At 41.9% G+C, this 71,744-nt stretch overlaps 1 protein-coding gene across 11 annotated transcripts; it reads left to right on the top strand.

Annotated features, from left to right (window-relative positions):
• Positions 1 to 22,620: 22,620 nt before the first annotated feature.
• HECA (hdc homolog, cell cycle regulator) lies at positions 22,621 to 67,144 on the top strand. Of its 11 annotated transcripts, none has more exons than XR_013441079.1 (6): positions 22,625 to 23,177; positions 55,458 to 56,501; positions 60,660 to 60,814; positions 63,551 to 63,731; positions 63,821 to 63,929; positions 66,331 to 67,144. XR_013441079.1 is itself a non-coding variant. In XM_078054660.1 (5 exons), the coding sequence occupies exons 1-4, from the start codon at positions 22,907 to 22,909 to the stop codon at positions 63,713 to 63,715; spliced, it is 1,635 nt and encodes a 544-aa protein (XP_077910786.1). In that variant the 5' UTR covers positions 22,625 to 22,906; the 3' UTR covers positions 63,716 to 63,731; positions 66,331 to 67,144. The 11 variants fall into 11 exon arrangements, 6 of the variants coding, with proteins under 6 accessions (XP_077910789.1, XP_077910788.1, XP_077910787.1 ...); XR_013441078.1 differs by having other exon boundaries at positions 65,106 to 67,144; XR_013441080.1 differs by lacking the exons at positions 63,821 to 63,929; positions 66,331 to 67,144 and adding an exon at positions 63,215 to 63,410 and having other exon boundaries at positions 22,623 to 23,177; positions 63,551 to 63,680.
• The last annotated feature ends 4,600 nt before the right edge of the window (positions 67,145 to 71,744 follow it).

Genomic DNA, 71,744 nt, shown 5'->3' with positions numbered 1-71,744 from the left:
TGAATGAATGAATTTTATCATTCAGGTAGGGTGGCATCAAGGGCACACTGTGACTGTTTCACTGTTTTTCAAGGTCAGGTATTATATTATTCCCACAGATTCTATTAATGAGTCCAGAATATCTTATACCATCTTATTCCACCTAAAGATGATAAGGACGGTCTGTTTAATTCTGCCAGGTCTTGCTACCTGTTGATGAAGGCTGCTGGTGAAAGTGTAACCAAACTAATGTGAGTTCACTTCTTGGTTAGTCACAGGTAGAAACTACACCAGGTGGAGTCGTTGCACAAAGGGAACCTTATATGCAGCAAATATAGAGCTCATAGAGCATAACTTCCAAAGCCATGACTCCCCAAGCAAGGATGAATGGGTTACTTTCATTTTTTTCATTGAATATTTAGATAGGGGAGCCTATCATCCTTATGTAGAGATGTGCATGTGCCTTAAGGAAACGCGCCTAGACATACATTGTCATTGTATGCTATGTAAATGAGGCTTGTGCTTCTCCTCGGGTGGACATTTTAGTATTATAATGAGGTAAAGGTAACCATCAGTCACTCCCTGGGTCAGTCCATGGTCTGTCTGTGCAGGTGTGAGTCAGGGGTTGAGCTCCAACTGGTCTCGGTGGTCTAGACCCCAGAGCTCTTCATCCAGGTAGTCGTTATTGCTTGAGCGGTATTTTGGTTTCCATCACAGGATGCTATGGTCCTCAGGTCTTTGCCTTAGTTAAGAGATAAGCTGGAAAGAAGAGCTTAAGGAAAAATGTGGGACAAAGCAGGTGAGTCGTGAAGTTCAGGTCTTGGGGTGTGGCTGGTGACAAAAGTGTATGTGCTGCTGGAGCTACAGCTGCTGATCTTTAAATGTTGATTGGACAATCCCCAAGGAAGGATATTGCAGGAAGGGCATGTTTGATTTTCAAGCCAGTCTCCTTAAAATTTCATTCTCAATTAATTAACCAGCAGTTTCTTTATATATCTCACCAACTATCCATATTTGACTCCATTCTCTCTTGAAAAGAAAATATTCAGGGGCACCTGGGTGGCTCAGTCGGTTAAGCATCTGTCTTCAGCTTGGGTCATGATCTCAGGGTCCTGGGATCGAGCCCCGCATTGGTCTCCCTGCTCAGCGGGGAATCTGCTTCTCCCTCTCCCTCTGCCCCTCTCTCTGCTCATGCTCTTTCTCTCTCTGTTTCTCTCAAGTAAATAAAATCTCAAAAAAGAAGTATTTAAAAGACAATGAGAAATATTTTACAATTGTTAAAAAGAAACTAGTATGACTCTTTTTTTTTTTTTTTTTTTAAGATTTTATTGATTTATTCATGAGAGACAGAGAGAGAGAGAGGCAGAGGCAGAGGGAGAAGCAGGCTCCCCGCCGAGCAGGGAGCCCTATGTGGGACTCGATCCCAGGACCCCGGGATCATGACCTGAGCCGAAGGCAGACACTTAACCGACTGAGCCACCCAGGCGTCCCGAAACTAGTATGACTCTTAAAGTACTATTAGATTCTAAAGTTCAGTGAAAATGTTTTATTAAAATATCTTTTTTCCCTATGGTCATGGGACCATCATCATAAGACACTTAAGAGCTATCCACTGTGTTGGTGGATATCTGGGAAATTTTATAAGATTCAAAGTTATTTTTCATTGAATGGGGTCAGGGTAACATTTGGGCTGCTGAAAATAAGGAGTGGAAGTTGCTAAGAGTATGAAATTCCATTCACTGTGCTCCTGGAAAGATAATATGCAGTGGGAAGAAAGAGAGAACAGTGATCTTTGGGCTTAATATTTCTAAACCTTTGAGAGCTGATCCAGGATTAAATGGATACAGTGATAAGTACAAAACTTAATTCAAGCCATTTAACGATTTTCCATTAAGATTATTTCAATTCAATTACAATGAAATTTAATTAGTATTTATTGAGTGCCTTGAGGAAACAAAGTTTTGATCACGGGTTTCTTGGTATTCCTTCACTGTCCTCAGTTAAAAGCTCTGTTCCAGCTCTGGACATAATTCACTCTTACTCTTCGAAGTCCCTGACCTAATCTTGGCTCCTCTATTCTGATAATAAAATTATACTCTGTTCTCTTTTGAAACTCTGCTTCGGCTTCATCTCCTTTAAAAGCCTTTCCAGACTAATACCATCGGATGCCTGTTGCGGTGTTTATTCACACAATTCCTGTAACACAAGCAGAAATGTAGATTCTATCTCCCTTTTTTTTTTTTAAGATTTAAGATTTTCTTTTTTTAAGAATCTAAAATGTAGATTCTCAAGAAGAGACTGTCTTCTGCCAACTTCTATTCTCCAAACTCCTCCCAGACACCCCCAACGCACCCCAAATCAGTGGCTCTCAGTCCTGGCTGCACATTAGAATTAACTGGGGAATTTTAAAGTTCTTTTTAGGAAGTTTAAGAAAAACGTTTAATTTGGGAGCTCTTTGCCAGGCTAACTAGATCATCATCTCTGAGGGCGAGACTCTCAACGATTTTTTTATTTTTGTCTTTTTAAATTTCTAGGTCATCTTGTTATTTTTCTCCCTTCCCCCTTATTTCCAGGTCATTTTAATATTTGCCCAAGGAAGAGACTATTTTTTAAAAAACAACTCAACAGGGTACATTTGAAGCTTTAATTGGCTTTATTAAGCAATTCATGAATTGGGCACCACGCTATAGAGGAAGCAAAGAGGTGCTCCCAGTTGTCCAAAAATGGAAGGTTTTTATAGGAAGGAGGGTGGGGCAAAGAAATTATTAGCAAAAGAAAAGGATTGTCTCATAAGGTCTGCTTTCCCTTGGGGGGGGCGGGGGCGCATGGAGGGGGGAAGAGTAGGGGGTCTTGTCATGCAGATTACCTCATCTTGCTTTGGGGGTTGGAGAGGGCCCCCGAAGGCAGATTACTTCCTTGGCACTGATCAGAAAATTCCTGACTGACCAGTTAAGACTAAATTTCTGGGGCTGTTTGAAACTGCAGTTAGGTTAGGTATTAAGGCCCAGTTTGGGGCCAAGTCCTGTCATTTTGAGCCTGTAGTTTTCTCTTTTTTTTTTTTTTTTTTTTTAAAGATTTATTTATTTATTTGAGAGAGCGAGAATGAGAGAGAGAGAGAGAGAGAGTACATGAGAGGGAGTAGGGTCAGAGGGAGAAGCAGGCTCCTCGCTGAGCAGGGAGCCCGATGCGGGACTCGATCCCGGGACTCCGGGATCATGACCTGAGCCGAAGGCAGTCGCTTAACCAACTGAGCCACCCAGGCGCCCGAGCCTGTAGTTTTCTCTTTAACAAGACTCTGTCTTACACAAAGCAGGACTCTTATGAACCCTGATATGTCTATATTTCAGCCTCTGTTTTTCTCTGCCTTTGAAAGTGTAAATTTCATTGAATTAAGAGTTTTAAAGTTAAAACCTACCTTAGAGGTCATCTCTTTGAATTCATTTTTAGGAATCTCCTGCAAAGGATCCAGCTTACTTGCCCATACATGGAAGATAATTTGAAAAATTTCAAGACTTAGTAGGATGAAGATGTTTGGAGATAACTATGAAGAAAAGGAAATTTTTTGTGGAAGAGCAGACCAAACCGAGCCCACAGATCCCCGGAGTGGCTGTGTGGCAGTAAGCATGTCTGGGCTCTGAAGGCAGGAGACTCTTTCAAGTTGGGCCCTTGGGATGTTGGGCAAGTCTCATTTCTTGCTATTTAAGCCACTTTTTTATTTGTAAAAATGTGGAGGATAATGCCCCCGGGCTTGTTTTGAGGATTAAATTGGATAAATATTTATGAAAGTGGGTGATATATGGTTTGATTTCTTTTAATGGCTGTAAAAAATTGCCAGAACCTTCTTTCACTGACTTTAGAAGAGAAAGCGAAAAGAATTATTTTGCATTTGAATAGGTATTTCTTTCTTCTGTCAGTTCTTTAAATATCTCAGATTCCCAGCATAATCTCGCTTAATTTTGCCAGTTGGATTAAAAAAATGTATCTGGAGTGCTTCCTAGAGTTCATTGCTGTCCTCAATTCTGCTCTATTCTTTGAAGCATGTGAAAGAAATGTAAGTTCCATTGTTGTTCCCTAAGGGCATTTAGTATATTAGTAACGTATGAGAGAACGAATCTATGTTTAAAATATATCCATTTTAAAATTCGTTCAGAGAAAGAAAAAAAGAAGAATTAATTACTTGAAGTGAACAAATCTCTTTTATGAATGTATGGTTACCAAAACCCAAAGCAGGTAGAGGACAGGGTGATTTATCCATCACACATAAGGAAGGAGAGTTGGAAACACAGTAGCTGTGGGGCTCCCAGGCCCCAGGGAGACTATAATGCATTGGCTATGTGACTGCAGGTTTCTGATGGGCTTCTTTCAGTTTGAGCCTCAAGGAAAGCAAATATCAAAAAACACTTTTCTATTCTGTCCAGGAGAAGTCCCAGGGCAGCCTATCAGAGAAAGAAAAACAAGAGAAGATAAGATCTTAGCTAGAGTATCTAGGGCAAGCACTTGCTTTTAACCTCAGAACCAAGAGGAAGTGGTACCTTGTCAGAGTGTTGTTTGCAAAGGCTGAAGTTCTGCACAAGCCTGGAGCAATGCAGATGTCTCCCAAGGCCTCTGATTATAAGCGACAATTTCAACATCAAGTTTATTGGGCTAAAAATAAAACAGCAAGAAATGCCATTCCCTAATATTTTCAGGGAAAAGATTCTTGAGAAAATTATTTCCCTATGTCTCCTACTCTTAAAGCCTTTAACCTGCTTGGTCTTAGGCTGGGGAGATTACCGAAATCAGAACAACATGAGAAATTGAATGCTGACAGTTGAGTCTAGTTAGAAAAAGTATCACATTGTACTTAGCGGTGACATACCCTTAAATCTTAACTATATACACTAACTCGTTGATTATACCTTGCATGTAAATTAGAATAATGAGTCACGCTTTTTACCTCAATCCAAAAACTGTTGTTGGATATAAAACTATGTATTATTAAAAAGAAAACAACAGATCCAAGGTGGAGTCACTTGCCCCCAGGACAGAAAACCAAGACTTAATTTCAAATTTCAACCTCTCCAAGGAGTGGAAATTTTAATTCAATCAATCTGGATTTTTTTTTTTTTCTGGTCAGCACCAATGAGGTAATCTATTACAGGAGCCCTCTCCATGCAAGGGAAAATGAGGTTATCTGCATGACAAGACTCCCTACCCCTTCCTCTAAGGGAAGGTGACCTTGCCTGTAATCCTTTCTTTTCTTTTGCTAACAACTTCTTCTTGCCCCTCCTTCCTATAAAAACTTTCCATTTTGTACAACTCCTCTGGGCTCCCCTCTATTCTCCAGATGGGATGCTTCCCAGTTCAAGTATTGCTTAATAAAGCCGATTAGAACTTAAAATTCATCCAGTTGAATTTTATTTTTTAACAGTATCTTTTTTTTTTTAAAAGATGTTATTTATTTATTTGACAGAGAGAGGGAGAGAGACAGCGAGAAAGGGAACACAAGCAGGGGGAGTGGGAGAGGGAGAAGCAGGCTTCCCGCCAAGCAGGGAGCCTGATGCAGGGCTCGATCCCAGGACTCTTGGGATCATGACCTGAGCCGAAGGCAGACGCTTAACGACTGAGCCACCCAAGTGCCCCTTATTAACAGTATCTTATTTGACCTTTTTAAATTCCCTACTCTTTGGACCTAAAATATCTTAGATTGTCACTTTGTCTACCTGAGGGCTCCTCTAGGAATTATAACGTAGCAGCCTCCAGATAGCAAAACCATGACCCATGGATAGAAATTATAGAGGTGAAATATTCACCCAAGAACTCTCTGGGAACTAAAAATGTCCAGTAATGTAGTAGGCTGCTTTCCCGAGGGCTTAGCTCATTGTTATGGGAAGAACTGAAGCTAAGCCTAAATGATCATCTGCTCGCAAAGTTGTGGAAGGAATTCTGGGGCTCTAGAGGAGGTGGATTGCAAGGTCTCTTACCAATATAAGATTATATGACTTTGAAGTAAATCTGACAGAAAACTTTGGTTTCTGCCACCTTTTTTTTTTTTTTTTCTCCAAATTTTTGTTTAAATTCTAGTTAGATAACATACAGTGCAATATTGTTTTTGGGAGTGGTTTCCACCGCCTTTCTGATTTTAGATGATAATGAAAGTGATCTCAGTATTTATGAATAAAGACACGAATTTAAAAGTGAGATAATGAAGAGTATAGCCTATTTGTAAGCTGAGCCCTCTCAAGCTCTATTGGGGGTTTGTTAAAGAACAAAAATTCAAACTGAGTGAATTTGAAGATCTAATTGGCTTTATTAAGTGATGGACGGTTCGGGCAGCATCCTATATAGCAAGCAGAGGGGAGCTCCGAGGAGTTGTACAAAATGGAAGATTTTTTACAGGAAGGAGGGTGGAGCAAGAAGTCACTGGGTGGTGCCTGGGTGGCTCAGTCGTTAAGCGTCTGCCTTCGGCTCAGGTCATGGTCCCAGGGTCCTGGAATCGAGCCCCACATTGGGCTCCCTGCTCCGCAGGAAGCCTGCTTCTCCCTCTCCCACTCCCCCTGCTTGTGTTCCCTCTCTCACTGTGTCTCTCTCTGTCAAATAAATAAACAAAATCTTTAAAAAAAAAAAAAAAAGAAGTCACTGGCAAAAGTGAAACGAGAAAACAAACAACTATTCCAGGCAAGGCTACCTTAAGGGAGAGGACAAGGGGTCTTATTAGGTGGCTTACCTCATCTTCTTTTGGGGGATGGAGAGGGCCCATGTGACAGATTATCTCATTGCTGCTAATCAGAAAATTTCTGACCGACCAGTTACGACTACATGGGGGGAGGGAGGGTAAAGCTGCAATTAGGTGAGGTATTAAGCCCTGGTTTGGTGACTGGGCCTAAGTGACGCCATTTTGGGCCTGTGGTTTTCTTTTTAACAGATTCCTTAGACAACTGTGTTAGTACTTTTAAAAACTGAAACGTCACCCAGCTTTATTGTCTCAGATTCCTTTCCCATGTATTCCCTGGTCCCTCTTCTGTCTTACTTTGCCAGCGTGTTCTTCTGTTTCATATCTTACCTATTCATTACGTCCATTATACCCAATTACAGGGTACTTTCATGGCAGATTGATTTTCATCACAGACTCTAGTGAAATCACATAGATGGGTCCACCAATAACCTTTGCAGCCTGAAGTCCTGTGCTCTGTATCTATCTACCTCAGACCTTAGGAGAGACACAAAGGGTCTATCATTGGTGCTTTGCATGAGAAGTATATTGCATAAAATATAATTTATCTCCTTAACTCTTTATGAGCTCTTTCAAAGCTGATCTCCAAGTTTATTCCTTACCAAAAAAAGGGGAGGCTGCAGATAAAATAGAGCCCTCCTCAGCAGTGCCTGGGCATGGCACATGTTGGGATAAGCTGGTGTGGGGGATATTCATAAACAGCCATTGTCCTTGCACCTGGCTGGGGATTCCAGTCGGACACTAGGACCCATGCAGCTGCACAAGGTCTTGTCAGATTTCTCCAAGCCACAGAAATGAGAAAAATAATTATTTAAGAATACATAATATACTAGCCTCCATGAAATACTTCAGGTACTCAGGAAGGGTAAATGAAGTACACAGTAAAATAAAATTATTTTGAATCATCTCCAAACTACTTAGTCCACTTTTCCATTATCTTAAGGATAAAGAACATTGACTGTAGAGAAAAATAAAACAGAAGAGGTATTTGAGTAGGAGAAAAATATGGGGCTAAATATTATGTAAAAATACCATGTGATTTAACTTCTTAGAAGGTTCAACTAAGATACCCAATCCAAGTAAATTAAGTTAGAGTGGCTCAGCAGGGTAAGTGAAGTACAGAAAAGCGTGAGGGGCATTGAGGGGTGAGAGAGATTGGGTTCTGCCAGCAGGCAGGGAAGGTCATGCTGGGAAAATGGCTGTGGAAATAGGAGGGTGGTCTACTTTTGAGAGACTATAGGCAGAATCCATAGGCTCTGGAAACTCAACGGATAAAGTAAGCAAAATGAGGTGGAGATAAAGATGCCTTCAGCCTTTTAGTTACTTGTACTGCTTCCTCACAGAGTTGCGAAAACACAGCAGATGAATGTACCTGTCCTCTCACAGGAGCCTCCGTTCTTGCTCCTCTCTGGCGGGGAAGTAGGATCGAAAGGTACTGTTGATTCCACCGAAGAAAATCCACCCCCATAAGCCAGCGTTGAGAGGCTGGTCTTTTCCCTGCGGTTTTATGTATGTATGTATGTATGTATGTATGTATGTATGTATGTATGTGGAGACTGAGCGGGTGGAGGTGGTTACAAGGCAAGACAGTTCATTATATGAGGTGGGTCTCCTCCTGCCAAATATCTTCAAATATCACTCCGCGCTCCCTGCCTTGCCCTCGTTCATGAGTCTCCTCCTTCCTGTCTTTTCTCCTCCCTCCCTTTCATGAAACCTCTAGCCATCTCCCTTTCTTGGTTCCCTCCGCACTTACTCTCCACTCTCTGATGCACAGAAACGTACCTCACCTCAACCCCTCCTCACCCATCGCTTCCCACCATCTGCAGGTGTCTGTAATTCTGAAGATGACTTCATTCGTGCTCAGCAAACAAGATCCTTAAACTGAAAGGCCCATCCCCTTTACAGGATGGCAGATGGATTTTAAACACCCGGTTTTTATTTCTGTCACACACAAAAATGTTGTCAAGCTTAGTATCTAAAGCACTGCTGGGTGAAGATTTTAAATATCCTTTTGTAATCTCAGCAACCAATCACATGTGCTCGGAGATAGAGAAGTGGATGCAAATGTTTCTGAATGCTGACTGGTGGTTGTCAAGTAGGATCGCCCCTGATTTCGCATCTGTGCCATTCCTTCTCATTTTGTGCATTTTTATTTGTGGAGGTTTAACAGTATCCTTCGTTATTTGGTGTTAGCCCCAATCTTAGTGTTATGGAGGAAACTCTTTCTGCCACTCACCTTCTTGGTCCACAGAGGCCATTCTGTACCTATTGATGAGGAAGCTAGTCATAATATAGAGAAGCCAGAAAACGCTACTTCCCTTTCATACTTGGCTGAACACTGAAGAAAAACACTATCTTCATAAAACCAACCATAGAAGCATTTTACATTCTTCCTGCCTTTCCTTCCCTTCAAGACACATCTTGTCACCTCCTTTTATTGAATGAAATTAGAAATCCAAGACTTTTTCTTTGATGTCAAAAATTTTACTTTTTTTATGTTGAGAACTTCTTTTTCTGTTTGCTCTTTCTCTTTCTGTTATTCGGTGGAAATATAACTCTTGACGGTATCATTTTTTAAAAATGCAGTTTAACATGGAACCAGAACTAATCCAGAAGAATTCATTTTGTTCTGTGGTCTTGGATTTCTGGGGGGGGGGGGGGGCTACTTTAAACTTGGTGTAACTCAAAACCCTCATTGATTCTTTGAGCACCCATCCTTCAGGTAGGTAAACTCCATTTTCTTAATTTATTATTAATTGTATTTAATAATAAGGGTGAGCCAAGATATGTAAACTACAAAGAAATTGAGAATCTTTCAATTAAAGGTGTGTTTTGCTTTTTTTTTTTAAGATTTTATTTTAGTAATCTCTACACCCAATGTGGGGTTCGAACTCACAACCCCGATATCAAGAGTCACATGCTCCACCAACTGAGCAAGCCAGTTTTTAATGTGAATTTTGCTGTGATGAGAAAGCCCTTTTAAGATAATATTTCAGCCATAATAAATATTGGACTTCTATGGAAGTTAGGTGTTTGCAAAAAAACTGTGTATTTCTTTTGGAAATTGAATAGAAGCTGCCAGAATCTCTCCTTGATGATGATGTCTGCTCCAACCTTGAATAATGAAATTGCACCTGTGCCTCCTCTGGACTCCCATAGCATTTTATGCATATTTCTATTACTACACCTATCATGCTATAATGAAATTTTCTGCTTAAGTGAACTCCTACAAAATTGCTTTTACTGAATTGCTTTTAAAGACTTTGATGATAAGCCATCAGTCCATACTTTGATGTGCTATAAGAAATAGCTCCACTCCATTTGGTATAAGGATGTTATTGAGGATGTTCTTCAGTATATTACATAGCACTGTATTTGCAGGACCCTTGAGGGTTTGTTTGGGCCTTATATCAATCAGGACTAGTTATGTTTTTCCTGAGCAACTTGTCTGCTGCTTTCTGGTGGGACCTGTAGCTTGTGTAACTGATCATGTTTCTCCTTTTAAGGAGAATGCTAAAAAGCTTAGAGCCAATTTCCTGGTGGATCCTTAGCAAATACATTGTATTTATTTTGTGCATTAGCCTACCTTCATTATATTTATTTCGTATTTATTTTGTGCATTAGCCTACCTCTGTTGTATGATCCCATCAAAAAAAAGTTGAGTTCCTTTTTGCCTCATCTTTCTCACTTGCTTCTAATATACTTTATTTTCTTGTGTTGTATATCTCTTTGTTCTCTGTGAGTCCTTTTGAAGAAAAGCATGAAAATAAAGACATATCTGCATATTTCTCTCACCAGGCTGTGAGATCCTTGATTGGTCTGGGATTGTTTTTCCATCACTTTACATTTGGATCTGGCACAGGACTCCATTGTATACTCAGTGAATATGTTTGAAAATAAACCAAATGAAGTTGCCATTATAAAATAGAAAAGAATCATCTGGTCATTTGAGCAATTACAGTTTTCTTTTTCATGGTAAAATAAAGGGAAAGAACCATGAATGAAAATGTCACCTACAGACGAAAAGGTGGAAGATGTTCCTTATGTGAGTCAAGGATGAAAAGATGGACTAAATAAAAAGTTCCTTCTTTTCAACATGTTGATGTTGTGGTCATGAAACTTTTGTGGCCTATAAACTAAGGGAAATGAAAGGTGTTTGCTGTCCATCTAGTGCAGAGCATCGTACAAAATTGGTACTAGATAAATACATGTTGTATTAAGTCTACTTCTCTGGATACTAGGTGGGGAAACAGAGTCATCTAGAATGCTTGGCAGGAAATGTCTGGCCCTTCTTTTGTCTCAGACAGGAACCTAAAAATGTCTTAGGAAACCAATGAAGTCAGAATTGTCGACGTAATCAGAGTTGGTATAAAAGACATCTAGATCACTGGATAACGTCTTTAATGGTAAAATGCCCAGTGTTACCTAGAACTTTCAAGTCTTGATGAATAGTAAATTAATTTTGTCTTTTAAAAGCAAACAAACCAACATAATAAATATTGGGTTCTTTTTTACCCTTATGGGATTCCTTAGAATAGAAGAGGCTCACAACTTTTTTTTTTTTTTAAAGATTTTATTTATTTATTTGAGACAGAATGAGAGAGAGAGAGAGAGCACATGAGAGGGGGGAGGGTCAGAGGGAGAAGCAGGCTCCCTGCCGAGCAGGGAGCCCGATGTGGGACTCGATCCAGGGACTCCAGGATCATGACCTGAGCCGAAGGCAGTCGCTTAACCAACTGAGCCACCCAGGCGCCCCAACTTTTTTTTTTTTAAACAAGTAGATAGCAAAGGAAGCTTTCTCTCTTTCTGTCTCTCTTTTTAAAGATTTTATTTATTTATTTGACAGAGAGAGACACAGCAAGAGAGGAACATAAGCAGGGGGAATGAGAGAGGAGAGCAGGGAGCCTGATATGGGGCTCGATCCCAGGACCCTGGGATCATGACCTGAGCTGAAGTCAGACGCTTAATGACCGAGTCACCCAGGCACCCCAGATGCTCACAACTTATTTGTGAGTTGAAATTCATGGTATCCATCCAAACACAATAAGGTGATGGTGAGATTGCCTTTCTTTAAAATCAAAGATTTTTGTCTTTAAGTCCTATGGATGTTTCCTTCAAAATGTCTGCCATGTACATCCTTTCCTCTTAGTTCCCGTTAAACCGTCTAATCCCAAACTTCCAAGATCTTATCCCAGCAATGATACCATAGATTTTTCAGCTGGCTTCCCTGTCACTACTTTTTTCTATCAAATCAATCCTGCATGTTACTGTTAGACTATTCTTCCAAAAATACTGTTTTCACCATATCATTTTTTTAAAAAAGATTTTATTTATTTATTTGAGGGAGAGCTGGGGGGGGTGCAGAGGGAGAAGACGACTCCCCATTGAGCAGAAAATCTGGGGTGGGGCTCAATCCCAGGACCCTGAGATCAGGATCTGAGCCAAAAGCAGACGCTTAACCAACTGAGCCACCCAGACGCCCCTCATTTTTAAATTAGTAATTTGCAATAACTTCTGTCCACACAAATCAACATCAAATTTTTGGTTAAAGCATGGTGTCTCATCCTGGCTTCCAGCTGTGTACACCAGAGTGCGCTCTGTGGCAATCTTAGCATCCTGCCTGGGTCCCGGTCTCGACTGCCCCTTTAAGGTACCCATATTTGCATGCAACAGGAAATAGGGTGTGGTCTGTTCTTGGATGAGACAAAAGTTGTGTGCTGAAAGCAACTTATCCTTGACCTAGAACCAGCACTGCTTTTAGAAAAAGATCTTGTTTACAGTTAAAACGTGGAACGTTAAATAGCATTTATAGTTAGAAGGAGGAAAGTAAACAGCAACTGTGAATACAAACTTTAAATGCTCCTACTAATATAATAATAGCTACAATTTATTGAGGAGCTTACTATGTGCTAGGCACTACCCACTGTCTATCTTAACTCTGAAATAGATACCATTATTATCCCTATTTCACAAATATGTTGCGCAAGGTCATACGACTGGTAAACCAAGACTAAAACCCAGGAAACTTGGCTGCCTGGATAGTGTCCTAACCACAAAACTAAAATAACTTTCAATAGAACCTAAATCCAGTGTCCACCCTAAAAACCTAAGAAATGGCTGCTCTAGGAATTAACAGAGAATGTCTTGGGGTTATATGCAAGAAATTCCCTCTATCTGGAGGGAAAAGATTTTTTTCTGAATAAAAGAAAGCATGGGCCCAAACCTGGCACGGGTGGTCCTCTTGCTCTGTCTGGTTCCCCTTTGCCTAGTTCCCTCACCTATTGTTCAGATGTTTCATTTCACCAAGAAAACCCACCGTTTAGTGAGGGCAACGTTTTATTCCACATCAGACTATTAACCTCAGTCACCACAATTTTGAGAGTATTGTGGGATTACTTCAGAGGGGAGTCCACGCTATGATCCTCTGCCACAGTCTCCTGGCTAAACCCAGTTTGATTATTTTAATGGTGCAAAAAATGGCACAAGCCGGAAAGACCGCAGAATCAATGTGTTGGCATTTAAAAGAGAAGCTTCCAATAGAAATGTGACCGTAATATACAAGTAGAGAGCCTTGAGGAGGCCGACCACTGAACACAGGAAATGCCCAAGCCTAGAATTCAGACAGAAAAAAACCATCGTACACAGGATGTGGCCTCAGTTTTCTACTGCAGTGTGAACAAGTCCCACTGGCGCACAGAGCTGACTGCACACCTCTTCCCAGCCTTGAGGGCAGTGGCTCATCTTAGTAGCCTAAAATTGGCCATGGTAGGAGTATTCAGACCACAGGCTCCCCGCTTCCGCCCCCCTCAGTGGTTTAACAATAGCACACCGTTGAAACTACCCCAATAGTTGCTTAAAACAGCAGCTATGTATTATTTCTCACAATTCTGTGGATTGACTGGGCTCATCTGGGCAATCTGCTCCACATGGTGAAGCTATGGTGACTCATACGGCTGCATTCAGCTGGAATAGGATTTCTCAACCTTCTCACTACATTTGGGGCTAGAGAATTATTTGTTGGGGAGGCTGTCCTGTGCACTGTAGGATTTTAGCAGCATCCTTGGCCTCTACCTATTAGATGCTAATAGTGACAACCAAAAATGTCCCTAGGGGCAGAATAGCCCAGGCTGAGAACTACTGAGCTAGGAGCTTGGCTGAGGCTGAAACATCAAAGATGGCTCCTGGGAATGGTAAAATTGAATGGGGTCGCTTATGTCAAGGGGTTTTAAAATGGAGTTAGGAGGCTTTTAAGGGGGTGGGCCTTACGCATGTCCTCACTGGTGGAAGCATGAACTTTTGAACTGGACCAAACCACAAATATTCCAAGGACTCAGTCAGAACACCTGCAACTTGCTACAGTGGGAGATTTTGCTTAGTGACAGCCTTAGCAACCAATTATATGCAGTCAAGATTAGCTTTCTGCTGCCAACACCAATCAAAAATTCTTTGTAAATGATGTATACAAGCATTCCCTTTTTGCTTTAAAAGCTCCTGACTTTTGCTCCCAAGTGGGACACTATTTGGTTTGCTACCCAAATCTGTGTACCTTGAATTGCAATTCTTTGATCCCAAATAAATGCTCTGGCTTAATTATTGCCTCCATAGGTTGACACTTCTCATCTTCCAAATGTCTGGGATCCTTTGTTAAAAAGATATTTATTCACAATACTTGTTAAAGATGGTAACGCAGACTTTATCCAGGGGGACCACTACAATGGAGTTTGTAGTAAGGGAGGGAGATTAGGCTCAACTTTGAATACAACAAGGAAAAGTAGGAATTTAAAGCCAAGGGGCAGGGTTGGGGGTCAGTGGTTGGAAAAATCACTAAAAGGAAACATCAGGGTTAAGGAGACCCTGGCTAAACTGACTTGACAGGATTCTTGCTGAAGGCAGGCCAGGGTGATAAGGTATTGAGGGTGATCACGTATCAAGAGGGGGGTATTTTCAATAGACTGACTCAGCAGGATTTTTGCTAACAGTGGGGTGAGCAGACCAAGGACAGAGCCCAGGGTTAGGACTTCTTCAAAAAGAGGACCCAGAGGGGCCTGACACAAGTTTGGGTCAAGGAGAGAGTCTTTGTCACCTCTCCTGTTTGGCCTGTCATCATTCCACAGCATGATGGCTAGCTTTAAGAGAATAGAGCAAAAGCTAAAGGGATGGGAACCAAAGCAACATGACTTTTGCTGTATTTCTAGTTGATCAAAGCAAGTCCCAAGGCCAGATCATATTCAAGGGGAGGGAAAATAGACTCCACATGTTGGAGAGAGGAGTAACCAACTTGTGGCCATCTTTAATCTGTGCAGTACCATATTTGTATTCAAGGATTCAGTATGAATATTCTGCAGAAGGAAGGGAAATTTTGAGAGAGAATTCTATTGAACATCAATCAAAATTAACTCCAGAAACAGACATAACAGCCCTTATTACTAGACCAACTGATTATTCACATGATGGTAAAGAAAAGAACTGCATCATATACAGAGAGTACAAAGCAATATATTTCTAGATTCTACAGTATTTGTTACATCAAAGATTCTGAACAAAGTTTGGAAGTTGCTTCTCTGGTTAGAATATTGGTAATGATGTCTTTCCATTAAAAAGAAAAAGTAGTCCTTACTAGGTTGTTGACATAAATTTTTGTTCTTCGATGGAACAATGATAACATTATTGATGTTTCTGAAAATGGAAGCAGTATTGTGCATGTTCAACTGTTTTACATTAGTACTCAATGCATTTATATCATTATAAGCATTGGAGATTGCAGAGTTTTAAAGATATTTCTCAAGACATTTTCCCTAAAGAACTGGTTGTTTATAAGAAGGATCCAGTGCCTATCTTTCCACTTGAATTTTCTCCAGTGCATCAACTCACCTGAATGCTAAAGATAGAAATAGGTATTTTTTGCTCTAAGACACTATTTCCCCAAAAAAGTATTTAGCAGAACTCTAGTTTCACAGGATGTTAACGGGTATTGCATGTAAAAGGATCTCTAGGTTGTATAAGCTTGGGAAATTCTAAGTTGAGAGTAGGCAGGTTTCTTTATTGCTGGATTTTTTAGGGTCTTTACTATAGTCATGTATATTATGACTAATAAAGTATCCAGTGTTTCCTAGACTTATTTAGCCACAGGAACAGAGGCATGATTTACATAACTAGTGTTCTTCAGGGCATTCTTGGTAGAACTTGTTCTAAGTGGAAACAAAGGAGGAGGAGGAATCTTGAAAGAATTCTATTCAAGCTCAATCAAAATTAACTCAACAAATAGGCAGAGTGTAGCCTAAGCACAAAAAATAGGTGTCTGTGAAGCCAGCCCTTGGTCCAATAATATACTATACTCTTGGGTTCGTTCCATGCATCAATAGTGTTTTGAATACAGAGGACTGAAACAGTTTAAATAAAGATTATTTTGCAGAAGTTATTTTAGATTCATGAAGTTGACTCATCCAAGATCACCAAAGATTAATTAGTTGAAACAGTAATTTAGAAAGGAAGAACCCCAATAAGTTCATACCTTTTCTCTCTTCTTGTCTTATTAGCAAATAAAAATTGTATATATTTACAATGTACAAAGACCAAAGTATATGTATATACTGTGAAATGATTACTATAATCCACCCTTGTCTTATAAACTAAATTTGAAGCCCTTAGGAATTCGAATTTGGATTGCAAGCAATATATTAACCTAGTTGTGGTAGGCAGCTTCTAAGATGGTTTTCACTGATCGCCATCCCCTGGTATTTCTGCCCTTGTAATATCCCCTCCCTTTGAGCGTGGGCTGAACCTGGTGACTGGCTTCTTGCTTCTTGCTTCTGAGATTAGGTTACAAAAGACTGGCTTCTGTCTTGCTTACCCTTCTCTGGCTCACTTGGATGAAGCCAGCTGCCCTATGGAGAAGCTCATATGATAAGGAACTGGGGGAGGCCTCAGGCCAGCTACCCTGAGGAATTGAATCCTGCCAACAACCTCAGGACTGAGTCTGGAAATGGATTCTCCCAGAGCTGAGTTTTGACATGACTGCAGTCTTATGAGAGATCCTGAGCCTGAGGACCCAGCTAAGCCATGCCTAGATTCCTGACACAGAAATTGTGAGATAATACACGTGTGTTGTTCTGAGCTGCTAGATTGTAGGGTAATTTGTTAGGCAGCAATAGATAATTAGTGCAGAATTAAAAGAGACATTTAGAGAGGGCTGGTGTTGAATTATCCAAGTCAAATCCTGTAGGTAGCCAAAAGAAGGACTAACGCACTGTGGTTAAATTGTGCTTTGGAAGGGCAGCATAGAAAAATACTGATTTAATTGGGAAAAAACATGGAGGATCCTGAAGATGAAATCTAGGTGATACAAATCTGAATTTTCAGATATCTCCTATCTTCCAGAAGAGATATCAGAAATACGAGGTGTAGAAATTGATAGTTGCCTGGCGACTGTGATTGCTGAAGAAGCTATTGCTATGACGGGGCTCCTCACTGTAAAAGCTTGCCTCAAACAGAGCCACCCGTTTTGGTTTAAATATTTTACCTACTGGGGAAGGATGTTATGTCTACCAAGATCATAGTAATGTGGGTTTAGAAGGCCTCCCCCCGCCTTTTTTTTGAGGTCTGGTTTGGATTATTTCTTTTAGGTGTTCTTCTATGTGTTCTTTAATTCCACAGCTATGAATTAAACACTATGTGCTCCGTGCTGTTTAGGCACTAAGCGTTCTTTTGTTGTTGTTGTTGTTGTTGTTGTTTTTTAAGATTTTATTTTTCAGTAATCACCGCACCCAGCATGGGGCCGAACTCACAACCGCGAGATCAAGAGTCTCACGCTCCACCAGCTGAGCCAGCCAGGGGCCCCTGCACTGAGGATTCCATGGAGAAATCCTCACTCTCTTGAAACTTCCATTCTAGTGAGGAAAGACAGAAAGTAACAAAGTAAATAAACATAAAAATAAAATATACCATATAGTAATAAAAATTAAAAATATGTACTAGAGTAATTAAGTACTATCAGGAAAAAGAAAGCAAGGGAGGGAGAGAGGGAGGGTGAGTTTTAGCTTCTGTACCAGTTATCAAGGTCTGGACTATAACCAGCTGTGAGTCCATTGCTGCACTGTGCCCATCGTGATCTGCTTTCCAACTGTACTCAACAAACACCAGAGTCTCTATGGCTTCCTCTCTACCCTCTGTAGGCGCTATACTCATTCTTGTTTTCATGTCGTTTTATTATTAATTTATTTTAAGTTCATTTATTTAGTTTTTAGTAAGCTCTATACCCAACATGGGGCTCGAACCACAATCCCCGAGATCAAGAGTCACATACTCTTCCAACTGAACCAGCCAGGTGCCGCTGCTTTCATGCCCTTTTAAAAGGCTGATCTTCATGGCTTCCCCATGAAGGCTTCTTTGACAATTTAGCCTCCATTAAGTTCTCTATCTTCTGGGGATCTGAGGGGACAACTCCCCCTCCTAAATAAAAGGTACCAAAACAAAACAAAATACAACTTACCCATCTTTTTTGTTTTCTTTGTTTTCGGGTTAATAGTTGATTTTTATTTGTTTCCTTTGTGTGTGTTTTAAGATTTTATTTATTTATTTTTGAGAGAGAGAGAGTGTACAAGCAGTGAGGAAGGGCAGAGGGAGAAGCAGACTCCTTGCTGAGCAGGGAGCCCAATGTGGGGCTCAATCCCAGGACCCTGGGATTATGACCCCAGGTGAAGGCAGAGGCTCAACCGAATTGTTTTGTTGTACATCCCTCCTCTTCCCCAATAAAATTTCAGGTGTTTGAGTTTGGTGAGTTTTTACACCAAAACTCAATGTATGAGTATTAATAGAACATGCAAGCAAAACACTCTTGATGGTAGCTTCATTGGAAGAAATATAAAAGATAAAAGGTATAATGTCTGTCTTTGCAGAATTTAATATATACTTGGAAAGAGAAAATGCTCTCCCTGAGGTGAGAAAACCATGGAAAGACAGCTCATATAAATCAAATACTTCATGGTATGGTATGGCAAGTGGCTTCCAGATATTTTTGGCTTGCAACCACAATGAGAAATGGACTATACAACATGACTCTGTATGTATATACATATTTGTGTGTGCGCATGTAAGCTAAATTTTACAAAAATAATATGTTTTACAAAACAATAATTTCTATACAGAATACATTCTGGTATTTTCTTTTCTGTTCCAGTTTTCAAAAAATGCTGGTGGAAACCCTCTGAACTGATCTCACAATCTGCTAAGAGAATATGACCCCCATTTTGGAAAACATTGGTATAGCCAGGTGGTGAGCACACAGAGGTGTAAAGTAAAAGAGTATTGAATTGTATGAGTCCAGAGATGTCTGTCCTGGAAAAGATAATTGATATATCTCTTGAAAGAAGTGTCCTATTTAGATTATTGGGGTCCATGACAGTGTTGGTGCTGAGTTAGGACAATTGTATGAGCAAAGAAGGCACAGAAGTTAGAGTAAGCAGCAAGTTCAGGGATCATTGAAGAACAGAATTCTTTTATATGACTGCTTTTGTAGATTACAGAAATAATATAAAAGTCAAACTGAAGGCCTGAAAACAGATTATGAGGATACATATTTGAGAAAAATATTAATATTGATAATTGGGAATAGTTTAATAGGAGAGCAGATCTATGGCATTTAATAATTCATACAATTTTTTGCATTAGTATTCCCTTTTGTCAAAATTCTTTGTAATCAGAATTATAACCATTCCTCAAAGTAAACCTCTGGGCATAGGAGAGGCTATTTCTAGAAGAAGAAACTGGTACATAGAGATAATAGGCATTGTTCAAGGTATATTTACTTGAAGTGACTTTAGCAGATCAGGCTAATTCTAACCCAAAGGACTTAGCTGACCCCAAGAGTTTAGAAGACAGGTGCCCATGTCAAGCAAAAATGCAAACAGAAAAAGAACACTGAAACAATGACCACTTATTCTGATCCAGCCCTGAAGATTGGCTTGTCCCTTTTCTCAAGGGTATAAATTGTTTACCTTTGATGACCTGGATTGTTGCTGTGTTTTACTCAGTTTTGTGAAGACCTGGGTATGGAGTGGGTGATGAACTTTGGGGGGAGGAAACCCTGGGTATAGGCATACTTTTTTTGAAATTTATTTTAATGTGCATGGGTTGATCAGAGAAATTAAAGAAAGGGAAGTCAAGTGTGGATGTATAGAGCAGAGGGGCTCCCATGGTTTCCTAGAGCTCTTCATATTTCCTTCTGGAAGCATCTGAGGGGAGGGCTTTGTGTCACCATCCATCTTTTGCTCTTTGGACAGGCTTTCTCCCTTTCTCTCTCCTTCAGAAATGGTGTGAAAGGGAAAGATAAAAGGGCTAGGATTCCAAGGAAATTCCACATGTTGTATGGAAGTAGGAAATGGAGTCCTTTACCTTATCTAAACATTTTGTTCCTAATATCTTCATTTTAGTACTTTTTTTTTAGCAACAAAATTGGAACCGTTGCCTCTGCATCAAATTTGACTAAGGCTAAAAATAGATGAGCAAGGTCAAGCATGGAAGAAGTGGCCCAGCTTCTCCTTCCTCCTTTTGATTTTGTTTTAGTTTGAATGAGAAGGAGGTGGCTTACACAATGAACAAGAACAACAACTGGCTGGATGACTGTGTGCTTTGAGCCAATTATGATATTTTTGTGGGAAAGCTTCCAATTCTGAAGTCTCAGTTATGTAGAGGTAGGAGGCAGCTGGTGTGAATATCTGTCTGCAGGGTACATGCACACTTACTCTGATCCAATATGACATGACAGCAATGTGCTTATTCAAGAAAATAGTTATCTCAATTTTCTTGTATTCTAACATAAAACTTCTTCGTTCTCACCACTCAAAAAAAAAAAAAAAAAAAAAAAAAGGCCAAAGCCAAGGTCACCAAAATACTGTGAGATCTCTCAGCCACCTCTAGTGAAGGATCCCAGTAATGAAATTAAGCTAAGTCTGAACTGGCCACATTAACTAATTATCTTTGTCCCCAGCTCCTCCATCCTCTCCCTGAAGTCTCCATTTAATTAACCACCGGCAGCATTTCCTCCAGTTTTTAGAATTTTTTGACTTCACAGGTCCAGGTGGTGACCAAATCCTACTGCATATACCTTCAAAGCATTTGTCCATTCATTTATTCATGTACTTGTCATGCATTAATAAATACCTACTGAGTACCATGCACTGTGCTAGGCACCAAGGATACAGTGATGACTAAGAAAGACACAGTTTCTGCTGTTACAGGTTTGCTAGTCCAGTGGGGGCCCAGAAAGACTAGGAAACAGGCCTTTGCATACCTTTGTGTGCAAGCTGTTTTGTTGGGGAAGGTACAGGGAGCCCCAGCGGCAAATCTAGCCTTGGGCTATCACAGGAGGCTTCCTAGAGAATTGATGATTTAGTTGAGACTTCAAGATTCAGAAAGATGTAGCCAGAAGAAGAGTGCATTTGACATTCCCCATTCAACAGATTTTTACTGACTGCTTTCTGTGGGTCAGGCTTTCTGCTAGACTCTGCAGAGTTAGGTAGAAAGATAGACTCAAACCCTGCTCTTCTAGTGCTCAGAGGAAGTCAGGGTGGGGTAGAAATCGATATGAAAATATAGGCACAAAGTATGTGTCTATCTAATGTAACCATCAATATATACTTGGGAAATTAAACGGTTCATCATTTTCCTGCTGAAAAGTCCAACCAGCAGTTGCTCCTGAGTATCCAGGCTCCTCCCAGTAGCTCCAAGCTCTGCTATGGACTCTGCTCCCAGTCAGAATCCCTCCATTAGGTGAGGAGCATGGGGAGGGTTCTCCCCACTATGCTTCCTTGCCTGTCTCTTTAAGTTTTACAACACAGCCACGGAGCCTTTACTGAAGAGCTGGGTTAATTAAAGAAGATTACACTATAGGAGAGGAAACTGTTAATTGTCAGCTAAAATAGTTTTCCTCCATAGTTCATGGGAAAAAGAACCTAATTTATACACTCAACAAATACAAGCTAGCTGTTGTTCCCTGAGGTGCCCAACACTGATAGAATCTACTACCTATGGAGCTTTCATGTGAGCGAGAAGGAGATAGATAGGAAATAAGTAAACATGTACATTGACAACTTAATGAGAGATACTTCTGATAGCTCCTCCGGGAAGGTGTTTCTGTTACATCCTGTAGGAAGTGTGTTTGATCTGGGACCTGAGGTTGGGAAGGAGCTGGTCTGTGAAAAGACAGAATAAAGTTGCAAAAATGGGAGCCCATGTAAAACTCTCCCCAGGGGTCTGTCTCCTGCCCTCATGTCATTGCTTCTCTTCACAGGTGTCACATTCTAATCCGACTCTGCTCACGACGCAGCCATCGCTCTTTCAAGGCAGCTCAGCCCTATCCATGGGGGTTGCGTTTTCCCCCCACTTGCTTCGTGATCACAGGCAACGTTGAGTTTTATCCCCGGATGGTGGGTCCTGTTTGTACGAACTACTTTCACCACCACACTGTGCCGGCTTCTCATTCATTTCCATTGTCTGGGAACTCAATCTTATTTCTGTAATTACTGAACCTAAAACTGATCTTGAAGGGTGAGGTGTTTTGGTGGATTATTAATCCGAAATCCTTTGTTTTAACTTCTTGTTCTAGTCACCCGCCTATTTTTCCGGACCATATTGTTCTAAGCCTCAATCACATGAAGGTCAGGAGGCCACCGAATAACTACTTGAGATGCCACCGTATTGGCTTAGGGGGCCACTTCACGAAGCTCGCTTCGCAGATGCCCAGTAGCTCCGCGGTGAGGGCGCCAGGATGACGTCACTCGAAAGTGGCCGGCTCAGCGGGGGCGTGACGTCACGCGGGCGGGCCAGTCCGCCGTGAGGTCACTTGGTGGGCGTGGCCAGGCCGAATCCCCAGAGTCGTCACGGGCGGGGGCGGGGCCAGAGCGTGTCAGCGAAGCCGAATCAAAACAAGCCGGAGACCCGCCTTTTCCCTCCGGCTCGGGAGCGTCTCGCTCGCGTCCCGAGCCCGCGGCGCTCGCGCGGCTGCGAGCCTCGGGTGGCCGCGCGCCGGCTCCAGGAAGCCGGAGAGGGCGCGGCGGCCGGGATGGCGCGGCGGGGGCCGCGCGGCTAGACGGGCGCCGGAGGAGCCGCCGGCCCGCGCCCTCCATTCTCTCCCTCCCGGAGCCGGCTCCGCGCGGGCCGGGAGCTGCCGTGCGGCGGGGAGCCGCCTTCGCTGACGCCAGGCACCTGGACGCTCGCGAGATGCCCAACCCCAAAAACAGCAAAGGCGGTCGCAAAAACAAGCGCGCCAACAGCAGCGGGGACGAGCAGGAAAATGGAGCCGGGGCCCTGGCAGCGGCGGGCGCGGCGGGCGCGGCGGCCGGGGGGGGCCTGGCGGCGGCGGCCGGCTGCGGGGCGCCGGCGGCGGGAGCTCCGGGCACCGGGGGTGCGGCGGGCACCGGAGGCGCGGGGACTGGCGCCGCCAACGCCGCGGCCGCCGCGGGGGCTGCAGCCGCAGGCGACGCCAAGAACGGTAAGACGGGGCTGGCGGGGCGAGCGCCAACTTCCTCCCCGACGGGGACGGCGCGGTGGCGGGGCCCGGGGCGGCGCGGGCGGTGCGTGGACAATGCGAGAGTCAGGAAGTGCTCACCCCGCCTCTCCGCCCCGCGGAGGCTGCCCCTTCCAGGTCCCCACGCCTGGCGGCGACGACGGATCCGCGGCCCCTTCCCGGGGTCTGCGCCGCTCCGCGGCCGCGCGCCCGGGGTCGGCTGCGCCTCAGACTCCGAGGGGCGCCGGGGTGCTCGGCGGCGGCCGTGCTCCCCTCGGGCCCTGCCCGTGCTGGCGGGGCCGAGTGTGTGCCCCGGGCCGTGGGGGAAGGGGGTAAGGGGGGGGTTGGAAAGAGCTGCCCAAGTTGAAAAGAATGATCCGATTGGAAACTTAGACACCAGTTCATTCTTCCCTGTGTCCCCCTCACCCCCTCGTCTTTCCTCCCGAGTGAGGAAGAGCCTTAAATCCCAGCAAATCCAGGCTTGCCGCAGCAATTGCCACAGGTGAAGAGGCCCCGAGACATTTTTACTATAGGGCGTGTGTGTGCGTGCTTGTGCGCGCGCGCGCTCTTTAATTCTCCTGCTCGCTTGAGGAAGGAAGAGAATCTGAACTTGACTTCCGTTCTCAGACCGGAGTTAAAAAAAAAAATCATGCTCTATACGATTCTGTTTCACAGTTTTAAAAGGAAGCCTACTAATCTTAGGTAGTGCCTGAATGCACCTTTGTCGGGGTACTTAGGGAATAGCGAAGATGTGACAGGATTGCCGTTGTCACTACAGAGACATGGACATGGTTTTCGTTACAGAGTGCTAGGCAAACACTTTTCTTACTTGGACAGTTCTTTGAATTCCTCTGGTCAGGCAGTTTCTCAGGGAAGGGAATAGAGGTATAATTTAATGAAGGGAGATTAGGATCTTTATATCTGGCTTTTAACTTGTAGCTTTTCAGCTTTTGAAGCCATTCTTTATGCAGATCACTTTTTAAACGGGCACCTGCACTTAAAGAACCCCACAGTGCTCTGAACATAGAAGATTGAAGTGTGCCTGTTAAGAACAGAACCATAGGCCCCGTTGGCTGTGTCTCTGCAGTATTGAAATAGGAAGGTTTTTCTTTTTTCCAGAAACAGACATCCTGGTTTTGAATGTGTGATAATACAGTTTTTGGCCAGGCTATCTTCTCCATGTTCTTTTGTTTTCCAAGCGCTAAACTTCATTTTGGTATTGATGTGGCAGAGGGGAAGGAAGACAGACTTGGTGGCTCAGCCCTTTAGAGCTCTGCCTTCTTAGGAAGGTTGGTCTTTCTCAGATCTGATTTCCTTGCCTTTAAAATTGGGGGGGGGGGGGAATATATATATATTACATTGGCTCACTCATAAGGTTATTGTGAGGTTTGGAGTGTCACTTTCTTGCCCAGTTCCCAGTTCTTGTTTTAAAGTCTTGTTACATGCTTGGTAAAGTTCCTCAAGAAAAGTGATCAATGAATGATAGCTGTCATTCGCTCCTTCATAAAATATTAAGCACTTACAGTGTTACCACTACTGTGCTAAGTATTAAAGGGTACAGTGGTAATCAAGAGAGGACATCCTGGTCCTCATGGAGCTTGCATTCCAGTTCTGGTGGTGGTCTGGCTTACCCTTTTTATGTGTGTGTGTGTGTCTGTATGGAAGCTTCAAGTTGTCTGTTTCCTTTTTCTCCAGAAATTAGACTACTTTCACTGATCTCTGAAACTAATAATGCACTCTCTGCTAATTAATTGAATATAAATAAAAAAATGTTTTAAAAAAGATTAGACCACTTTAAGGTGGCGTGAAGAAATTTTTTTTCTTAGGCTGGTGATACCTCCTCCTTTGTAAACTTCAAGCTGGTTATGGTGTCCCTGTTATCATTTCCTCTGAAATGGCAAGCTCAGGTATATTTAACAGTTCTGTATATGTATGTGTGAAGCTGTGTATTTCTGATTTGGAGCTTGTTTTATGAAATAAATGGGGAAAAGGGTGAAGAAATGGGCCAAACATTGCCATAGTCAGGGTTAGAGAAGGTACAAACTTTGATCAGTGAGCTGTATTTTATGATGCTGCATTTGGTTCTGACATGGTATGAAGTCTCAGTGAATGATCCACCTTAATTTGAAGAACTTCTCACTGCAATTGATAACCGAACATGGATGCTAAGGCCTACAGTGTGCAAAATTGATAAGTAAGGAAATTACAAATGCCTTTTTTTTTTTTTTTTTTTTTTTGCCATTTAAAGCTGTGCTTTATAATGTTGGGGTGGGAGAGGTGACATGGGTGAATTTTAAAGGAAGGGGCAACAGATATGCAAACTCTCAAGAATCAACTGATAAGGCCCAATTATTTTTGAATTTTAGAATGACATCAGATGGACTAGTATAGTATTTCTTTCTTCCTTTTTTTTTTAAGATTTATTTATGTATTAGAGAGAGAGAGTAAGAGAGAATGAGCAGGGAGAACAGCAGAGGGAGAGGGAGAAGCAGACCCCCTCCCCCCCCGCTGAGCAGGGAGTCCTATCTTTTTTTTTTTTTTAATATTTTATTTATTTATTTGACAGAGCACAAGCAAGGAGAGCAGCAGGCAGAGGGAGAAGCAGGTTCCCCACAGAGCAGGGAGCCCGATGCGGGGCTTGATCCCAGGACTCTGGGATCATGACCTGAGCCGAAGGCAGACGCTTAACCGACTGGGCCACCCAGGCACCCCAGTTTTTAAAAGATTATTTACTTGAGAGAGAGCATGAGCAGGGTGGGGGGGGGGTCAGAGGGAGAGGGAGAAGCAGACTCCCCACTGAGCAGGGAGCCTGACAACACGGGATTTGATCCCAGGACCCCAAGATCATGACCTGGGCAGATGCTTAACTGCCTAACCGACTGAGCCACCCCTAGTATAGTATTTCTAAGTATATTTCAATTTTTTTTATTTAACTGTGACATTAGATTTTGCAGTTACCAATATTACAAATAAAATAATTCTAAGGATGTAAGAAATCTGAATTCTCTTAAAATTTTAAAGGGTTTGTTCTCACTGCGAAACTCAGTTGTGATCTACATCTGCAAGCATGCCAATTATATGAAGTTAATAGTAGTTGTAGTTTGTGCTTGTTTGGAGTTTATAGAATTGTTTTATGTCTTGTAGTTCTTGGGCATTATGGCCATCAGGGAAGGGTAATACGTGTTCTTAGTTGTTCACTGTTTGTCACTAGGTATAAATAGCTGCTTATTCTATAAAAGAAGACTGCTAGTTAGGGAAAGCTGGGGAAGCTATGGTATGATTGTAGGTGAAGAAATTGAACTGGTTGCAGTTGAGTAAGATGAATATTAATTGTAAGGACTTTGTACTCCTGATAAGTTTATTAGTACATTTTTAAATACTGGTTTATGAAGGTTTTTGTAGGAAGTGGAGTAAAAGATTGTAAAAGTGCCATCCTATTCCTACATAGTAAACATCTGTGTACGTATTGTAGCATTTTGATTGTAGGTGGACAAGATTTGCCAATCATTATTTTTAGGATCTAGTAATCATGCAGTAGATTATAACTATGCAGTTTCATTCTGGAATTCTGTTTCCATTAGGCCACTGCTTTTTCGCCAAAGGCCTAAAAATATATGAACCCTTGATCATAGTATCTAGTTTTCAGTGGGCCTGGATCCCAAGTCCTTTTATTGATTCCTGTTTTATGAGTGACCGTGGTTCACCACTCCACTCATTCCTGACTGCCACCAGCACCCCTGGGTAGCTGAATCTGCCTTTTAATCCATTCAGCAACACTTTATAGTAAATGGAGCTAGTTTACATAGTGATTGGTTGTGCATTTGGTAGGCGTAGATTCCCATCCTGGCTCCTCAGATTACTTGCCATATGATCTTGGGCAAGTCATTTGACTTCTCTGAGACTCAGTTTCTGCATATTTAAAATGGGATTATAGCACCTACCCGTACATATACAGGAAGATCGATCATATATTACAGATATACTACTTATGTATTATCTATACATATACAATGTTTGACTTATAATATGAGCTTACTAAGTGTTATTTGGCAGATTCTGGAAATAGTCTTTGAAACAGCGATTTTACATGTAGGAATTCTACTGGAAATGCCCTAGCTGGGCAGTGAGGGAAGCAGGATTGAACAGAGGGGGGAGGAGTTGAACTGCTGTGCAGTTAACAGCTGGGCCCTCTGGAGCTGGGATGGTCCTACAGAGTTATCTCACCTTGAGGCATGGAAGCAGGACCTTTAAACTCGTTGTCCCCTGTTGACTGGTCATTTGGACATGGGCTGCCCCCAGAAAGAGGGTATGACCTGGGGAGTGGCATCTCTTAGCTGGTGAGCCTCTGGAGAGGGACTCAGCTGAGAGCTCTCTGCTCCGAGGGAAGGAGAGCCCTTTTAATTCCCTAGCATTACCTGTTTCTTCACTTAGACCACTAGTGCCATTCACCTAAGACACAGCTGTGGGATAAATAGTTCTCACTACCCTTTATGGATCAGGCTGGGTGGGAGTTCACAACCAGTGTGACATTGTTTTGATAGGAAATGTGTTCCGAATTCCATACATCTTTACAGGTAGGTTTTTGGAACTCCACCTGTTCCTTATAAACAAGATTTGTGCTTTTCTGCATACTTAGGCCAGTGAACACATTTTGTATAACCCCAGGTTTGTAGTATATTTTAAATTTTCTCTTTTTAGGTGTTTACTTGAGTTCTTATTACATTTAAATTATCTATATTCATCAGAAGAAAAATGAAGAGTGTTTGCTGTTTATTTTCAAATCAAGGAATATTTATTGCAGGTCTGAGGTATGTTGAGTGTGATTGTCATCTTGGAAGACATTTTCTTGCCTTATTTAGAAGTTAATTTTGTCAGGTCTTTAAAAATATCTGCTACTTTTGGACCTTGTCTTTTCAAATCCACTTTTGTAATGGGGATTGGTAGAAAATACTGCCTCATCCATCAAAGATTCATCTTGTGCACTTTTAAGAACTATTTTGTGTTCTGCTGATGGAGTTTTGTGCACAGTCCTTACTCTTTCTTTCTTGTTAGAGGACCTGAGTTTAAATTCTAGAAACTAAACCTTCAATGTCAGCTTTCCTGTAAGTCCAAGAATATATATCATTCTGTAGAGAATTGAAAACAGGAGATAAAACTGGGAAGTCTCTTCCAGCTTAATCCTCCTACGAATTTACTCCAGGCTTAGCTATGAACAATTTAAAAAACTTGAAGGCATCAAAAGGAAAACTTTAGGGAAAAAAAAATCTGATTGTTGCTCACGATGTCTTTGGCATTTTTAAGGGATTGATTTAATTAAAAATGTTTTGTTATTTCATTATTTTAGCAGTAATAAAATGGCCATTGTGGATTTAAAAAAATAAAAAAGATAGGTAAAGTTCTCTTTGACTTTCTAGTCAAACCCATAATCCTACCACTTAGATCGCCATTGTTAACATTTTGATGCATATTCTTATACACTTTTAATTTTTTCTCTTACAGATTTTCAAAAGTATACAGTTTTCAAAAAGGATAATATATTTTATAATCTGTGTTGTACATATGCAGTATTTTGTAGACGTTTTAGCAGAGTGGTAAATACACAGGTGCATCACCATTTCAATGACTGCATAACATGCCATCATATGTTTGCATCTTGGATAATTTGATCATTCTACTATTGTCTGACCTTTAGGTTCTTATTTATACATCCGTAGGCATTACCCAATTATTTGCTTAGGGTAAATTCTTTTTTTTTTTTTTTTTTTTCTTTTTTTACCTGTGGACTTGCTGTTTCAAATGAGAGGCATTTTTTTTTTTTTTTAATAATTACTTAATACATGCTGACAGATTGTCTCATAGAAAAATTGTAGCAGTTTGACCCTGCTGTGGTCAGAGTGTCCTTTCCCCATAGCCTCACTAGTCTCTAGTTCTTGTTGTTTTTAGGCATGCTGGAGAATTGCTGGTATCCCCGACTGTCTTCAGCAGTAAGAGGGCCCCAGTAGGATCAAGAGCCCGGAGCGGATGCTACCGCAGTTAAGGGGACTTTCCAAAGCTGCATTTATTTCTTTTGGGGACTTCTGTGCTCTTTAGTGATTTGGTGGCTAACAAGGATTCAACAAGATATCTAATGGTGAGTGGTATTTTAGCAGTTGGTAATAGTGAAGGTGAAAACACAGGCTTTTGAAATTCTGGCTGCAACATTATTCTAATCTTAAGAAATAAGGCCTAAAAATTTTAAAGTTTTAGTCAATAAGCATGCGGTCTGAATAGGTGTGGGTACAAACCTAGGTGCCCCAGTTTACTAGCAAAGTGACTTTGGGGCAAGTTATGTAACCTTTCTCAGACTCCATTTTCTCTAAACACAACCCTTTAGAGTGTTTTTGAAGATGAAGAAGAACTGTATTAAAGATCTTGGCTCTGGGCCTGGCACATATGGGCACTATCAGTAATAGGTTTATAAGTTTTGTGATTTGTTCAACTTCATTCAGTTACAAGACTTTTAAACTATTCTGCATTGAGAACAGACACCAAGAGACAGTAAGATGGTGGTGAAGGGTCTGTGAATATTAATATAAGAAAAGACTGATTTCACACAGGTTATTATTCAAGCACTGATTTGATTACAGGTGATCTGTTCTTCCCTCGTCATCTCTTTTTGATTATAGTTTACATGGAAAAATCAGATGATTTATCAGAAAAGAAAAAAAAGTAAAAAGCAAAATGTGAAAACTGTTATATCCTCCTTCCTTCATTTATTTATTCATCTCAGGTATTGAGTGCCTGCTATTTGTCAGTCACCGTGTTAGGCTCTGGGATTACAAGGACAAAAGAATTGGGCCCAAGGGGCTTATGGTCTACGGGGAGCCTTTATAGAAACCAGTACAAGTAGGTTATTACATGTACACTACACAAGGGTAGCTTAGAAATAAAGAGCTGGAGCTTCTGAGGTGATAAAAATTTGGATTAAAGGTGGGGATTGTGGGGCCCCTGGGTGGCTTAGCCAGTTAAGTCTCCCGACTGTTGGTTTTGGCTCAGGTCATGATCTTAAGGGTCGTGAGATTGAGCCCCGCGTCGGACTCTGTGCTCGGCAAGGAGTCTGCTGGAGATTCTCTCTCCCTCTCTCTCTGCCTCCCCTCTCCCCACCAAATAAATAAATCTTAAAAAAACCAAAAGGATGGGATTGTATTATGATATGGAGAAGTGAAATAAACATGTGGAGTTGAAGAGTAGCTGACAGGAGGTGGGGAGCTCAGGGTATTCTTTGGGGATCAGCCAGGGCTTAATATTACTGACATATTAATATTAATATCCCCTCTCTCCAGGCCACAACTAGAAAGTTCATTAGTTCAAGTGTTTTATTTGTTTGCTTATTCATTGTTTTGTTCATCTGTGTACAGATCCATTTACTAAACATTTATTATGTACCTATGGTTTATTCTATAATTGGAAGTTTAACGTTGAATTGTACTTGAACGCATCAGAATCTACATTCCTACAGGCTCATGGTGAAGTTGGGACGGAGACATGTGAACACCAGGAGCCATGATAATGTGCTACGGATGTCCAGTGGAGGAAATGATTTGTTTCCTGGAGGAGGGGATATTTGAGCTGAGTCTTGCAGGAAGCAGTTAGCTCTGAAAGCAAAGGGAGGATGTTTCAAACAGAGGGAGGTGAGAATGAGACTTAAGTTCTGGTTGCTGCCAGGAGTTTATGACTGGTCTCAGGTGCAGCGGTAGGACAGGAGGCTGGAAAGGGAGTGGGGCCAGATGGTCAAATCTGGATGTTTTGTAGCCAGTAGAGGACCGTCCTTGAGGTTTGTAAGCAGGCACATACATGGTTAGCTGCACCTGCAAAAGGGTGTAGGTTCGTTTAGTTGGTTTGTCATTATACGTTGCTGACAAGCTGATAGAGTCGTAATTTCAATAGAATGGTATTTTAGCAATTTTTCTTTGGATACAACTAGTCAAGGATTATTGGCCCAACCTGCCATGGACCCTTGATTGTGGTTTTTCAGTAAAGCAGTGGGCATAGTACCCATGGCTGTTAGGGGAGAGTCTGTCTTCATTGTGGGCACCAGCATCCCTGTGCTTTCTGAGCCATGGAAGTTTAGCTAATTGAGGTTAACTTAAGAGAACCAACTGCCAAGGAGTGGTTGGGGCCATCTGAGCAGAAGGGGTTTTCTCTGGAGGGAGAGCTGTTCCTATGGTTTATTTTTCATATCTCCGTAGAAAGTATATATATATCTCTGTGCCAGGTTGGATTAATTTTCTTGGTTTGTCATTCTATTTTTATCATCATTGGATCAGTTTTAAAACAAACTGTGGTTGTGGTTGGCTCTCATTGTTTTGTACAAAGTAACTTTGTGTGTGTGTGTGTGTGTGTGTGTGTGTGTGTGTCTTCATTCTGTATATTTTAGAAAGCTTCCAGTTCTCAGTGGTTGGTGAAATAGCAACTTGCTTTATTTAATCAACAGGATGTTTCAGTTCGATTGTACTAGAGTGTTTTTTTTTTTTTTAAAGATTTTATTTATTTATTTGACAGCACAAGCAGGCAGAGCGTTGGGCAGAGAGAGAGGGAGAAGCAGGCTCCCCGCTGAGCAGGGAGCCTGATGTGGGGCTCAATCCCAGGACCCCGGGATCATGACCTGAGCCAAAGGCAGATGCTTAACCGAGCCACCCAGGCGCCCTGTACTAGAGTATTTTTATAAAACGGCGGAGAGTAGTGTTTCTAATGCTTACTTATTTATGTCCTGATTTATTAGAAGTAGAAAAGGGAAACAGATTCTTTCTGCTAAATTATACTTATGAGGATAATACTTGAAAACAATTAAGAGTTAGAAACAAAGATTCAGAGGAAGTTTAAAGAAAAGAGGAAGACTTAAAGAGGAAGTGTTAAATGTTAATCATAATTGCTTTGACTGCAGTTAATAAAGTTAGCATGATTTTCATATACACTCATATATATAATGTAATCTGTAGATTTAAGTTGTCAGGAGGAAAAGATTTTCCTCCATCCTCTTAGGTGTAATAATTGGGGTCTGCAAATTAAGCCAACAAAAGATAAATTAATAAGGGAAAAGACATTTAATCACAGGAAAAGAATTTGACTCAAAGTGGGGGGTTAGAATTTATGGCTTATATACCACCTTAATAGGAGAAAGGGAGGGGAGAAAGGCACTGGAAAACAGATGACTTCTTAATAAGAGAAGGGGAGAGGAAAATGGGCACCTATAGGAAAAGAAATAACTTTCTGGAAAGATAAATGGGCCCTTAGAGAATAGATGAGAGAAATGATAGTTTTGTGGCAATGTCTGCTTAGGTGTGGTATGGAGACTTCTCTCTGGTGGTAAGAGTCAGTCTTCCCTGATTGCTTCTATGAGGAGACTTAAGTCAGTTCTTTTGAGAGGCTCTGCTTTTAGGCAGACAAGAGATTTCAGGAACTCAGATGCCTTCAGCTGAAAATAATTTTTAGGCTACAGTGGCACATTCTTGATCTCTCCAAAATATTTTGCAGTTCAGATCACATTACCCCCGTGATAGTCAGATTGCAAAAGACAGTGTCATAATTCAGGATTTTTAATTTTTATTTTGTTGGAAATTTATTAGAAATAGATGGTCTTAAAGCATATGCCTTTAAAAAACTGAGAAAAAGGATAAGTTTAGGCAAAAGTTAACAGGGTATCAAATTGCTCATATAAGTAAGGAAGGTATTTGCCAGATTTAAAATGTAGCTTTTTCCCTAGGGATAAGCATAAGTTTGATGATACTTCAGATCCATGTCCTTTCAAGTTATAAAAGCATCTCAGGAGAGTCTTTTGACACTGATGTTGAAACTGAATCACAAAGTCTTTAAGATTTCTAAATGAGCACTCCTGAATGTGGTTATTTCAGTATAGTATTTTAGTAGAACTCTATTATTATACAACTTCTTATTAAAGTGACACATTACTTGTTATCTATCAGTGCCTGATGAAGCTCAGTGTCTGGGCAGAAGTGGAAACTGGGGAATGTACAGAATCAAGTTCTGGCTATTTTTGATTGGCAGCATGTGCAGTTTGTAATCTGAGAGGCTGAGCTGAGGATGGTTGGTGATGGTTGTTACTGAACACACACAGTGCTGCCAGAAGCCAGGAGAGAGCCTGGCATCGAGAAATAGGAAGTGTCCTCTGGTAGAGGTGAAAATGTACATCTAACATAGGGGGCAGCTCCAAAAACGACTCCAAGTGGTTTCAAGCCCTTCAGATCTGTTCTCGGGGGGCAGTGCTTACATGGTGCAGTGCTGTTAGCCCTGTAATGATATGGTGCCGCCGTATTAGGCATTTAGTTTTAGATGTGCAGATGATGTCTTGCTTCCAGAGCAAATTGGGTAAGATTCCCGGGTGCGAGGTGTGTTAGAGCTACAGAACCCATAGAATCCACAGAAAGGAGAAGCAGCTGCTTCCAGCAATTGGAACAATGATGATACCACAACTGCCCATTATTGAGTGCTTTCTAGGAGCCAGATACGACACCCAGCAGTCGGCAGTCTGCACTTGAGGATGAGGACACTAAGCTCCAGATAAGGCCTCTTTCCCTTTTTGCAGAAAAGGCATATTTGGGTTACAGAGATGTGCCTGACCCTGATACCACAGTTTGATCCTGTGTCATATTGGGCCCATCTTGACACCCGTGCATGTGTATAAATAAGGAACATGTTTTTAAGTAGAGGACTTAAATGCAGTATAAAAACCTCAAGGAAGCAATAGGGCTGTTTAAATTACTTTTTTTTTTTTTAAAGATTTTATTTATTTTTTAACAGAGAGAGAGACAGTGAGAGAGGGAACACAAGCAGGGAGAGTGGGAGAGGGAGAAGCAGGCTTCCCGCCGAGCAGGGAGCCCAATGTGGGCCTCGATCCCAGGGATCATGACCTGAGCCGAAGGTGGACGCTTAACGACTGAGCCACCCAGGCGCCCTTAAATTACTTTTAAAAGGCCTTACGCTTATTATTTGGGTACTTGAACTGAAATTAAATTTGTGAAACAAAACACTTGACCAAGGAAGCACTTCACTCATACGTTTTCCATTCATGTTGATTTGATTCCTTCTCATTACGATGGAAGGATTTCCTGGTCTTGGAATTGTGGAGGTTGTGAACATTTGAACTGACACTTCCTGTTTTTAATGGACTGTAGGCTAAAGCCCTAGATGTGGGATCACTGGTCACGAGGCATGTGTGTGTGTTTTTTTTAAAGATTTTATTTATTTATTTGAGAGAGAGAGTGAGTGAGAGAGAGAGCACAAATAGGCAGAGCAGCAGGCAGAGGGAGAGGGAGAAGCAGACTCCCTGCTGAGCAGGGAGCCCGATGTGGGACTTGATCCCGGGACCCTAGGATCGTGACCTGAGCTGAGCCACTCAGGTGCCCAAGGCATGTGGTTTTTAAGGCTTCCAGACGAAGTGCCAAAGTGCCCTCTAGAAAGGGTTTACCTGTTTGCATGACCACTGGCTCTGCATGGGGTGCGCCTTTCTTCACAGTCCTCAGCCTGGGTTTTGATGATCATTTTCATCTCCACCCATCAGATAGATGAACAATTACATCTCATTGTTATTTTTATTTGCATTTGGTGGATTGTCAGTGAGTGAGTGCCTTTATATGTATACTGCTCATTCGTGGTGTTTTCCTCTTTGTGATTTTTGTTCATTTCACTAGTGGGATGTTTGTGTTCTTACTGATTTGCACAAAGTTTTTGTATATTCAGGATACTTTTTTGATGTACATTTTCCCTGGTCTGTTGTTTATCTTTTGTCTTATTTCAGATGAGCTTGCTGGTTAGAAATGTTACGGTTTTGTATGATCACAGAACATCCACATAGAGAACTCAGGAGAAAGGTAGGGAGCTTGAGGAAAGGAGCCTGTTTATGGTACTCGCAGGCAAAGCAGTGTGGGCATGGCATAAGGTTAATGACTGTGTTCACTTGGATATCAGTGCACAGCAGTGCTCTCAACGGTAGTGAGGTTCTGTTCCCTTTTTGTATTTAATTTTCGAGGCTCTGTTTTCACAGACTTGGTTGCCTTCCCTGACCCTCCACTTCCCTGACCGCTGTTGTCCAGTTGACAGCTGGGCTGCAGTGCTCAACACCTGTCATGTCTTGCACATTTCTAAAATACCTTGCACTTTTTATTCTAGCTACGTAGGACTTTGCAACTTGTAGATAAAGGTCCATTAGTTACTTATCACCTCTTCTCAAGAACGAAGCTGCAGGGCGCTTGGGTGGCTCAGTTGGTTGGGCAACTGCCTTCGGCTCAGGTCATGATCCTGGAGACCCAGGATCGAGTCCCGCATCGGGCTCCCTGCTCAGCGGGGAGTCTGCTTCTCCCTCTGACCCTCCCCCCTCTCATGCTCTCTCTCTCAAATAAATAAATAAAATCTTAAAAAAAAAAAAGAACAAAGCTGCAGACTCAGTCCTCTTAAGGCTAAATTGCCCATAACTTCCTTGTGATAACACCCTTAAATGCCAAGTCACAAGAACTCCTTTTTCTCATTGTGGCACTTGGATTGAAATTACATTTGTATGTTAATAAAATGAAGATATAGCATTCAGTCAAACCAAAATTTATTTGCACCCCCATGCATCATGCTGATCTAGTCGGCCCTTGTGCTTCTCAAATGGCTGTGATTTGGAAGAGATTCCCAAACTCACTGCTTGTTCCAGAGAGTGTGAGATTTGACAGACATAGGTCATAACTTGAGATCTGGCATTTTGCAAGACCAATGAACTTTTCTCAGCCCAAATGTTTTGTTTTGTTTTTAAAGATTTTATTTATTTATTTATTTATTTATTTATTTATTTATTTGAGAGAGAGAGAGAGCGAGAGATCTCAGGACCCCGAGATCATGACCTGAGCTGAAATCAAGAGTCAGAACCACCCAGGTGCCCCAGTTAGCCCAAATGTTCTTATCTGTAGAAAATAAAGATGATATATTGTTTGTGACCAACTCTTTGCAAGCAAATGTTTGAAAAAGCAAATCGTTGGGTCATGATTTGGGGGTTTTAGTGTTTTCTGGGTGAATTTTTGGTTCTTAATTACCTTTGTGGTAGTGTGGCTGCTTCCCACCGAGTTGAATGCATACTCTGATGTGTTGAAGAACCCAGGCCAGGCCTTGGCTTTCTTTCCCCCCTTGAGTTCACAGCAAATGTCTTCCAGAATCCTTATTGGGGGAGTTTCTTTCCACATCCAGGTATAGGAGCTCTGCTGTGCAGGTTTTCCAGGACAATCTGCAGTTGCTTGCCAGCTGTTCTTAGGGCAAGGCCAGCCCCTCGAGGGAGGAGCTCTTAGGAGTTTCTGCCTCAGCTTTCTGACCCCACCAGGAGAAGGACTGTGGTGAAGCCTTGGGCAGGGTTCTGTTCAGCAGAGTGAGGATAGCTGACTTGGGGATTGTTCTGTTGGGATCTGTGAATCATCTTGTCCCCAGGTTTCATCATAACAGCAAATTCCACTATGATTTTAACCATTTTATTAACAGAGCCTTGCTTTTGGCTGTTGTGCTGCATGATGTATGTGTATGCGCCTGGATCTGAATCATGCCTCAGTTTGTGTCTTGATTCACTCAGGCCTTTCTGCTTTTTGCTCTTTACCTGCCTCTAGGGTCCTATGGAGTGGGAGTTAAGTGTTGCTGTAAAAGCATTTGAAATGCTTACATGTGGCTTTCGTTTGTTTCCTTACCTCCCTTTTAGATTTTGCATTTTTATTTTATTTTATTTAAAAGATTTTGTCAGAGAGAGCACAAGCAGGGGGAGCGGCAGGCAGAGGGAGAAGCAGGCTCCCCGCTGAGCAAGGGGCCCGACATGGGACTCAATCCCAGGACCTTGAGATCATGGCCTGAGCTGAAGGCAGATGCTTAAGTGACTGAGCCACCCAGGCGCCCCTAGATTTTGCCTTTTAAATTACATTGAAGAATTTTGGATATATCAAACTGTATTATGGATTTTATCAAAATAACTTATATAGGCATATGATGCTTGGTATGTGTAAGTATTAATGTGTGCATGCAAATGTATCAATATGTTGAATGATTGTTTTTCTTGAGATTTGGTTGATTTAAAAACACTTTGTAAACATCATCCTTGAGATACTCAGATTTCAAACTTTTGACTTTGGACTAAATCAGTTTTCCTCATAACTTTTTAATCTTCCATGAGGTATGTGATCTAAAGATGACTTGGAAGAATTTTTAAAGAATTAATTGGAAATGTTTTTCTCTTGACAGATTGGAAATACTATTTAGAATTCATTTAGTATATAATCGTATACATTTATATATATTTATATATTTCCCCAGAATTATATCTACTGTGACAAATTCTCCTATAGCAAAAAGAAATTTCCAGAGAGTTTTGGTAATTTTATAAATGGTATATATTTTTTTCCCTCTAGTTTAGAAATGAATAGTTTTGAGTCTTTGAGAGTGACCATACTATAAAGTTACATCTTTGTTCCACAGAAGTAATTGGAAAAGGAGTGAATGTCTAGTTAGAATGACGTCACTGGCTTAATATCTCAGTGGGGGTCTATAACTTTGAGTTTCCTTAGCAGTAGAAAATCTTATGAAATACTGTCTTGAAAACAAGTCATATTACAGCAGGTTGTGTTGAGTGTGAATATGTGGTAAACTGCTGGACCAGGACAGAGACATGGCTGATTCTTGAGTCTAGTTTTTATTTTTACTGAGGTATGTATAAGACTTAGACATGTTCTCTCCTTTGACAAGTCTTTCCTTGTTGCAACAGATTTTGTAACTTGCTTGTTGGTTGCTGATGCAGCATTTCAGAAATAGACCAGTGTGGCCCCCAGGCAAAAGCTTTGTCTTTTCTCCTTGGATCCCAGCAGAGTGACTGCCAGGCTGGGAGGGATCACTATAAAACATTTTCCCAGGTTTATTTTGAAGGGAAGGCAAGGGAGCAGAAAGTTTATTTTTCAGGGAGCTCAACAGGGCAGAAAAGGCACATGGAAAACAAAGGATTATAAGGATTTAGTTTAGTTTGGGGTATGGATAGGGTAGGGAAATGAATTTTGTTACGGTGTGCTGTGATTTTATGATTTAAATATACTAGTCTTAAATAATCTCAGCTGGTATGTTGACCCGGTCTGTTGACCCAAACAGGGTTCAGGCAAGACAGGCTGAGCTGCTTTTTCTCAACGTCCGCGTGCTTTTTCTGCTACCTAGTTCAGATGGAATGGTGTGTTTCTTTACATTCTTTCCAAGGAAAATTGCTTTATTCTCATTAATGACAATGTAAGCCTTTACTCATAACTTTTTTTTTTTAGTTTAGCAACTCCAAGGAAAATTGCTTTATTCTCATTAATGACAATGTAAGCCTTTGCTCATAACTTTTTTTTATTAGTTTAGCAACTCTATTAGCTAGAGTAGATTTATCACATTGTCTATCTTTTTTTTTTTAAGATTCATTTATCTTAGAGCACGTGTGAGTGAGGGGGAGGGGGAAAGGGAGAGGGAGAGAGACTCCATAAGTAGATTCCCCGCCAAGCGCAGAGCCTGACCCAAGGGCAGAGCCTGACCCAAGGGCTTGATCCCAGCCAGGACCCTGAGATTATGACCTGAGCTGAAATCAGGACTCGCATGCTCAACCGACTGAGCCACCCTGGCACCCCTCTCTATCTTTTTTTTTTTTTTTAAGATTTTATTTATTTATTTGACAGAGACACAGCAAGAGAGGGAACACAAGCAGGGGGAGTGGGAGAGGGAGAAGCAGGCTTCCCACAGAGCAGGGAGCCCGATGCGGGGCTCGATCCCAGGATCCTGGGATCATGACCTGAGCTGAAGGCAGACGCTTCATGACTGAGCCACCCAGGCGCCCCTCCAACTTTGTTTTTAAGGAGTGCAAAGATGGGGTCAGGAAACCTTTATATCATAATTGGGTTTAAGCACTTCTTTAATTTGGGTTTCCTTGTACCTAGTTTTAAGGTAAGTCTGAGTGTTAATATGAGTATTGAACATTTTGAATAAGCTTTTGGGTCATCAGATCACAGTAAGTATTGCTATAATTTTGAATAAGACACTGTTCCAAATTATAGAACTGCTTATTATGATCTGGTTACACAAAGCTTATTGGTCACTGTCTCTTATAAGGTGGCTTTATGCACTTATTGAACTGTGTGTGGTATGGATAAGAGTGGAAGAGGGAAGGCCACTTACTAGCTGGATGACTCTGGGCAGATCACTAAAGGATCCCATGTGCTTAGGAAATGTTTGTAGAATATGAAGAGATTGCCTTATTTCTATTCTGTGAAACTTTGGTATTTTTAAGAAACATTTTGGAAAACTATGGAAACATTATCTTCATTCTGATATTCAGCCTAAACCAGGCATATTTGGGTCTCTGTCCTTTGGGATCTTGACGTGGCCTCTGTTAGAAAAGGAAAAATGAATTTTCTACTTTATAGTCATTATTGATACAGATTTTTTACCGATAACAGAACGTGAAAGCCAGAATAGAAATAAAAAATAGGTACAGTTAGAAGCCTATAGCTTTCAGTTTAGTGTGAGCTTGAGGCTAGGTAGGCTGTGGGTTCTAATTGAAAGTAAGGAAAGAGCATAGGTCTAAGAGAATAAACAATATATTGAGAGAATGTTAAAAACCCAAGTTGTTAAATATAGTTGAAGAGCTCTTTTTTTTTTAAATGTAAAACTTCCATGTTTATTTGTATAGAGTGGCTTGTCTGAGTAAAAGCATGTGTTTAAACCCTATTCAAAGCATAAAAAACATGTTTAATTGAATGTAATCGCCGTGTACTAGATTTGCTACCCACTTTGGAGCAGTCTCAGCTACTAAAATAACATAAGGGAGGATAAACTAAATCTGAGGTTAAGACATATGTGCTTAAGTGAGCTTATTTGTAGTTCCTATACTAATTAAAACAAATTGACAAAATATTTTTGTATTAACTTATTCCCTTTATGTATAAGACTTAGTGTCTTTTTTTATGTAGTAGAGAAAGGTCTCAAAATATTTGAGAACGTTAAGAAAACTTCCTGGTTTTCACTAAAAAAATACTTAGCAGTTAATCAAGAAATGATACGCAAACACGTAGTGAATTTAAGGTGTGGTGTGGGGACAACGGGGGGTGCAGTTAGCCTTCCTCAGTCTGTGTCCACTGGTTCCCCTCTAATCTGTTTTCTGTGCTGTGGCCACAGCGAGAGACCGTGACTGAAGCAGAGGCTTCGCTTTTGGGCCTGGTGGGTGATTAGGTGGGAAGACCAGACTAGGGCCTAATCGTGGAACTCCTTTAACATACTCAGAGGACTTGGGCTTTAATCTGGGCGTTTCTGAGTTTCCTGAATGTGTGTATGATGTAATCATAGTGTGATTTTTTTTTTTCAGAAGGCTGATTTCAAAGTGGTAGTCAAACGTTTTTGCTTGTGTGACCCCTAATAGAATTTGAAAGCACAGTTCCTCTTGCACGTTTAATGCTGTTACACCCAGTTTTTTAAAGATTTAAATAAATGCGGAGGGTACCGTTTCCATTGCATTGTAAACATCATTTAAACATGTTTAAAGAGAATTCCAGTATCATAGTAACTTGATAACCATTTATCAGCTATTTAAAAAACAGTAGTCAGAAATTTTACATTTTTTCTTGATTTCTATTCAGTTCTTACCCAGAATTTTATTCTAAGACCAAGTATTGTCCTGCTTGAAAGTCTCTTTGATTATTTTATCATATTTTTCTATAACAAAGTATGTATATAAACTTAAGTTTATATTAAGAAGCACTTCTGGAATGGCAGGGTAAGGACCTTTAGAAATCTGCTTCTCCATAAAATAATGAGAACAATGCAAAAATGATTAAACTCAACTTTTTCAGAACTCTGGAAATTAACCATAGGCTTGCAGTAATCCTTGGAGTGTATATTCAAGGAAAAGGACTGAATCACAGTAAGAACAGTGAATGTTGTTGTGTTTTTTTTCTCTAATTCTTCTTTTTAAAATTTTATTTTATTGTTATGTTAATCACCATACATTACACCATTAGTTTTTGATGTAGTGTTCCATGATTCATTGTTTGCGTATAACACCCAGTGCTCCATTCAATACGTGCCCTCCTTAATACCCATCACCAGGCTAACCCATCCCCCCACCCCCTCCCCTCTAGAACCCTCAGTTTGTTTCTCAGAGTCCACAGTCTCATGGTTCATCTCCCCCTCCGATTTACCCCCCTTCATTCTTCCCTTCCTACTATCTTTTTTTTTTTTTTAAACATATAATGTATTATTTGTTTCAGAGGTACAGGTCTGTGATTCAACAGTCTTACACAGTTCACAGTGCTCATCATAGCACATACCCTCCCCAATGTCCATCACCCAGCCACCCCATCCCTCCCACCCCCCACCACTCCAGCAACACTCAGTTTGTTTCCTGGGATTAAGAATTTCTCATATCATTCAGGTCATATGATACAAGTCTTTCTCTGATTGACTTATTTCACTTAGAATGTTGTTGTGTTTTAACTTGCTCTATCCCACTCCCTCTCTCTGGCTCCATGGTAGCTTTAAACAAGTAGCCTAGTAGTTGTTGGAGGGGGAAGAACAGGTTTGGAGCTTCCCCAAAAGCCCGAGCTCCAGAGAATTGTCACTATTTACTTGTCTGGAAGCTCCCCAGTAAAGGCTCATTCATAGGACTTGTCTTTATTTGACCTGGCTCAAAAATTGCCAGGTGGTGAAGTCCTATTCTTAGGATATCTGTTGAAAACAATCAGCAGCAATTGTTCAATGCCACAACTGGCTGGGTCAGTGATAGCAGTTGGGGCAAACAAGAGGTTGGCCAAACAATTTAAAAAGAAAATCTTGGGAATGAGATGTCCATAGGGGGCTCATGAAAAGCTCGGATATATTCCTGGTGCTCCAGAAGACTGTGCCCATGGGCAGGGCTGCACGCAGGCCCAGGAAGTACTTGAAGTGGCCCTCGTCACGTCTGGCCTTGAGGCTCTGCACAAGCAGTAAGGAAAGGCTGAAACAGTTGTGAACTGTTGAAGCATTGAAGGCATGTCCCAGCACACACACACAGCCCCTTGGTGAAGGGTGGGAGACTCAGTTATTAGCTCAGTTATCACTAAACTAACTGAGCAGAGACTTCAGTGGCTGCACAAAAAAAAAAAAAAAAAAAAAAAAAAAAAAGTACAGACTTTACAGAATTAGTGCAAGAAAATCACTAAATAAACAGCAATAGTAAGGAGGAGAGGGAATCTGGTTTTCAGAGTTGCCACCTTATATTTTTTAAAGTGTTCGGTGTTCAAAAAAGTATGATACTCAAAGAAATAGTAAAAAATGACTTATGATCTTATTCACCACTTGGCATCTCCTGTGCTAAACTCTGCACTGGCCACATAACAGGTGTTCAAAAACATTATTTGAATTGACGTGCATTGATTAGCGAGTAGTCGTAATTAGCTGATTTTGAGAGCCACTGCGTATTTTCTTTCTTCTGTTACAAGTGTTTAACCCTAAGACAAACCCTGGCATTTTGATTACGTCTCCTAGAACAGGGTCCTTGTTAAATGACATTTTAAAAAGCCATACGTTTGCCCAAATGTGTGTTGATTTAGTATCCTGGAAAATTTGAAGGCTCTTTCTTTAGGCAATTATGTATAGTCAACCTGCTAAGAAAACTGACTTATTCAGAGACCAGATCATTTTGAGAAGTTTGCTATATGAAAGTTACCTTTATAGTTTTGAGTTTTTAAAGCATTTTAAGTATATAATTATACTTTTTTTTGCAGATGTCCAGATCTCTAGTGACCTACAGTCAAGTACTCACATTGTATTGTATTTGACTTCTTTATTTAATGATTCAGAGGATTTTGGTGTGTCAGACCTCGTGAATTAAGACTACTTACCAGCACATGCTGATTTAAAAAATCTGGCCTCAAATTCATAATATTTGCAGATGACAGACTTTTACCATTTTCATGATCAATTGTGATGATGGAAGGTATTCAGGGTTGTCAGGTACTGTATTGATGTTCCCTGATTCATTCCAGGAGCAGAAAAAAGGAAACTGGAAATACTGATGTCTTCACATCTGCGCACAGAGTGTTATCAATATTTCCTTTTTCCAAATACTCATTTGTGTATATTTTTCATCATTCTCTTTTACTCCAGCATCTGAAAAAAGATGAAGTAAACCTGCTAGACTGGCAGGCTTCAAACTCCTGTGTCACTGCAGGGAAGAGATGCTTACTGACTTTGCATTGATGCCGGCCAGGGAGGCAGGGGCTGATGAGGATCTTCTAGAATGTGGTCAGAATTCCGAATGGTGATGACAGATTGCTGCAGCGGCTAATGCTGAGCTGGCCAACATTCAAAGAGTGACACCTGAAAGGGGAACCCATAAAGTAAACTGTTGTTTACTGGCAATTGTAGGCAAGGCCAAAAATGACTGGGGTTCACAGTGGATCATGAAGTTAAAACTTAATTGTTAAGGAACTTGGTTAGCAAAACAATCATTCCCTTTCAAGGACTAGTTCGGGTTTATAAGAGGTTGAAGGCCCTTGTCTTTCTAGTTTTTGTTTCACAGTTTTCTGTTTGTAAATGTAGAAGAACATAATAAGCAATTTTCCTATGAAAGAGTATTTTGGGTTTTCTGCACTAGAGCAAGTAAAAGTTAAATGCAAGCATTTTTTTGTTTGTTTTTCACTGTGGAAATAGCATGTAGATAGACGTGTGCATGTGCACATGGACGCATGTATGTGTGTGTAAATTTACACGGAGAAGGTTGTATCTATAGTTATTCATAGATAACTCATGCACATATGTGAGTGTGCCTTATTTCAGTTGACATCTGTTATAAATTTATAGTTCTTATATATGAGTACATTTTTCTATGATTAGTTTACTGATGAATATGATCTTTTCCTATTAAAAAAAGTTGCCATTATGATTGCTAATGCCCCTGATGAAGACTAGATAGCTTCAGTAATCTGTTACTCTCCCCATTATTACATTGACATTCCTTTTTTTAAAAAATATTTATTTATTTATTTTATATATAGAGTACGTGTGCGAGTGTGGGGGGAGGGATGGGGGAAAGGGAGAAGGAGAGAAGCAGACTCCCCACTGAGGGTGCAGCCTCAATCCCACCACCCCAAGACCACAGCCTGAGCTGAAATCAAGAGTCAGATGCTTAATCAGCTGAGCCACCCAGGCATCCCTACATTGACATTTCTTTTCTTTTCTTTTCTTTTTTTTTTAAGATTTAATTTATTTGAGAGAGAGTGCAGAAGCAGGCAGAGCAGCAGGCCAAGGGAGAGGGAGAAGCAGGCTCTCCGCTGAGGAAGGAGCCCGATGTGGGGCTCGATACCAGGACCCTGGGATCATGACCTGAGCCAAAGGCTGACGCTTAACAACTGAGCCACCCAGGCGCCCCTATGTTGACATTTCTTAAGTAGTCATTCTAAGATGACTTTGTTGGGCTCCTGTCGTTGTTGGTGGTGATGTGATCTAGGTGTAGGTTCAAATTATGTGGCCACTTCTTTATCACTTGTCATTTCTCAGTTCATTGCTCTTTGTCTGCCTCGCCTCGTAGATCTAGTCTCTGAGGTAAATATGAGACTCTCCTTTTCATATTTGTAGGACTCTGAATTCCGGGTTTGATAGATGAGGGAGAAGAATAGGTGCAGAGGACATAAAGATAATGCCGTTGTGAACAGCTAAGTGGAGACAAGCCTGGGCCCACATGAGGATGACAGCACCCTGAGAAGTCTGGCCTTTGTGGGTTAGAGCCAAGGAGAGGATCCTTGACAGAAGACCAGGCAGGGTAGAGTTGGGAGCAAGCTGAGCCTATTTCACTATTGTCTTAGTTTCACCAGTGAGGCTGGGAGCAGGTGGGGGGATGTGGGAGGAGAGGCACCTGCATGGACCAGGTGGACCGAGGGCTGGGTTGGCTGGCAGGGTAGAGTGACAGGAGCAGCCCAGGCTGTGTCTGAGAGAGGAGAAATGCTGAGAGAGAAACCGGGTGAGAGAAGAATAGGTGGAGACCTGGATATGACTAGCAGAGTCTGAGGCTGAGGATGCTGAGCCAAGGGAAAGGAAAGGAGAGGTGTGCAATGGATGAGTGAGTGGTTCAAGGACGGAGAGCACTTGGCTTGTCCACAGGGTGCCTCTCTGAGGAGTGGAGCCCAGGGCACGGCAGAGAGGGTGGCCCTTATGAAAGGTGCTGTGTTTGTGGGACCCGTGGGGACGGTGGGTTATCCTGGCCTCTTCTCTCCCTTCCCACCCTTCTCTGGTTGACTTTGAAAAGTGAGGAGGAGAGGGGGCACCTTGGCACCCGTCAAGTACAGATTTTAATATCTACTAGGCAAAACTGAATGGAAAATTAGATGGCAAATAGGTTTTTTTCTTTGTCATCATTTATACTCTCCTTCTTTACTATAAAATACAGTGTTTTTCAAAAATACATGTAATACTATAAGATAAATAATAAATGAGAATATTCGTACTAGGAGCAGTATTAGGAAAAATAATGGATGTCCTCAGTCATCACAAGAGGTGGGTCGCAAATTTGGTTTTCATATTTCTAACTCATAGAAGGAAGAAGCAAACAGAAGCGGTGCTGTACTTTACAGTGTCCATCAGATTAAAAACAGAAACGGTCACTTAGCCGTTTATAAGGCGTTGTAAAATACTAACCAGTGTCCATGACAGTATCCTTTTATAAATAAAAAAAATTTATTAGGCTTGCTTGCGTCATTAAAAGCAGTCTGTCCAGAGAATGAAGTAATGTGGTCTAGGTAACGAGCTGTGTGACACCTAGCTTAGCTGAGGGATAGCTTTTATCTAGCACAGGAGTCATGTACCCAAACACCTCCAGAGTCCTGGCATGAGTAAGTGTGAAGGGGGCTGGAGTGGAGGCCTGGATGACCTGGAGAGTCCGAGATGCACCTAACAGGCATGTGGGTTTATCTTCTATTACAAAAAAGCCTGTAGTGGGTTAAGAAGTCACACTGCAGGCCAAAACGCCCCACGGGAACTCTGATCTAGAGTGTGTGGACATCACCTGTGAAATCTTTCTTAAAAATTGTTTCTCTCAGTTGAGCTTTTGGAAAGTATCGAACAGCAATGAGTTATGGGTTGTATTCTCTGGCAGGTACCTGGTCTGCAGATGACCCATGTTGCCAGTTAATCATGCAGCCATATGTTTTACCTGTTGGACAGACGAGGGAGGAGGTAAAGCCATTTGTCTTTTCAACTGAGGCCACTGGAAATTGTAGGGGAGGAAAACTTTTCCCTTCTTCCCTTCCAGGTTATTTGGCTGGCCTAATAACTAATTGGACATAAAACAGATTAACAGGAGAAAAACAGATTTAATTACATATGTATGGGAGCCGCACAAAGACAGGAGCGGCTCTCTGACAGCAGTTGAAGTTTATATGCCACCCCGAGCTAAAGAGAGGTTAGGTGTAGGAGTCTGGGACTTCAGAGGGGAGGAAGACAATTTACAGGAAGACGAGAAGAGCAAATGTTTGGTAAATAAGTGTTTACCCTGCAGAGAGGTCTTTCTTAAGTAAAAACAAACAAACAAAAAGTTACCTTTGGAAATAGCTCTCTTCCTGGTACAGACTCCCTGTCTAAATTTTTTTAGATAAGTGGGGAACTAAAAAGCTCTTCTTGAGTCTGTTGTGCCTTGATTATCTTAAGCTCGAAATAATTTGCATGCCAAAGTGGCACATTGTGGGGTGGCCTGCCTTGAACCACATCAGAATCTAGAGGTAAGAGGAGAAGGCCGATTCCACTCTTTGGGCTCCAGGTACCGTTTTGGGCCCACCAAGAGAGAAGAGGTAGGCCATCATTTTGGGGATGCTGTGTTAGAACTTAGGTGGGAAATGGGTATCACATATAAAAAAATGTAGGGTTTTGATTATATGGCCACATTTTGAATATTTGTGCTGGCAAAGGAGAGGACATTGACAAAGATAATCAAGTTCTATGGTATTTCAGAAGAGCAAGGAAAATACTTTAAAATTGGAATATAGTATTGAAGGATGACACGAGGTCTTTTCTGGAGTCTTTAAAAATGGGATTATTGAAAAAGGCAATCTTCTGAATGGGAGAAGATATTTGCAAATGATATATCTGATAAAGTATTGATATCCTATCTATCTGTATATAAAGAACTTACACAAGTCAACACCAAAAAACCAAACAATCTGATTAAAAAATGCACAGAGGACCTGAACAGACATTTTTCCAAAGAAGACATTACAGGTGGCCAACAGACATATGAAAAGATGCTCAACATCACTAGTCATCAGGGAAATGCAAACCAAAACCACAATGAGAATATCCCTGCACACCTGTCAGAATGGCTAGTCAGAAAGACAAGAAACAACAAGTGTCGGCAAGGACACAGAGAAAAGGGGACCCTCGTGCACTGCTGGTGGGAATGCAAACTGGTGCAGCCGCTGTGGAAAACAGTATGGAGGTTCCTCAAAAAAATTAAAAACAACTACCATATGATCTATTAATTCCATTACTGGGTATTTACCTAAAGAAAACAAAAATACTAGTTCAAAAAGATAATATGCACCCCCCTGTTCATTGACGCATTATTTACAATAGCTAAGATAAGGAAGCAACCCAAGTGTCCATTCACAGAGGAATGGATAAAGAAGATGTGGTAAATATATACAACGGAATATTAGTCCTAAAAAAACGTGAGATCTTCCCATTTGCAACAACGTGGATGGACCTATAGTGTATTATGCTAAGTACAATAAGTCAGTCAGAGAAAGACAAATACCATATGATTTCACTTATATGTGGAATCTAAAAAACGAACGAACAAATAGACTCAAATATGGAGAACAAACTGGTTAAATATGGGAGGTGGGTGAAGGGATGGGCATAATAGGTAAAGGGGATTAAGAGGTACGAACTTGGAGTTCTAAAATAAGTCGTGGAGATGAGAAGTACAGCACAGTCAGTAGTACCGTGGTAACTCTGGTGACAGGTGGTGGCCGCACGGTCAGTAGTACCGTGGTAACTGGTGACAGGTGGTGGCCGCACAGTCAGCAGTACCGTGGTAACTCTGGCGACAGGTGGTGACCGCACGGTCAGCAGTACTGTGGTAACTCTGGCGACAGGTGGTGACCGCACGGTCAGCAGTACCGTGGTAACTCTGGCGACAGGTGGTGACCGCACGGTCAGCAGTACCGTGGTAACTCTGGCGACAGGTGGTGGCCGCACGGTCGGCAGTACCGTGGTAACTCTGGCGACAGGTGGTGGCCGCACGGTCGGCAGTACCGTGGTAATTCTGGTGACAGGTGGTGACTGCACTTAACCTGCTGAGCACCACGTCATGTTGAGAGCTGGGGAATCACTACGTTGTGCACTTGAAACTAATAAAAACATTGCATGTCAGTTATACCTCAATAATAAACGAAATGGGATGGTTTAACAATTTAGCAGTTTCTCTGCAGTTACATACAAATACACACACACTCATTCATGTGTACACACACTTAATTTATGATACTGTGATTTGGTTCCGAGAGCTCCTGAACCTACCTTTCCTTCAGGGCAAGTGCGGGCAATACATGTAATGCTAGGGTGCTGTGTGGTTCTCTGTGATCCAGCACCCTCAGGATCAAAAAAATCTCCAAGCAAAAGAAAAAGCAGCCTGCTTTATTTCCTAGTACAGTGTGATCCCATTATATGCAAATTAAATTAATGCAAATTTCAACTAATGACACAAATACTATTAATAAAAGCTTCACATGATGTGCAGAATTTCAGCGGATACGTTCCCCCAGTTGTGCATCAAGCTGTGTCATATTTTCAAAGCTAGCAGGTCAACTGAATTATAAAAATGCTTTGATACCCAGTGGCATCACCATTTCTTATAAAGAGAAATACCTACTAACCCTTGGCAATATTACGTGAACTCTTTGTTGTTTATAGAACTTCTTCAAGGATTTTGGTGACGTGTTATTATTTTAAAATTAAGTATTATAATTTAAGTCTTTATCTTGCAAAATATCCAGGTATGCTAATACTGGTGCTGAAGAACATCCTGAAAATCAGTAACTTTTGAACAGAAATGTGATAAAACACACTATGATATGCCATGCTGTCAATTTATGTGCTGCTGCAACTGAGAAATATTAGAGATAATGCTGATACTAAAAAGCAACAGTAAAGAAAAGTACAACACAATGATTATAGATCTATGTGTTCTGAGGATGCATTCCCCACACCCTTCCCCCAGACTGTGGGATAATCAGTTCTGAATTATGTGAGTTCTTCAGGGACACAGCCCATGAATCAAATGTAGCCATGCTTTATGAAACCCTGTTACCTAGGTTTGGAAAAGATTGCTTAGATTTTGAAAAAATACGTATAGCAAGGTACTTATTTGTCTGATACGCAGTAGAACATCTTTAAGGGGTTAGAAGAAGAAAATTGTGCATCTATTTCTTTAAAACTTGTCAGTAAATATTTTGTGAATTATTTTGCATGCCACCCTGTTTTGTTATGTTTTTCTTGCACTTACTATGTACGGGAAAAGGCAGATGGTCACTTCCTGCTTGTGGATTTGCACTAAATGATTTCAAAGTTCTTTGGTTTTTACATCAAGTAATATAAAGTGATAGGGCTTTTAATAATAATTGCTTCTGTTAAAATGGTGGTTATTATGTGCCAGGCCCTGTGTGAGCTGCTTTAATAACTCCTTTAATCCTCACGGCAACCCTTTGAGGTAGGCACTTATTTCTGCCATTCCGCACGTTGAGAAGACAGAAGCACAGGGAGGTTAAGTGACTTGCCAAAGATCCTAAAACTATTAAGTTGCAGAGCTGAGAGTCAAATCCAAGCTGGCTGGCTCCACAGGCTGTATCCTCATTGACCAATCTTTGTGGCCTTTCAGGACGCTGGAGTTGAGGATCCTCTAGTCAGAAACTTCATACCCTGAGGAGAATTTGCTCTGAAAACAAGGGGATGTGTTCCCATGTAAAAGGACTTACCATATGGAAAAGATATATGTAATAAAATAGTGGTTCAGAAACCCTCCAGTTTGCGTTTGGTAACTGCATACCGAAGGAGGGTAAGAATAGATTGTGGTAAGTTTGCGGGGATGGAGGGCCAGGCTGTGCTCTGAAATTGGTGGGAGTCCTGGTTGAGTCTGGAAGACCTAATGAGAACAGTGCTACCCAAGGGCTCACCCTTCCTCCCTGCCCATCCTTCAGCGCTTCAGTCACTGTACTTTCCATCAATAAGACATTCATTAGGCACTTAATATGATTTTCACAGTAGTGGGTCTACAAGGCTGAATGTGACCAAGTGCCTACCTTAGATTTCACCTAGAAAGCCTAGTATGACTTCGGAAGACCCTCCTTCCCCATCCATCCTACTGAACTCCCCACCTGCTTGTGATGCTTGCAACTATTTTAAGAGGGGTGAAAACATTTCATTTTACAGTTAAAAAGCTGACAGTGGCAACGTGTGTCTGGTTTATGGGGCTCCTGTTAGTGTGAATGGGTGTGTCAGGATTTGGGTTTGTTGGGCAGCCGGTGTAAATGACTGCTGTCAGATCCTTCCCTTTTAATAGGTGTGGGAGGCAGGATACGGGATGAGAAGGCTGGGAAGAGTAACAGACTTTGCCCAAGTGATGTCAGCCTAGCTATCTTACTGTCCAGACTTGAAACCATGTGAGATTTTTGCCCGGAATGAGGTGATCCCTAATTATTTTCACTTGGGCAGGGAGAAACAGAAGCTGAGTCCTGAGTATCTGACGATGAAGCTGTAAAAACGCACTGGAGGGTTTATATACATTTGTACAAATGCACAAAGGAACATTTTCTCATATGGCTTGTTAGTCAACTATCACAGCTTTGACGCATGTCCTAAGGGATGTACGGGACACAGGCCCTCACTGACTGTGCCATTCCTTCTCCCCGCATCTCACGAATGGTTTTGTTGGATCAGTCTGTATTCTGTTTATACCTTTACCTTTGTGGGACTGCAATTCTTAAGAGCTAGGAATTTTATAAATTTTATAAATTTAGAGACCACGTTGAGGAAGCAGTCAAATGCATTTCTATAAGACCGCTCATTTGTGGGGCGCCTGGGTGGCTCAGTTAAGCTCAGAGGGGAGTCTGCTTCTCCCTCTCCCTCTGCCTCCCGCCTGCTCATGCCCTCTCTCTCTCTCTCAAATAAATAAATACAATCTTTTTAAAAAAATAGATTGCTCATTTGTTATAGGTATGATCTGAAGGGCACTCATGCTGTTTCTTAGAGTTCTAAAAGCTTTTCCTGTATGTTTTAGTTAACTGTAAGACTTAGGAAATTGGAAAAAGAGGTATGGCCTCATTCGTGACTTTCTGAACCCCTTTTGTGGGTCCAAAACATTTGAAAAAGTAGGAAATCTCTTGCAGCAGTTTGTATTTAGGTTTTTTTTTTTTTTTTTTAGGGAGCCAGATATACAAGTATCAAGTTACAGAAGAGGTAGGTAGCATGGGGGAGTTGTTAGGGAGCTTTATAGAGCGCTTCCACATATATTTGCTGTGAATGAGGTCAGGCATTTTTGTTCTCACTTTACAGTTGAGGAAGCAGGAAACCGCTCCATGTCAAACAGCTAGTCTCCCAAACCCCACTCGCACTATTCCCAGCTGCCTTTCCAGTGTGGACAGTGGGTGGGGGGGAGAGGACAAGTTCTAACCAAGCCTTGAGGGCTATCCTGTCTGAGTACAGAGGCCAGCCCATCGTGGCCTCATCAGAAGGCTGCATGAGCTGTAAAAGCCTGTCAGAAGCTGTCGTGCGGTACCCAAGGCTCCCCGTTACTCCCCCTGTTCCTTGGAGCCTCGCCCTTGGGCTGGAGGTGTGTAACAGGGTGAGGTGTCGGTTGCACATATTTGGTCTCAAGCCCTTGTCTTTGTTTTTGAGGCCTAGCCACAAAGACCACATCAGAGTGGCTGAGATGTAAACAAGCAGGCTGGCAGGTTGGCGTGGGAGCTCTTTATTGCCGAGCCGTGGAGGGCAGAAGGCAGGTGAGGACGGCTATGGGGAGGCTGGGCGATGTCAGGGAGAGGGACCTGGAGCCATACTGCCTCCTCTGTGATTCCCGCAGAGATTTCTGTGAGAGCTCTTAGCACCATTTGCTGATTCTTCCAGCTCCGAAGACCTGGTATGTAGGAAGTGCTCAGTATTGGTTAAATGATCCATTTGCAGCTTTTTGAGAAAGATATAAATAGGACTTTCCCCCTCTTAATCTACCTTCTTTAATGTGAAAATACTTTAAAAAGAAATACCAAGCCAATCTCAGGTTTAAAACTTTAAATTTTGGATGTTATAAATGCACAGGTAGAGTGAGGCCGTTTTTCAGTTTGATTTCATGAGTCCTGGGTTATTAGCACTTTGGTTACTGTCATTACATTTCAGAGACCTTCCCTCCAAGGCTGTTTCTCCGAAGGACTGAAGATAAAAGCAACTGAACTTTAATTGACTAATTAACATTTTAAAGGACACTAAAGGTCACAGCCCAGGTGACTGCAGTTAATTTACTCAGTTTACAGACCATTTTTCTACTTCTTTTCGGTGCACTTCAGTACATGTAGGTCTTTCTGTCTAGGATTTCAGCTTGCTTGCTTCCTTCTGCTCTGCTGGTCACGTTGGGTTTCGTGGGCCTGTTTTAAGGCAACTTTATTCAGCATGGGATGTGTGTCAGGCCTAGGCCTGGTGATGCCAGGAACACAAAGATGACTAAGGCATCCTCTTTGGAGTCCTCAACCTGGTGGGATCACAGTGGGGACTCAAGTAAGGTTCAGACCAGACTGTGCTGGGGAAGGGGTGGTTCTGGTGAGATCAGTGTCTAGAGGTGGGCCTCGAAGGATGGGAAGAAGGGGAGGAGGTTTATGAGGTGCCAGGCCCTGCTCTAAGCACCATCTATGTATCAGAATTTTCTTATAACAACCATATAAAGTACATTCAGTTGTTATCTGCATTCTGTACGGGAAATGGAGATAAAAAGAAGTAACTTGTCCAAGGGCACACAGCTCAACAGTGGTACTGCCGGGCTTCTAGCTCAGGCAGTCTGGTTGAGAGTCCATGCTGTGAGTCGCTGCACGAGGCGAGTGGGATTTGGACAAATGAAGATTAAGGGCTGTGGACTCCCAGGCAGTAGATGGGGGAGCCGCAGTGATCAAAGGAGCGGAGGCAGACAAGTTGGTTAGGGCCTTGTGATTGATACCCTGGAGTCCCACACTGAAAGGGATGATTGTAACGTTCGAGTGTCCTGGGCTTTATGGGTCCTGTCACCTGTGCTGGTGCAATGTTGTATTTGTAACTCAGTGGGCAGTGGTGAGGTTGTGAAGGTCCTTGAGTCCTGGAGTCCTGAAGAGGAGCTTGTTGCCGCCTCCTCTTCAGGCTGGCCTAAATTTTTGGCATTCATTCCCCGAGTAGGTGAACGTGTAGGTCTCAGCCCTTGCCTCTTCCCATTGTTTTTCCTTCCCTTCCTTGTACTTCTGGGAAGAGTTTTCTGGAAGATCATCTGAACTGCTTCTACTTCTTGACCTCCTCATCCACTCTTCACCATCAGCTCCGATCTGTCCTGTGTCATCCCACTGGAACTGTTCCTACTAAGGTGTCACCGACTGGCTCACTGATCATTCTGGTGAGGACTTTTCAGTCTTTGACTTGCCCAGTAGTTTCCGACCAGGGGCAGTTTTGCTCCTTCTCCCCTCGGGATAGCTGGCAATGTCTGGAGACATTTTTAGGTGTCACAGTTGTTCTGAGTCAGTCCAACTGCCCTGGTAGAATTCTCTCCTGACTTGTCTTGCAGTAAATTCTCAGTTCATTTCTTAACCGTCTTCTGTAGAGGACTCTTCTCAAGCCTTTTAATGTTGCTTCTCAGGATTCTTTTCCTCCTCTCACATGCCTCTTGGGCTCGCTCCTCAGTCCAGGGATTTAACTTCCACGAACTCTGGCTGTGCGGCTACACATCTGTATTCAGGCTCCAGGTCTTTTTGACTCCAGTCTTGTCTTTCTCCACCTCATTGGTACATAGGCATTGTCGATTCAGCAGGTCCAAAATAAGGCCAGCCCAAAGTCATCTTTGTCCATTTGTCCAGACCTGCCCCTCCCATTTTTGCTGTCCATCAGTGTTTGCTCACCTCCAACAGTGAGCGCCATTTTACTCTGCTGCTGCTGTTGCTTAGGCACTCATTTCTCAATGGATTACCGCCCCTCCCCCTGCCCCCCCGAACCCCGCAGCCTCATGTCCCACACTGCCACCAGGGTGAGCTTTCTAAAACGGAACTCTGAGGGTTCTCAGCTACAACAGAAGATAAAGTCTGAATTGAGCTTGGTATGTGGAACTTTCCGGATCAAGCCCAGTGGTTCCCAACTAGGAGTATTACTGCTCTCCAAAAGGGCCTTTTGAAAATGTTACGGTTATTGGAGTAACCAGAATCCAGTGGAATCTCCGTAAATCCTGTTTATTTCTTAAGAGATGGGTTCTACTTTGTGTCACCAAGTTTTCCCTCCTTTTGGGGAAACTGGCCTTTTAGATGTCCTGTGGGGCATGTGGTTAAATAGGGTAGAAATATCTTGGTGTTCCTAGTTTCTGTCATGATAGCTTTAGGAGAATTCTGGTTTTTTCCTTCATATCCTGGCAGTGTAATTCTGTGTAGACCAACAATTAGTGTGACCAGATATTCCTGCCATTAGGTATCAGACCATTCTAGAAGAGAATTGGGGATGAGGTAATTCTGTTTTCTAGCTTCTCTGTGGTATTCAGGATAACGTAACACTTGTGATAAAGGGCTTTGAGGGTCCTTTTGGAGCTGGTGGGTTAAGTGGCTTCATGGTAATATTTCCTAGTTCACTGGAGTGATTCCTTTTTAAAGAACCTTGGACCTGCCTGTCATTACCCCTACATCTTAGGAAGATCTCATACTGCACTCTACTGTTGCAAGTACTGACATACTGCTAATTGCACTGTGAAGGATTTGGACTTTCTGAAGCTTACTGGTGTGTTTTTCAGCAGATAACAAATATCTGAAAATAAATTCTCTTGGCACCACATAGTACCAGAAGAAAGTAGTAAATATTTTTTAATCCTGTCTGGTGTTATTCCAGCGGTGGAAATCCTGACACCAGAAAATTGTCCTGTTGGCATGAATGGGCTCACGGGGGGATGGTGGCTTTGATCCCTGATGGGGCGCCGGCCGGAATCCCAGCTCCCGCATGCTGAACCCCTCTCTTTGTGTTCCTCCCCAGAAGCCCCTTGTGCCACGCCCCTGCTCTGCAGCTTCGGGAGGCCGGTGGACCTAGACAAGGACGACTACCAGAAGGTGGTGTGCAACAACGAGCACTGCCCCTGCAGCACCTGGATGCACCTGCAGTGCTTCTACGAGTGGGAGAGCAGCATCCTGGTCCAGTTTAACTGCATCGGCCGTGCCCGCAGCTGGAACGAGAAGCAGTGCCGCCAAAACATGTGGACGAAGAAGGGCTACGACCTGGCCTTCCGCTTCTGCTCCTGCCGCTGTGGACAGGGCCACTTAAAAAAGGACACGGACTGGTACCAGGTGAAGCGGATGCAGGACGAGAAAAAGAAGAAGTCTGGCTCGGAGAAGAACACCGGCAGGCCCCCTGGCGAAGCGGGGGAGGAGGCCAAAAAGGGCCGGCCACCCAGCAAGCCGCAGAAAGGCCTGAGCCATGACCTCCCCCGGCGGCACTCCATGGACCGGCAGAACTCCCAGGAGAAGGCAGTGGGCGCGGCGGCGGCCTACGGGGCCCGCTCCCCCTGTGCCTCCCCGGGCCAGTCCCCGCCCACCGGCTACTCCATCCTCTCCCCCGCCCACTTCAGCGGCCCCCGCTCCTCCAGATACCTCGGGGAATTCCTGAAGAATGCCATCCATTTGGAGCCTCACAAAAAGGCCATGGCCGGGGGCCACGTGTTCCGGAACACCCACTTTGATTACAGTCCGGCTGGGTTGTCGGGGCACAGGGGGGGCCACTTCGATGCGCCCGTGCAGTTCCTGCGGCGCCTCGACCTGTCCGAGCTGCTCACTCACATCCCCAGGCATAAGTTGAACACTTTCCACGTGCGGATGGAGGACGATGCCCAGATGGGCCAGGGCGAGGATCTGCGCAAGTTCATTCTTGCGGCCCTCAGCGCCAGCCACAGGAATGTTGTAAACTGTGCCCTGTGTCACCGGGCGCTCCCGGTGTTCGAACAGTTCCCTCTGGTGGACGGAACTCTGTTCTTAAGCCCGTCGAGACACGATGAGATCGAATATGATGTTCCGTGTCATCTTCAAGGTACAGGTGTTCATTCACCTTGCCTGCTTTCCGTTTGTTAAAAGCTGAGAAGCAAGATGGGATTGCTCCATTCTGGCTTAATTTTAACAGATGGTGCTTTTTGTTCTAGTTAGGTGCCAGGCAGTGTTGGAATATCTCAGCTTTGCCCACTGAGGTGGTGGAGGTGGTGGTGGTTTTTTTTTTTTTTTTCCTTTACTCTGATGTCACTGTACCAAATACAGTTGTCCTGGTGGGTCATTTTATGTTTTTGTTCTGCTGTAATTTGAAGGGAGGATTCCTTGGGTATAGTTTTCCATAATTGGGAGGGAATTTAGAGTAGGAATTGCATAATTATGTCACTTGGTGTAAAACAGTTGCCTTTGAAACCTGTGTTAATGTGCCCAGCACACTGTGTATTCTCTTTGATCCTTGTAAACATAATGGAGTAAGGGAAGGGGTGGGGGCAGAGAGGGCCAAGTGTTTTTAGATTAGCTGAATTAATCTTGAAGTTTATGGAAGATCAGGCTTTCTCAATAACAGCAAAAGGAAAGTGGATTATTGGAAGCTGAGGCATCACCCTGGTGGTGAAGGCAGGGGCAGCTTAGTGCTGGGGATGACATTCAAGGATGTAGGGGTATTTCAGCCAGAACTTGAATGATGGGGGTTGGTCAGGATAAATGAGCAATCTGTCAGTTCATATAAAATTACTGAATTTATATAAAGGTGAGATACATGAGGTGTAACATGTTTGTAACTTTAAAAGTGTGCTAAAAAAGCCTGTGGTAGAGATGATATATCCCCACCTGTCTTCTTTCCACAACCCCTGCTGTCTCAGTTCCCAGAGACAGCATTTTTCAATTATAACTGATTATTTTATTTTGTTTTGTTTTGTTTTATTTATTTATTTTAAAGATTTTACTTAGTTATTTGTCAGAGAGAGAGAGAGAACAAGGGGGAGTGGCAGGCAGAGGGAGAGAGAGAAGCAGGCTCCCTGCTGAGCAAGGAGCCCCACACGGGACTCGATCCCAGGACCCTGAGGTCATGACCTGAGCTGAAGGCAGACGCTTAACCGATTGAGCCACCCAGGCATCCCACCATCATAATTTTAAAATTGCTATCATCATGTCCAATTTTAGATATTGTCTATTGACTTATGTTTAAGGTGGATGACTGTGCTTTCTTAAATCTTTCCCTTTCTCTCAGGATAATGTATCACAATTCTTGGTGAAACTCCTTAATGTTTTTACTGCTATGATTATGTAAATATCTAGTGTAGAGCAAGAAGTACAGGTGTATTTCTTATCATAGAGTACAGTATATTCTAGGACATCTTTTGTTTTGTTATTACAGTTAATGTTTCACAATTTCCTTTGCTTAATCTTTTTGGAAACATTGGCTGATTGTTCCCACTCTCCAGCAGCTCCCACAAAGCTTTCAGAAGCATTTGCACGTACCTATTATCCATTTAATGAACTTCTTTTTGTAGAAATTAAATTCACTTCACGGAGCCTTTCATCTTCCTGCTCCTGTCTGTCCGGCTGCACTCATAGCAGCCATACTACATGGCTGCCCTTCTAGGAATTCTCTACTTACTTTTCTGTTCTTTATCTTCTGTTTCCTAGATCTCATGTTTTCTTTTTTTCTTGGTTTATTTCCTCAGTTTGTTAAGAAACATCCCCAGGAGCTTTCTGAGAAAGGAAGCCTGGGAATAGGTATTTTCAGACTTTGAAAGTCTGATTGAAAGGTCTTGAGTCTGTCTTCACAGTTGATTGCTGTTGGGCTGGGTAGAGTCTTCCAAGTTAGAAATATTTTCCCCTTAGGGTTCTGAAGGCATTTATTTCTTCACTGTCTCTGGTCTTCTGAGTCACTGTTGAGAAGTCAATATTTTATTGCTGTCCCTTTGTTCTCCCCTCCCATCCCCTGAAGGTTTTAAGATTTTCTCTTCATCCTCAGCGTTCTGAAGTTTCACCGTGACCCGGTCTTCCCCTCCACCCCCATTCGTTGTGCAGTGTGCTTTCTTGGGTTTTTGGCTGTGTAAACTCATGGTCTTCAGTTTGGGGAAATTTTCTTCTGATTTATTTCTCTGACCATTTTCTCTTTCATTTTTAAAAACAACTGTGGAACTGTTAGATATTGGATCTCTTAAATTGATCCTTTTTTTTTTAGATGGAGGGCCCTTATATATCCTATTGTTTATCTCTTTCTTTGTCCTGCCTTCTGGAAGATTTCTTTGGCTTTGTATCCCAGGATTTTTACTGAGTTTAGGATTTTCTGTATATTTATAATTTCCAAGAGCACTTTTTAATAGCATCTTGCTCTTGTTTCATGGATGCAGGTTCTTGTTTTCACTGTTTCCTCAACAGGGAAGAGGAGGTTGAAGGGAGCAGTCTCATTCTTTTTCTAGAATTTCACCTAATCCCTTACATTTTTTAGCCTTTGTTAAAGGCAAACTGCTCCAAAACTTAGTGTTTTAAACTGGTGATGATTTATGATTCTCACGGTTCTGTGGGTTGGTTGGTTAGGATGGCCTCTGACACGTGTCTGACAGTTGGCTGTCTGGCTGCCTGGCAGGGGGCCTCCGCTGGAATGAATGGCTCATCCCTGTTCAGTGTGGTCTTTTATCTTCCAGTAGGCTAGCCTGGGCTTTTTCCTGCATTCAGGGGGTGAGGGTGGGGGCTGCACTCTCTCTCAAGAGGCGTAAGCTTAGAATTGAGTATCATCACTTCCATCACATTGTGGTTTTCATTGCCTGTAGAGGATGAAGCTGCATCCTGGTTGGCTCACTTTGGCTCTAGAGCAGATAAAGGATGCTGCCATGGACAAGAGTGGAGAACATTGGGAAGGAGACCTGTCTTAGGGGAAAGAAGATGAGGGCATTGTGTGTGTGTTGGGTTTGAAGGAGTGTTGGGACTTTGGGTGGAGATGTCTATCTACCAAGCACTATTAGAAATAAGCATCTGGGATGAGAACTGGGGAGCTTATTTTATAACGGGTGGTTCAGATCTTAAGATTGGAAGACTTGAATAGGGAGAGAAGAGAAAGAAAAGGAAGAGTATGTGAGAGAGCCCAGGACCACGTCTGAAGGGTACCTATCAGGCAGTGGATGGAGAAAGGCGAAAATTAGATAGGCCTGAGAAGTGTGTGTGTGTGTGTGTGTGTGTGTGAGAGAGAGAGAGAACATGGTTCCTACCCTTGAGCAGGACGAGAGAGCCTTGTAAGCAAATGTAATGAAAGGTTACCGTGTAAGTACTGTTTACCTCTTTCCAGAGGGTAAGGAGCAGGCTGTCCTAACCACTGGAAGGTGAAGAGCCATGGTTAGGCTGCTGGCGAGGAGCCAGCGCATTCTGAAGGAGTGTGTGTTCCAAGCGTGGTTTGCAGCCGGGTGGAGCTCCCTGATGCCTACGTAGAGAGCAGCGGTGTTGCTGTTGTACACCGTGTAGGTGGATCCTGGACATGCCCAGTCTTTCCTAATGATTTGAATCCTAACCCTTCCATGTAAACAAGGGTGACTTCTTTTCCTCGTAAGCATTAGATGTTAAGAAATGATGGAGGAATGGGGTTGTGTCTCTTAAGAGCCCAGTAAATAATAAGACGTTGAACTCCTTTTAAATAACCACTTACAAGTAAGATATATATGATCCTGGTTCCTAAATTAAATAATGGTGATGGCTGAGCAGTTTTGGAGACAGGGACAGTTAACACGGTAATTGTGGCTGTGGTGTAATTCTGGGCCACCAGTACCAAGACAGACTTGACTTTCTTACGATGGCAGTTGTCGGTAGATGCGAGCCCGAGACTGCAGACCAGCATTGTTGGTCCAGGCCCCGCGCCACACACACACTTCTGAGCAGAGAGTCCTGCGCGACCACTGGCAGTTGGTAGCATTTGGGGCTTGGTCATTTGAATTTGGAGGTCCATGTTGTAAACCTGGCAGTACTTTTTCAGAAAAGTGAATTGAAGCAATATTTAATAAGATACAGCTTTTAAGTATATGTCCCATTGACAGTAGTTCGTAATTCATCATTATTCTAAAAGGACAACTTGGGGATATGGGATGAATATGACCTGTTTTGCTGCTTTTTTTACCTGAATGGTAACATGTTTGCTTATAATCGATAGATGAGCCACTTTCTTAGCCCCGAGGACGGCCGTTCTCAGCATTGTGTCTTCTGTGCATAGGGAGGCTCATGCACCTCTACGCCGTGTGCGTGGACTGCCTGGAAGGGGTTCACAAGATCATCTGCATCAAGTGTAAGTCCCGGTGGGACGGCAGCTGGCACCAGCTGGGCACCATGTACACCTACGACATCCTGGCCGCCTCCCCGTGCTGTCAGGTGGGTACTGACCCCGCAGAGCGAGCCGTGCATGGTCTCGGGCTTCTGCCCCCTGGCGAACGCACAGGAGATGGGGCAGCACTGTCGTTAGTTCGGGAGAGGGCGAGGAAGATAGCGAGTGGTCTTCCCCGCACCCCCTGCCCCTGCGGCCAGGAGGGATGGCCGAGTTACCACAGCGTGACGAAGCTATTGCCCGAATACTCTGCAGCCATTAAAAGGGGGTATTGTGGAATAATGTATAATCAATGGGAAATATTTTTAGTGTATTAAGTAAAAAAGGTACTTTATAAAATGGTGTAACAGTATGCTTCTATTTGTAGAAAGTGACTTTGGAAAGGGACCTGCTAACCTGTAAGCCAGAGGCTGTGTCCGCATGCTGGGATGCGATGTGGTTCCTTTCACTTGCATTTTCTTATGTTTTGTGTGATTAACATATACTTAGGTTCTAATAAGAAAAAGTCATTATTGAAAAGGAAGAAGAAAGTTTCACTTTCTGGAACAGACAGGATTTTCTTCCTTCCTGGGGGGTAGTGCAGTTACGCAGGAACTGCCTTCCTGTGCTGCCTTAGAAAAGATCTTTAATCCTTAAAGTACTGCTGAGAGGAAGCATTTTCCGAAATTGAGCTGTCACCAGAAAAAAGGGAAGTAGTAGTCTGGGAAAACAGGTTAGATAAGTCCATGGAAACACAAGAGACAAAACAAAATCCTTGGAAGTATCCTGGTTCATTTCCAAGTGTTGGGGAAAAGAAAGCCTTGTTTTACAGTTCCTTCATATTCACGGGTAGGAGAGAATTTTACTTTGCTCTTCAGTTGCCAAGCCTGGCTTTTAATGTAAGTAACTGATAAGCACTTTATTAGTTACTATATAGCTTTGTATCTTTAGCACTATGGTTTGATTTTGTAAAAAGAATATCCTATGAGAAGCTGTGTCAGTTGAATGAAAAGGTTGGCAGAGCGGGGATTTCAGCCAAACTTTGTCTGTACTAGTGTCCTCAAAAGAGAAGTATGGGCATGGAAGACCTAAATGGCACCCATGACCGGTCATGTGATTCCAGATAGGACTACTATTCATGTTATCAGTAAGGCTTCCAGTCAACAGTAGCCTATTAGTAGTTAAGTGTTTGGGGAGTTAAAAGTTACACGCGGATTTTTAACTGCACAGGGGGTCATTGCCCCTAACCCCCATGTTGTTCAAGAGTGAACTGCAGTTAACCGACATTTTTTTAAAAGCCAAAGAGTCATCAAACATGTTTTCCATTTTAGTTGGAGGCCAGAAAATAAAGGTCTGGGCTTACACTGTTTTAAAAGAAATATATCATGAGTACCAACAGGTTGGCCACGGCAGGATGCCATTCTGCTTTCCTCCCTAAAGATAAGGAACTAATCCCACGGCCCTTCAGTGGTATAGGAGAAAGAACCCATGTTCAACCCATGTTGTTCAAGGGCGACTGTGTATTCACTGGGAAGGTGCAAGTGTTAGACGCTGCTAAGCGTCTTCTACTAAGACTTTGAGCCAAAAAGAAGTTTAATGGTTAATTATTTGAAAGGAATAACAGATTAAAGAGAATGATTAAAGAGAGAGGTTTGCCCAGAATTTCACTTTTGTTGCTCAGAGCAGTTATTGTAAAGGGAATTTATCTTAGCCACAGAAAGGTCGTCCGTGTCACAGCTAAGAATGTGGGCTCTGGAATAAGCTACTTTGGTCCAGTCCTCAGCCTTTCTGCTTCCTAACTATGTGGTCTTGGGCATGTTGCTATCACAATGTGCCTGTTCATCTAAAATTCACATACTACACATACCTCCCGTGAGTGTATTGAGGACAAAATGAGGTTACACTTTTTATTACATTTTTAGAATGAATCTAAATTGAGAGACTGTTGTACTTACCATTTCTGGTTATTCCTCTAAGGTCTTGGACCTTTTGCTAAAAGATCCCAGTCTTGTGCCGTTAGAGACCCAGGCATGAATGAAGAGCTAGTGTGTGGTGGTAACACAGAGCACTTCTTCCTGGATTGTTAATTTTGCTGGAGTATTTTCGGGAAACTTTATTTTTACATCAAAGAAAACAAGTGTAGTAATGAGCGGAATGAGAAATGTATATGAATTTTTAAAATAAACTCAGCACGGTCCACGAAGTTTGATCGGGCTTTGAATGAGGGGAGTCAGCTTCAGCTGCTCCTAACAGTCCAGGGGAAGGAGTGTCCTATTGTTAGGGGAGCTTCCATGGAGAAGTTGGGGAGAAGTTCCGGCAGTGCGAGTTTGGAATTTTCTTCCTACCAGTAGGTCAAAGTGTGAACGGTGCTGCAGATCCACAGAGAAAGGAGGAGTCACACTGTCAGACGGATGATGAATATGTGAATGTGTATCTTCTTTTTTTTTTTCTTTATTTTTTTTTTAAAGATTTTATTTATTTATTCATGAGAGACAGAGAGAGAGAAGCAGAGGGAGAAGCAGGCTCCCAAGGAGCAGGGAGCCCGATGCGGGACTCGATCCCAGGACCCTGGGATCACGACCTGAGCCGAAGGCAGACGCTTAACCATCTGAACCACCCAGGCGCCCGTGAATATGTATCTTCTGCTTGCCTACCCTGCTTTTGGTAATAAGAGGGATGCTTGGCTAAGCTCCTGATCAGTTTCTGAGACATAACAGTGTTGCATTTTGGTTTGGGTGACTTTGACAGTGTGGTGAGGTGGAAGGGAGGGTATGGTGGCTGACGCGTCTGTGTTTCCCCTGCAGGCCCGCCTGAACTGTAAGCACTGTGGGAAGCCTGTGATAGACGTGCGGATCGGGATGCAGTACTTCTCCGAGTACAGCAATGTCCAGCAGTGTCCGCACTGTGGGAACCTGGACTACCATTTCGTGAAGCCATTTTCCTCCTTCAAAGTTCTTGAAGCTTATTGATGAAAGCTTTGCTTTAGTAATAGCTATTTTATTGACTTTATTTCTTTATTACATATCTTTTATAGGGAAACATTCTGTGACATGACTTTCTTTTCTAATTTAAAGGAGAGTTCCTTTGTGTATGTGTGCCACTAAAATGGGGTTGGCCCCTTGCCCTCACTTGACTCCTGAGCGTTAGTCTGTGGTCCTGACCAGAGCCCGAATGGATAATCCTGTGAGTCTGGGGTAGCGGTTCATGATCACTAAGAGTCTCTCGTGCAGCTTTTAAGGTGGTGGGAGGATAGGGTGAATTTAGTAAAGGGATTATGTGGTTATCAACTAAAAGCATGGTGGGAGTTGGAAGGAACCTCTTACTACAATGTTACCTGTCTGAAAACCCACTTTCAGATCTGCTCAGGCCTTGGGAAAAACATGGGGCATGTGAATGTCAGTCTGTGCCTGGAGGGCTGAGAGTGTATTAGTCCATCTTGGTTCAGTGTTGTGCAGTGCACATTGACCTGCAGATTATTTGAAAGTGGACATGAGTGCTGTTTCTTACACCTCTGTGATTTAGCAGGCAGTTTTCCTACTGAAAATTATATCCAAATTATAAGACCTATGAAAATTTGTGGTGTTGCAAATATTTTTAGGTAAACTGACCTGTAACAGAGAGAATATACTAAATGAGTTTGGAAGTGATGCGCACGGACTCAAGGGGGGCAAGATCAGGCAGAACCCTATCGTTGGAATTGTGTCTTTGAAGTTGGTCAGATGAGCTCTTAAGGAGAATCCATGAATGACATGATTTGGGTGGTACTGATTTATGTAGGTTGCACTGTCCAAGTGCCATTTGATGTCAGATCCTTCTCACAGGTAAATCTCACAGCCGTAGACCCGAACTGGTGAAATTCAGAACCATCATCACCTGCTTTATCTTCCACAAAACTGTCATGGCCACATTTGACCCATTTAATGATGAGTTTCCCAGATCATAGGTTTGACCCTAAGAAGGAAAGGAAAAAAATTGCTTTGTGAGGATATGAGGAAGAGAACAATAATTTAATATTTCTTTTTAAAGTGTGTTTCATTTCTCAAAACCATGGATTGTAATGTATAACAGTATGTTTGAAAATAGATCATTCTGAAGCTTTCTGTGATACTTCACCATTAGCGAAAAAAGATGATAATTTGTATAACTTGATTAGTCAGAGCATTGGGCTTTCCCCATACCATCATAGAATTGGAATTAGAATATGATTTCTCAAAAATGGATTTGGTAATTTTAAGTATTATATACATATATGCTAAAAGAATGCTGAAAATACAATCTGTTTTATGAGTAGCCAAATTTGGGGTTATGTGAACAGTTTGTATTACTCATTTGGTTTATACCATTTTTTTTTTCCCTCAGAAAAACAGCTGTTTTTCCTCTCAGAAGTGTTTAGCTGTTACTGCAAGCAAGTTTCAGTTCTACTGTATGAGATATTTGATAATTTGTTTGCAACAACAGAGCATTGAAGAACCAATATATCAACTAATATTCTTATCTTTCAGTTTGGATGATTGTTTAATTCAGTTTACTGCATCTAGTTCGGTGTTTGATGGTCTGAAAAATATTTCACAGTGGGGGGAAGTGCTTGGTGCCTCTACGAAGCAGCAAATTGATATCGGTCTGACAGTATTTGATGCACCTTGCATTTGATGCAAGGTCTATAGGACATAGCCCTTGCAAATTTGTCTTTAATACACAAAGCTGTAATTGTGAATTAACTGGTTCCCCACTGATTCTCTCATGTACCCAAGTGTAAAAATCAGTTTCTCGAGTCTTGAGAGTAACATTTGAATTTTAGTTCTGAATTTCAAGCAGGTAGTAAAATATTTGTAATGCTGTTTTTTAATGCACCTAAAATTTTATAGAGAAACCTGCTTATTGTTCTGGATCTTAAAGTTTACGTATAGATCACATTCACAAGCCCCTTGGTCTAAAACTGCTATGAATGTGGTGTCTGATGCATTCAGTATTTTCTCCTTCTATTGGTTTCTACTCTCTGAAAAATAAGTAGGAGGAGTTTTCCCTGTGATTGGGTAAAATCTGCTTTTGGCCGTTATTTGGACCACAAAGTTAGGATTCGGTGGATGCCACAGTTCTGAAAAAGGAGAGGCAGAGTATCATCTGAGAGTTTCGTTTACCTGTAAGGCATCACAGTCTCATCTAAAGTAGAAAATCTGGCTTATTTGAGAATAAAATATAGTGAGTATGCCACAGTGTGGATAATAAATCTTATTTTGGAAATCTGCTGACCTTAGTATTTTCACCAGACTTTCTCAAAGTACTTTGCTCTGAATACCTTGGTAGAAATTGGAGTATGTCAAAAAAGATGACTATTTTTGTTATGGTTTGGTTATTAAAGGATATTAGTCACCCAGGAGATCCATTTTCTGTTTTTCTGATAAATAGTGTTCAATAAAATGAACCACTCATAAGTGACTAATAATTTCAAAGTGATTTTTCATCTGTTCTAACTTTTTTTTTTTATCATTTATTTTTAAGAGTTCTGAACCTGGAACAAATAAAATTTTACCTGCTTCAGTTCAGTGAGAAACCATTTCTGATGACTTTATTGTTTCCTCTTCAGGCTGGCTCAGTTCTCCACTTCTTCTGGCTGCATCTGAAGCGAGTGATAATACCGAGTTTATCAACTGCTTGATTAAAAGATAGACATTGGCCATGAAGTTGGGCAGTGGGGTGAATTATTCCATTCTGAGTAAGACAGAGCTCTCCCCGGTCTTTAATTTCCAGGTTTTGCAAAAGAAGTTTATTTTCAGAGTAAAAAGTATTTTCATATCTTTTGGGGGGGGGAATGAACTCATCAGGAAAGAATATTATTAGGTGTTTAAATACTAAAACTAACAGGCTGATGCATAACTTAGTAGACCATGAAAACTAATTTGCTGAAATTTTCTGTTTTGTCCTGTAAGACCAATGCCTCCCGTACAGTCGGTTCTCCTGTCCCCGGGTTAGGACCTCCACACGGCTTCTCCTCTTTGGTCTCCTGGTTGCAGCTCTTGAGCAATTTTAGTTGGACGTTTGGGGAGGACTTGAGGAGAAAGCGCTCCTGTTCAGTGTTTTGGTTCCTTTAATAGGCTGCCACCTAACCCAGCTCATCTCTGTGTCCCGTTGACTTTGTTATTTTTCCAGGTGATTGAAAGAAAACAATAACGGACGGGCATTGTTAAAGCCAGCTCAAAAATATATTCTTGTCCTAAAGATTTCTTGTCAAGATGTCTTGGATTGCACTTTTGTTATGGGAAGATGGTGTAAATAGTTAAAAGAATGTTGATAAAACGGAAACATTTGGTTATGGAATTGTGTGTGGTGTTTGAAGGTTTCTGTTTGTGAAATGTATGTATTAAAAATAATAAAATCTCAGAAGCTAACATTGTACCCTCTCTTCAGTGTGTCACTTTATTTTTTGTTTGGGGCTTCAGGGTTTTGGAGCTTGGGCCTGTTTGATCAGAAAAGATAGTAGGGAAGCCTTTCTGGGGTTTGACCACGGTGCGTTCACAGTCACAAGCACCGTGGACTTCTTATGCTGTTTGATGGTGGTGGGTCGCATGCAGCCTCACTTTGCGATAAAATAAGCCTTCTATATAACAGAGTTGCTTCCATGTGGATAGTCCAAAATTAATTGTTCTGGTTAGAGGGAATTCTACTGAATGGGTATACAGTCCTACTCTACAGATTTTTCTTGGGTTCCCGGGCCTATAACAATTTTCATAACGAGAAGCCTTGATCACATGCTTCTTCATTGTAAGACAGTGAAAACTGAGTTGTGATTAAACCTCTTGCGACTTTCTGCACTGTGGTCAGGTATGTTTTACCTTTTAAATCTCGTTGTCCCTTTCATTTCAACTGTCACTCTCAGCTAGTGGATTGAATCCACAAAAACATTGGAACACAGGATAAGAGGTGGAAATGGGGCTGAGGGACATGTCTCCAGTGTGCCAGTGGATTCAAAGGCCTGTCTTCCTGCTTCTTTACTACAGATATCTCAGGCATAACTTTTATTTAAAGGCCTAAGGACTTGGGATAGTGTGGTTTCTGCTAGTGTAATTTATTCAACAAAATTCCTTTGCAATTGTAAGAAAAATACAGTTATTACCATGGCAGAGCAGAAAGAAGAAACGAAGTGAAGCAGTAATTGATAGGAATTAAGTTTAATGGGAGAAGAATCTTGTTTGTAGTGGTTTCCATTTCTTTAAATCTGGCTTATATTGTTTTCACTTAAATTTAGCAGCAATTAGATTATGCAGGCTGTTTCTTGAGTGAAGAGGTAAGTTTTGGAAGAAAAAAAGCTTGCCTCGAGCTTGTGTTCTTTTCGTGTTTTGTTAGCTGGCCATAGTTGGGATAAACTTTATTTAATGAATATGAAATACCTTTGAAGATAGTTACTATTTTAAATAATTTTTTTAAGGGCTATTTTTTCCTCTAATGGCGGCCTCTTGCACTGTGGTAATGACTTCATACAAGCTCCGTCTAGTATTGCTTTGCCTCAGGGATGGCAAAATAAAAATGAACAAAGTGCTTTGATGGAGTTCAGTAGAACGACACTGTTTACATTTGTTGGTGGTCAGCAAATGGGATCGGCCGCCATTACATCATTTCCTGGTGAGGGATAAATACTATGCCAAGTGGTTCTGATACATGTGATTGAAAATTTAGATCATATCTTAAAATCAAGTTTAGAACTAGTTACATTTCTCATAAATCTAAAAGTAAGAACTCATAGCCATAAAAGTCTAGAATTTAGAGATGCCAGAATTTAGAGCAAGGGCTATGTTTTCAGTTGTATTCACAATAGTATATGTTTGTTAAATTCCTTTACTGTTGTACTTATTGTAGAGAGAAACGGAGGCCTAGAGAACTTAAATCTGTATAATAAATTCACATAGTTAATGGCTGAGAGTATTAAGTCTAGGTTTCTTCTCCTAGTCGTCCAAATAAGCTCAGTGGATGGGTGCTTTGTTTTCAGGTGAGAGAGAACTTTGGGTTTGTTTTCACAAGGCACTACATTTAAAAGGTTTGGTAGCCCTCACTTTAGCTGCACAGGTGCTAAAATGGCAGTAATTCTGAGAAGCTTCACTGAGTCCTCGTATAAGGGTGATAAGTACATTTGAAATGAATAAATAAATAAAATCTTAAAAAAAAAAAGGGTGATAAGTACATTTGAAAGCATCCCGTTTTTAGAATAAAAAAACCAAATAGGAACACTTTTTTTTTTTTTTTAATTTTTTTTTAAGATTTTATTTATTTATTTGAGAGAGAGAATGAGACAGAGAGAGAGAACATGAGAGGGGGGAGGATCAGAGGGAGAAGCAGACTCCCTGCTGAGCAGGGAGTCCGATGCGGGACTCGATCCCGAGACTCCAGGATCATGACCTGAGCCGAAGGCAGTCGCTCAACCAACTGAGCCACCCAGGCGCCCCGGAACACTTTTATAAAAGGGAAAAATAATATTCGAAATCAGTAATTGTGTCTTTTGCCTCATTTTTCATGCATTAATTTATTGACATTTGTTCCCTTTTATTCGAGCATTGCTTGAGGGTATAAGGTGACATTTTAACAGTCTATACTAAGAATCCGTCATTTTATTCACTTTGGGATCTGACTTTGAGTTGTTTTGATTCAAACATGTCTAGCTGTCAGATTTGATAGCATTGGTTTCTGCAATTTGGGCAGGGTTTTCCTTTTTAACTAACTTTTCAAACAGTTTCTCTTGGTGTGTTTCAGTTTTTGTTTCTCACTATTTTGTCTGAAGCTCTGGTATCTCAGACTTTTTTTTTTTTTTAAGATTTTATTTATTTGACAGCACAAGCAGGGGGAGCGGCAGGCAGAGAGAGAAGGAGAAGCAGGCTCCCCGCTGAGCAGGGAGCCTGATGTGGGGCTTGATCTCAGGACCCTGAGATCATCACTCGAGCCGAATGCAGATGCTTAACCCACTGAGACACCCAGGTGCCCCTCTCAGACTTTTTTGAGTTGCTAAACCTGAGCACTGTTTATTTGTATTCCACACAGCCTTGGGGCGGTGAGGGGGGGGCGGGGGGGGGAATGTTGGTTACATGTTTCTTTTAGAGACTTAAGATTTTTCATGGTATAGGAGCTATCTCTTGAGCTTATAATTAGCAGTACTCCAAATTATTACAAAACCATGAGTTGGCAATCAGTGCCTTATACTTGTTTTCATCACGTTAACAAATCACACATTTTTTCTGAAGCTCTGTTGACATAGCATGTGGTTGATGAGAAAGTAAAGCTAAGGTGAAGCCCCTAGGCTAGAGTTTGTCTGAGGCTCCAGATCCCCATGGCTCTAAAAAGAGGGTGGTTTGGGCAGGGAGCAAAATGGTGGAAGTCCTATTGTGGCTATTGTGAATATTTCAGAAAGCTTAATGGGGATGTAATGTTGCCCACCACAAGACTGCACAGGATATCTAAAAGGTCAGTTTATTTTTGGCAGGAGTTATAGCAACCCTGGTTATCTCATCAAATACTGGCAGTAGCATATGTCTCTGATGAATAATATATGAGAACACTAATGAATTATTACCTGATAAATGCTGTTTATTTTATAGACATAAGCTTTCAGAATAGGATAGGGTCAAGTTAGGTGAGGGGTGGCCTTTGGTGATGGCAGAGTTGGGAAAATGCCATTTTTTAGAAGTGTCTATTTTTTCTAATCCTTTTCCTTTTACCTGTTGTTATACTTTTGCCTTATTTTTTCCTGCCCATCTCTCTTTCCTACCTTGTCCTTTCTCCTGCCTATCCTGTTGCACCAACGTTCTTAACCACTGGAATAATGGTAAAAGCCCCCTGACAAACCCAGACGTGAGTTGGTCAATAAATTTTAAAAGTTAGTTAAAAAAACAGACAAGTTAGGTGGTCACTAGAGGAATGGAGTAGACCCATACTTACATATGTGGCCAATTGGTTTTGACAAAGATGTAAAGAGAATTCAGAGAAGAAAGGGCAGTGTAACACGTGCTGGAACAATTTGATACCCATATGCAAAAACCAAAACAACTAAACCTGGATCTATACTCCCACCATATTAAAATTCAAAGTGGATAATAGATCTAAGTGTAAGATCTGTAAAAATTTTCTGCACAGTGAAGGGAACAAGACTAAAAGGCAACCTACTGAATGGGAGAAGATATTTGCAAATGACATATCTGATAAAGGGTTAGCATCCAAAACATGTAAAGAACTGATACTACTCAACACCCAAAGACCAAATAACCCAATTAAAAAAATGGGCAGAAGACATGAACAGACATTTCTCCAAAAAAGACTTAGAGATGGCCAGCACACACATGAAAAAAATGCTCAACATCACTCATTATCAGGGGAGTGAGAATGAAAACTACAATGAGTAGTTCATACCTGTCAGAATGACTAAAATCAACAACACAAACAACAAGTGTCCGCAAGGATATGGAGAAAAAGGAGCCCTTGTGCACTGTTGGTGGGAATGGGAATGGTGCAGCTGCTGCGGAAGACGGTCTGGAGGTTCCTCAAAAAATTAAAAGTAGAACTGCACTATGATCCAGTAATTGCACTACTGGGTATTTACCCCACAATATACAAAAATGAATTCAAAGGGATACATGCACCCCTATGTTTATTGCAGCATTATTTACAATAGCCAGACTTTGAAAGCAAGTGTCCCTTGATAGATGAATGGATAAAGATGTGTATACACACACACACACACACACACTAACATTATTCAGCCACAAAAATAGAATGAAATCTTGGCGCCTGGGTGGCTCAGTTGGTTAAGCGACTGCCTTCGGCTCAGGTCATGATCCTTGGGTCCCAGGATCGAGTCCCGCATTGGGCTCCCTGCTCGGCAGGGAGTCTGCTTCTCCCTCTGCCCTCTTCCCTCTCATGCTCTCTGTCTCTCATTCTCTCTCTCTCAAATAAATAAATAAAATCTTCAAAAAAAAAAAAAATAGAATGAAATCTTGCCATTTGCAACAAAATGGATAGAAC

The sequence above is a fragment of the Halichoerus grypus genome, chromosome 9 (genome assembly GCF_964656455.1).
Source record: "Halichoerus grypus chromosome 9, mHalGry1.hap1.1, whole genome shotgun sequence".
NCBI lineage: Eukaryota > Metazoa > Chordata > Mammalia > Carnivora > Phocidae > Halichoerus > Halichoerus grypus.
Note: the sequence above shows the minus strand (reverse complement) of the source record. Positions and strands in the feature narration are given on the sequence as shown.

What these genes read in the sequence shown, in the direction of transcription:
- HECA (XM_078054660.1), top strand. Translation starts at nt 22,907, where the DNA reads ATGCCCAACCCCAAAAACAGCAAAGGCGGTCGCAAAAACAAGCGCGCC. An exon ending in CGCAGGCGACGCCAAGAACG is followed by an intron (nt 23,178 to 55,457) that starts GTAAGACGGGGC and finishes GTTCCTCCCCAG; the next exon opens with AAGCCCCTTGTGCCACGCCC. An exon ending in TGTTCCGTGTCATCTTCAAG is followed by an intron (nt 56,502 to 60,659) that starts GTACAGGTGTTC and finishes TTCTGTGCATAG; the next exon opens with GGAGGCTCATGCACCTCTAC.